Source organism: Periophthalmus magnuspinnatus, chromosome 14 (assembly GCF_009829125.3).
Source record: "Periophthalmus magnuspinnatus isolate fPerMag1 chromosome 14, fPerMag1.2.pri, whole genome shotgun sequence".
Classification (NCBI taxonomy): Eukaryota; Metazoa; Chordata; class Actinopteri; order Gobiiformes; family Gobiidae; genus Periophthalmus; species Periophthalmus magnuspinnatus.
The window spans coordinates 1,523,127-1,591,084 of record NC_047139.1 but is presented as its reverse complement, the minus strand read 5'-3'; the positions used below and the strand labels follow the sequence as shown (position 1 = coordinate 1,591,084).

Here is a 67,958-nt window from a genome sequence, read left to right as displayed (position 1 = left end):
CTGTTCTACTGTGGAACATCTGAAGTTCTTCTGATGTTGCTCTGATGTTCTCACATTCCTCTGATGTTCCTTTTTGTTCTCAGAGATACTCGGTTCTGAAGGAACAGTTCCTCTCAGACCCTGCTGTGATCCAGACCCAAGGCCAGACTGAACCAGGACCAAACCAGACCAGAACTGAACCAGGACTGGACCAGGACTCTGCCGCTCCTCAGGTGACTGTGCACCTGTCGGGTGAAGAGCCACAGACAATAGGCCCCGCCCATTCAGACGATATCACCGATATGAGTGAGGTCACCATGGAGACAGGAGGAGGCGCTGCGCTGGACGCAGAGGACAAGGACAAGTGAGACCTCTTCTGCTCCTCTGACCTCTGACCCTCTGCTCCTCTGAACCTCTGACCTCTGACCCTCTGCTCCTCTGCTCCCTCAGGTCGGATCCGTCTGAGGAACAGGATGTGACATCATCGCCGCAGCAGGAAAGCTGTCTCTGATTGGTCCGTTTGAATATTATGTTTTTGTGTTATCGTAGATTTGAGCTGTTTTGTATCAAACGCTTTGGATTTTACAAAATAAAAATTTCATCTGCACCGCAGTCTGTGTGAAGGATGGGAGGGCATCTGACACAGGGATACAGCAGTGTGGGAGGGCATCTGACACAGGGATACAGCAGTGTGGGAGGGCATCTGACACACAGGGATATTGCCTAAATGTGTTCTTACATTTGAGGAACTGGTCCCAGAGTCCCTCCTGCTTCTTGTGAAATCTCAGTCCTGTTTTGAGGAAGTTTTAGTTTCACTGAGTCTAAATCTGGACCAACGAAGACCAGAACGGCTCAAGACCTGGACTCAGCCTGGTCTGGTCTCTGGTCTGGTCTCTGGTCTGGTCTCTGGTCTGGTCTCTGGTCTGGTCTCTGGTCTGGTCTCTGGTCTCTGGTCTGGTCTAAACCTGGATTAAACCTGGTCTAATCGAGGACTCTGAAGATGCTGCGGTCCCTGGTCCTGATCCTGGTCCTCGGAGCTGGACTTTCTCAGGAGGTTTTGGGAGGTACGAGACACACGCTCAAAAAAAACACACATTTAAAAATCTGCAGAGATGAACTGAAAATAAAGAGTGGAACATATTTACCACCAGAGAAAAGTCAAGGATTGAAAAAGACGATGAAACGTGACCTAAAACGCGAGCTTGTGTTCTGGTTTTCAATTGACTTTTCTTTATTTTGGACATTTAAACTAATCCAGATACTGTGCAGATAAAACATTTAGTCTAAAAGAATCGTCTCTGAGTCTCGTTTAGATCTGTGATGACGACATTTTGGGGTTTTCCTCGTTCTTTCTGCATCATTTCTCTAAAACCCTTTCTCTGTGTCCGAACGCCTCCGCCTCGTCCGCTCCACAGCCTTGTTTCTTTTCTGAGATCTTTCTATTTCTGCTTCATTCAGTCGTGTTGTGTCCAGTTTAAAGTCCTGACTCTGTCCACTGTTGTTTGTCCAACTCTCCCAGTGCATTGTGGGACATACTGACGCATCTACGTTGTGCGAGATTTTGAGTGGACGTTCGGACACTTCTAAAAATTGCGTTTCGGTTGAAGTGACATGTAAAGTTTATTTTGGTTTTTCGATAAAGCCGAGTCAAAGTGCAAACTCTGAGAAAAAAAGGCAGAAGTGAAACAGGAAGTGGTCCGGTCTGTTTCCTGTTTGTTTCGCTCTGAGTCGCCTCCAGCAGCGGCGTAAACCCGTTTTTACGTCACAATGTGATCGCTCAGAACCGTCAGACTAAAGATGACAGTGGCCACAGCTGCCCTGGGACAGACTGACGCAAGTGAGGCTGCCAATCTGCCACTCACACGCACAAACTCGGCAATGTGGGGGAAGTGTCTTGCCAAAGGACACAACAAAACTTGGTCAGAGCGGACAACCCTTTGAGCTTATTCTGGGTTCAGGCCTGGTTCAGTCCTAGTTTAGTCCTGGTTTAGTCCTGGTTCAGTCCTGGTTTAGTTCTGGTTTAGTCCTGGTTTAGTCCTGGTTTAGCCCTGGTTCAGTCCTGGTTTAGTCCTGGTTTAGACCTGGTTTAGTCCTGGTTCGGTCCTGGTTTAGTTCTGGTTTAGAACATTCCAGTCTAAACCCGGTTCACTGGAGGTTCTCGTCCAGGTGTAGACTCCGGCCCGACCTCTGGACTCGAGGAGGTCCAGTGGAGGAGGGACGTTCTGGAGTCCATCCAACGTCTGGTCCAAGTCCAGACCCAAGTCCTTAAGCTGCTCAGCACCCTGGGAAATGAGGTGAGAAACCAGGACTGAACCAGGACTAAACCAGGACTGAACCAGGACTGAACCAGGACTGAACCAGGACTAAACCAGGACTGAACCAGGACTGAACCAGGTCTAAACCAGGTCTAAACCAGGTCTAAACCAGGACTGAACGAGGACTGAACCAGGACTAAACCAGGACTGAACCAGGACTGAACCAGGTCTAAACCAGGTCTAAACCAGGTCTAAACCAGAACTAAACTAGGACTAAACCAGGACTAAACCAGGACTAAACCAGGTCTATTGCAGGTCTCTCTTTTGGTGGAGAACCATCAGGCTCTTCTTCTGCAGACGTCACGCATCGCCACAAACCTACAGGAAGTGACACGCAAGAGCCCGCCCCCTCCGCCGGAAGTGTCTATCAAGAGCCGCGATGTCCAATGAGAACGCTCGGAAGTGTTTCAGATGCCCTCCCGTCTGAACGCACGCAGCCTGTGATTGGCTGAGTCTTTCCCAAACCAATGAGGCAATCCTGAGGAAGTCTGATTTTTCTGTGATTTTGTCAAATCTGTGATTTTAAATAAAGAGAAAAAAGTTTGTGCGTCTCAGACTGGTTTGTCTCTGACCCTCTGCTCCTCTGCTCCTCTGACCCTCTGCTCCTCTGACCCTCTGCTCCTCTGACCCACTGCTCCTCTGACCCTCTGCTCCTCTGTTTGTTACAGCAGCTCTTCAAATCAGTGTGAATGATTACATCATCCCTGACCAATCAGAGAGGACCCTCCTCTCTGGCTCCGCCCTCTCGGTGCGTTGCCTTGGAGATGGGCCTCTGTTGCTACAGAGCACGTCATTTAGACTGATGCACGATGCCCTCGGCAACCACGTCACCGTGACCCGGACAAACCCGCGATACACAGGGACATACACCTGCTCAGCTCCAGCCAATCACAGCTCAGTCCCATCCACAGCCCCGCCCACAGCCACAGTGCACCTGTATGTGTCAGGTAAGCCCCGCCCTCCACACTTCCTCCTCTTGTAGCTCAGGTTTAGTCCAGAGTCCTTGTTCTGACCCAGTTCTCGCTCAGACCCCTCAGATCCCAGTTCAGCGTTTGTCGTGCCCCGGTCCCGGGACAGCGTCGAGGAGGGGCGGGACTTCCTGCTGCGCTGCCTTCCCACAGGCGCTGACATCACTGAGCTCTCTGTGCAGTCAGACTCTGAGGGGAGGGGTCTGCCGCAAGGCATGACCTTCACCTTTGACCCCCGGCGTGGCGCTTTGGTGCATGCGGTTCAAAGGTCATTCGAGGGGTGGTACCGCTGCAGGGGGCGGAGAAACGGACAGGAAGTGACATCAGCGCCCATATACCTGTGGGTGGAGCACAGTGAGTCTTTGTGTCACTGCTTTTTAAACATATTTAAATTCACTGTCTCTGTGCTTGTCTCTGATTGGCTCTCTCTCTCTCTCTGTCCTTGTCTCTGATTGGTTGCAGAGTTGGAGGACCCGCCTTCTTTGTCTGTCTCTCTGAACACTGTGATCCGATTGGTTGGTGAGAGGTTTGAGGTCACATGTTTCAGCAGCAACAAGAACCACTTCTTCAATCTCACCTGGACACGCCCCCCAGGGCAGGTAACCCCGCCCTCCCACTGGAGTAGTGTTAGTAGTAGTAGTAGTAGTAGTGGTAGTAGTAGCGGTGGTAGTAGTAGTAGTAGTAGTAGTGGTAGTAGCGGTGGTAGTAGTAGTGGTAGTAGCAGTAGCAGTGGTAGTAGTAGTAGTAGTAGTAGTAGTAGTAGTAGTAGTAGTAGTAGTAGTAGTAGTAGTAGTAGTAGTAGTAGTAGTAGTAGTAGTAGTAGTAGTAGTAGTAGTAGTAGTGGTAGTAGTAGTGGTAGTAGCAGTAGTAGTAGTAGTAGTGGTAGTAGCAGTAGTAGTAGTAGTAGTAGTAGTAGTAGTAGTAGTAGCGGTAGTAGTGGTAGTAGTAGTAGTAGTAGTAGCAGTAGTAGTTGTGGTAGTTGTAGTAGTAGTAGTAGTAGTAGTAGCAGTAGTAGTTGTGGTAGTTGTAGTAGTAGTAGTAGCAGTAGTAGTAGCAGTAGTAGTGGTAGTAGCAGTAGTAGTAGTAGCAGTAGTAGTTGTGGTAGTTGTAGTAGTAGTAGTAGCAGTAGTAGTAGCAGTAGTAGTGGTAGTAGCAGTAGTAGTAGTAGTAGTAGTAGTAGTTGTGGTAGTAGTAGTAGTAGTAGTAGTAGTAGCAGTAGTAGTTGTGGTAGTAGTAGTAGTAGTAGTAGTAGCAGTAGTAGTAGCAGTAGTAGTGGTAGTAGCAGTAGTAGTAGTAGCAGTAGTAGTTGTGGTAGTTGTAGTAGTAGTAGTAGCAGTAGTAGTAGCAGTAGTAGTGGTAGTAGCAGTAGTAGTAGTAGCAGTAGTAGTTGTGGTAGTTGTAGTAGTAGTAGTAGCAGTAGTAGTAGTAGTAGTAGTGGTAGTTGTCAGCTTTTCTCGGGGCACACCGCAATTAAAAATCCAGTAGTATCAAGTAGATCCATAAACCAGGTTCTTTATTCTGGCAGAGGCATCATTCAAACTGATTCGACACAATCTCCTCATTTTACATGTCCAGAGTGGATCTATACACCAGGAGCACACGTCACATTCTCTTAATGATTATCTTGGAATATACAGACATGTACATGTTATCTGGGTTCACTGAAGACACAGTCAGCATGCTGATCTGGTCTTTCTTAAGAAACACACGTCTTGCACGTCTTGGTACAAAAATGCACATAGCACTTCCACGTCCATGTATGTTCCAAGTACATTATGACATCATCGTGCCACACTGGCACCCACAAAAACATACAGGTCAAAGTATAATATATCAAGTATAATAATATCATGTTACATGAAACATCAATCCCACATAGTACACATATTCCCTCTGGTCTGTTCCAGCTCTCCTCACACTCACAGTCCGTGGCTCAGTCTCACTCTCAGACCGGGGTCTTTATAAACCGGACCTTGGTCTTGGTCTCAGTCCAGACCCAGGACTCTGGAGTCTTTACCTGCACAGGTGTGAACAAGGCGGGAGTCTCCAGGGCAACCACACACCTGGAGGTCAGAGGTCAGAGCACACCACACACTGAACCAGGACTGAACCAGGACTAAACCAGGACTGAACCAGGACTGAACCAGGACTGAACCAGGACTAAACCAGGACTAAACCAGAACTAAACCAGAACTAAACCAGGACTGAACCAGGACTGAACCAGGACTGAACCAGGACTAAACCAGAACTAAACCAGAACTAAACCAGGACTAAACCAGGACTGAACCAGGACTGAACCAGGACTGAACCAGGACTTAACCAGGACTAAACCAGGACTTAACCAAGACTAAACCAGGACTAAACCAGGACTAAACCAGATCTTTATGTTTTCCAGAGCGACCCTTTGTCACAGTTTCCCTCCGCCTCCATAATGTCACATCCCTCATTGCCAACGTCACCCACGGCAACAGCAGCATCACCGCTGCCAGCACCGCGAGGGGAGTGGCTACAGAGGAGGTGGGCGGGGTCAGTCGCCTGGAGGTGTCCGAGGGGAAGGACCTGAGTCTGACCTTGCCGTTCGAGGCGTATCCTCCAATCAGAACGTTCCGCTGGGTAACTCCAGGTCACATGACCAACAGCAGCCTGAGCACAGAGGAGCACCGCCCCCAGGAGCACAGGTGGGAGGGCATCTGACGCACGGGGAGGGCATCTGACACACAGGGAGGGGTTAACGTTGTGATGTCACTGCCTCAGGGCGGAGCTGAAGCTGCTGATTGGTCGAGTTCATCGCAGAGACACTGGACGTTACTCTCTGCTTTTCTCCAACGACTTTTTCAGCGGAAACATCTCCCTCCTCCTCAGAGTGCACTGTGAGTCTGCTCCTCTCTGCTCCTCTATACTCCTGTCTGCTCCTCTCTGCTCCTGTCTGCTCCTCTCTGCTCCTCTATGCTCCTGTCTGCTCCTCTATACTCCTCTATACTCCTCTCTGCTCCTCTATGCTCCTCTATACTCCTCTCTGCTCCTGTCTGCTCCTCTATGCTCCTGTCTGCTCCTCTATACTCCTCTATACTCCTCTATGCTCCTCTATACTCCTCTCTGCTCCTGTCTGCTCCTCTATGCTCCTGTGTGCTCCTGCTACTATTACTACTAGTGTGGTTCTGCTCCTCTGGCTGTGATTGGTCGATTTAAACGTGTGCTGCTCTCTGATTGGTTCCCTGCAGACCCCCCAGTGGCTCAGGTTCTGAGACTGGAGTCTGGTCTCGTTTGTCGAGGATCTGGGTTCCCTCTGCCCTCCCTCATCTGGACCTCCTGCCCCGGGGTCACCGACAGGTACAGGACCAGGACTGAACCAGGACTGAACCAGGACTAACTCAGGACTGAACCAGGACTAAACCAGGACTGAACCAGGACTGAACCAGGACTAAACCAGGACTAAACCAGGACTAACTCAGGACTGAACCAGGACTAAACCAGGACTGAACCAGGACTGAACCAGGACTAAACCAGGACTAAACCAGGACTAACTCAGGACTGAACCAGGACTGAACCAGGACTGAACCAGGACTAAACCAGGACTAAACCAGGACTAAACCAGGACTAACTCAGGACTGAACCAGGACTGAACCAGGACTGAACCAGAACTAAACCAGGACTAAACCAGGTTTGTTCCAGGTGTGAAGATGGGGAGGAGCTGGACTCAGAGGAGCAGGCTGAAGGAGATCTGGATGATTCTGAGGACTTGATTGAGGACATGGGGGAGGAGTCAGTGGAGCGACCTCTGACCTTGCAGCCGTCCCCTGGTGATGACATCACTGTGGTGTGCTCAGCCTCCAATCACATGGGGCAGTCACGTGACATGCTGCAGCTCCGTGAGTCCCATTTGTCCCTTTTTTATTTGACATGTTTAAAGCGTGAGACAAAATGGAACCTGTGAGATGTGAGAGGTACAAGGAGCTGTTCACTTCAAAACTACCACTTCATGACATCACAAGGTGGAATAAATTAGATCCAGAGTGTTAAGTAACTGCGAGTAACGACTGAATGGCTTTGTATGTATAAAAATTCAAACATTATGAGACGTCCCAGAAAATATTCTCATTACATGAAGTTAAACCAGGATATCGACTGAACAGATATCGACTGAACAGATATCGACTGAACAGATATCGACTGAACAGATATCGACTGAACCGATACTTGATCGAGCAAAATGTCCTGGATCATCCTCAGTCTGTATAAAGAAGTGGACGAAGTGTCAGCTCTGTCCATTTATATATACAGTCTGTGCTAGCGCGTTAGCTCTGTCCATTCCCAAATTCTCCACTGAAATGAACAGGAATCATCTTAACCAGAAAAGCTGCCACAAAGATCGTGCATTATTGAACGTGTTTACAAAGAAGTGGGCGGGGCTGAATAAGGTGAATAGGACTTTTAGTATCTGGGCATGCTCAGTTTGAGAAACGTAACCGACTGGGCAATACCAGCTTCCACCTTAACCCAGTTTCAGTCACTTAGCAGATCTGCGTCAGTCATGCTAGCAGTTAGCTTGACATCATTTCCATTGTTTTATTCCAGACACAGTTGAAAATGTTCTGTCAGTTGAACCTTGTGTTTAAGGGGAATGTTGAGTCCAGTTCCTTGTTTCCAGGTGAACCGGAGTCCCTCTTCCACCCGCTCCTGATTGGCTCATTCTGTGTGGGAGGGGTGCTGCTGCTGCTCCTGATGGTGGCGGTGTGGAAGTGGAAACAGGTGACTCCGCCCCTTTTGAATCCCTCTTTATACGTTTCACTTGAACTCCGCCCTGTTCTTCAGACTGTTCAGATGTTTGTCCATGTTCTGGTCGTTTCTTCTCGTTGAGCCTCTGAAGTTTTATTTGGACTGATTCATGTTTGAGTTTAATCTTTAATCCACTATTTTCAAGACGCCATTTTGTTGATCTGCCCCCGTTTACAGCGGCGCTTTGTTTACGTTTACGGCGACGTCAGCTCCACTGGACACCACAGTTTTCTAACGCAGACGTCAATGAATTTGTTTCTTTTATTAAGTCGTTTTAGATGAATATTGTGATTTAAAATGTGTAAAATATAACAGAATGATCCACAGAGATGAGAACCATAAAGACACAAGCACAATAAAACCAGGACTAAACCAGGACTAAAGCAGGACTAAACCAGGACTAAACCAGAACTAAACCAGAACTAAACCAGAACTAAACCAGGACTAAACCAGGACTAAACCAAGACTAAACCAGGACTAAACCAGAACTAAACCAGAACTAAACCAGAACTAAACCAGGACTAAACCAGGACTAAACCAGGACTAAACCAGGACTAAACCAGGACTAAACCAGGACTAAACACATCTCCTCTCTGCTCCACAGAAGCCTCGGTATGAGATCAGGTGGAAGATCATCGACAGTTATGACGGAAACACTTACACGTTTGTGGATCCGTCTCAGCTGCCGTACGACCAGCAGTGGGAGTTCCCCCGAGACCGGCTCCGACTCGGTAAGAAACACGTCACTGTGAAGAAGAGGTGTAAGCGACGTCACCCCGATGTTCGGCGCCAAACGAAGCTCATCCAGGTCAGCGGTTATAGTTCCACATATGGAATTCCCACCGCGAGTATCATAGTAACCAAAGAACAAGTCCAGAATGAGGCTGTTGAGGCCACGCCCCTTCCCGCCCACACTGCTGCTTTGGCAAATCTGCCAATCAAGCACTTGTGGGAGTGACCTCGGGGAAAAAAGGCGCCTGATTGGTCTGTTATTAATGTTCATATCTTCGTTTACGGCCATGACGAGTCTGACGAGTCCCGGCTCAGACCTGGTCCCGGCTCAGGCCTGGTCCCGGCTCAGACCTGGTCCCGGCTCAGACCTGGTCCCGGCTCAGGCCTGGTCCCGGCTCAGACCTGGTCCCAGCTCAGACCTGGTCCCGGCTCAGACCTGGTCCCGGCTCAGACCTGCTCCTGGTCCCGGTCTTGGTCTTTATGGTGACTCTTTTCGTAGGAGCCGTCCTCGGATCTGGAGCTTTTGGGAAAGTTGTGGCTGCGACGGCTTTAGGTCTGAACCCCGAACAGAACGAGACGACTGTGGCTGTGAAGATGCTCAAACGTGAGTCTGTTTATCAGAGGAGGAGGAGGAGGAAGAGGGGAGGAGAGGAGAAGGAAGAGGAAGAGGAGAGGAGGAGAAAGGAGAAGAGAGGAGGAGAAACGAGGAGGAGAGGAAGAGGAGCGGAGGAGCAGTGGAGAGTAGGAGGAGGAGGAGAAAAGAGTAGGAGGAGAGCAGGAGGGGACGAGAAGACAAAGAGGAGGGGAGGAGGAAGAGGAGGAGGAGGAGTGGAGAGTAGGAGGAGGAGGAGAAAAGAGTAGGAGAGCAAGAGGGGACGAGAAGACAAAGAGGAGGGGAGGAGAGGAGGAAGAGGAGGAGGAAGAGGAGAGGAGGAGGAGGAAGAGGAGAGGAGGAGGAAGAGGAGAGGAGGAGGAGTGGAGAGTAGGAGGAGGAGGAGAAAAGAGTAGGACAAAGAGTAGGACAAAGAGGAGGAGGGGAAGAGAGGAAGAAGAGGAGGAGGAGAGAAGAATGTGTGTGTGATGCAGAGGATGTGCGTGTGATGCAGAGGATGTGTGTGTGATGCAGAGGATGTGTGTGTGATGCAGAGGATGTGTGTGTGATGCAGAGGATGTGTGTGTGATGCAGAGGATGTGTGTGTGATGCAGAGGATGTGTGTGTGATGCAGAGGATGTGTGTGTGATGCAGAGGATGTGTGTGTAGCAGGTGCTGTCTCTGAGGACCGTGAGGCTCTGATGTCGGAGCTGAAGATCCTCAGTTACATCGGCTTCCACCAGAACATCGTCAACCTGCTGGGAGCCTGCACCAGAGGAGGTGAGACCGGGTTTAGACCTGGTTTAGTCCTGGTTTAGACCTGGTTTAGTCCTGGTTTAGTTCTGGTTTAGTCCTGGTTCAGTCCTGGTTCAGTCCTGGTTTAGACTTGGTTCAGTCCTGGTTTAGTCCAGTTTTAGTCCTGGTTTAGTCCTGGTTTAGTCCTGGTTTAGTCCTGGTTTAGTTCTGGTTTAGTCCTGGTTCAGTCCTGGTTTAGTCCTGGTTTAGTTCTGGTTTAGTCCTGGTTCATTCCTGGTTTAGTCCTGGTTTTGTTCAGGTCCGATGCTGATGATCACGGAGTACTGTCGTCATGGCGACCTGCTGAACTTCCTGCGGACCCGGTCGCATCACTTCCTGTCTGATGAGAAAGTGCTCTATCGGAACATGGGGCCTCGTTCAACCAAAGAGCGTCCGCGCAGGTGAGTCCCAGCCAATCCGAGGTCAGAGTCAGCGTCACCCTGTGATGTCACAGCGTGTGCTCTCCTACAGTGACAGCGGCATCTCCTGCAGCTCCGAGTACCAGGAGATGAAGCCCCTGGGACCAAGACCCGGATCAAGACCAGGACCGAGACTTGGACCAGGTCTGGAGCCGGCCTCAGGTAGAAGGTCCAGCTCACGCCCGGGTCCAGAGCCCTCAGCACTGACCTGTGTTCTGACCCCTGTTCTGACCCCTGTTCTGACCTCTGTTCTGACCTCTTTGCTCTGAAGGGGGAGGGCCTTAGCACAGAGAGCAAAGGGAGCGGGGGGAGGTTTGTTGTGATACGAGACGTTGGTCCAGTCACTCGTAGAAAGTCCAGAGTGACCTAAAGGGAAATCTGCCCCATGTGGACGAATGACATCATCACGTTCTACAATCTGAAAACCAACACTTCCTCAACTGAGTTCTATATTTATAGTCTTGTTTCTGTTCGGTTTTTCTAATGTTCTAATGTTCTGCTGTGTTCCTCAGACGTTCCTTCCCTCTCACTGTTGGACCTGTTCTTCAGATGTTCTTGTGTGTGGATGTTCTAATGTTCTGCTGTGCTCCTCAGACGTTCCTTCCCTCTCGCTGGTGGACCTCATGAGGTTCTCTCTGGAGGTGGCTGAGGGGCTGGACTTCCTCTCCTCCAAAAACGTAAGAAACTCTCCCTCACTGAGCAAAAAGTTCAATCTCCACCGCTCCCATTGTCTCCTGTGCACTGCTCTTTGGCAAGACACTCCCCGTGAGGCTAGCAGTTATAGCGGAGAACGTGAAGCCAAGTTCCAATCAAACCTGTTGCTAACGCTAACAGGAGCGACCTCGGGGAAAGAAGGACCTGATTTGTCTGTTATTAATGTTCATATCTTGATTTAGATTTAGGGGCAAAAAGTGAAATTAAATAAATAAAAGCTACGTCCCGAGATGTGCACAGTCTACAGTTGCTAAGATACTGGACTCCAGATTAGCCACTAAAACGCTGCGGGTGACGTCACGCTGCCTTAGCCCGCTTCTGTTTTCACCTTATTCCAGAAGTTTCCGTGGGCGTCGCCATCGTCATTTCGATTGTATTATTTTGAATGAGGCTGATCTTTACAGTAAATGAATTCTACGTTGTTATGTCGTTTTTTTACGTAGTTTTTTTTTTTTACGTTGTTTCTATGTTATGTTTCTACCTCACGTTTTTTATGTTGTGTTTTTTTACATTGTGTTTTTACGTTGTTTTTTTATGTTGCAATTTTACGTTGTGCTTTTATGTTATTTCTACCTTGTGTTTTATACGTTGTGTTTGCGTTGTGTTTTAATTTTGTGTTTTTTAATCTTGTGTCTTTACATTGTGTTTTTTTATGTTTTGTTTTTACGTTGTGATTTATATTGTGTTTGATGTTGTTGTTGTTTCATTTTGTTTTTACGTGGTATTTTTATGTTGTGTTTTTTACATTGTATGTTTTACGTTGTGTTTTTTACGTTGTGTTTTGTACGTTGTATGTTTTACGTTGTATGTTTTATGTTGTGTTATTTACGTTGTATATTTTACGTTGTGTTTTTACAGTGCATTCACCGGGATGTGGCGGCGAGAAACGTGCTTCTGACCGAACACTGTGTCGCCAAAATCTGTGACTTTGGTTTGGCCCGAGACATCCGCAACGACGACAGCTACATCGTCAAGGGCAACGTACGACTTTATCCTCTTTAAACTCTGATAAACCCTGTGTTAATGTGAGGAAAGGTACCGCAGTGGGGCTTTAACCCTGTGCTTATGTGAGGAAATGATCCATGCTCCACAAGACATGTCTGCAGTATTAGTACTGTAGTAGTGCAGTACTTATGCAGTACTTGTACTTCAGGCCCGTCTCCCAGTGAAGTGGATGTAGTATTGTAGTACTTGTGCAGTACTTATGCAGTACTTGTACTTCAGGCCCGTCTCCCGGTGAAGTGGATGTCTCCAGAGAGTATCTTCCTCTGTGTTTACACCACTCAGAGCGACGTGTGGTCCTACGGAGTCCTGCTGTGGGAGATCTACTCTATGGGTCAGTACTACGACTACTACGACTAATACTACTACTGCTAACACTACTACTTCTACTACTACTAATACCACTACTGCTAATACTGCTGTGAGGAGATCGACTCTATGGGTCAGTAATACCCAAAACGACACGTGTCTGTTCCAGGTCGTAGTCCGTACCCAAACATGGCGGTGGACTCAAAGTTCTACAGGAGCATCAAAGATGGAGTCCACATGGAGCGGCCGGACTTCGCTCCAGCGGAAATGTGAGTTTGTGTCTTTACAGAAAACAGAGTTTTAGATGTTACATTTGTACAGTTATACATGTGTGTGTGTGTTTTATACACGTGTGTGTTTTATACATGTGTGTGTTTTATACATGTGTGTGTGTTTTATACATGTGTGTGTTTTATACATGTGTGTGTTTTTTATACATGTGTGTGTTTTATACGTGTGTGTTTTATACATGTGTGTGTTTTATACATGTGTGTGTTTTATACATGTGTGTGTTTTATACATGTGTGTGTTTTATACATGTGTGTGTTTTATACATGTGTGTGTTTTATACATGTGTGTGTTTTTTATACATGTGTGTGTTTTATACATGTGTGTGTTTTATACATGTGTGTGTTTTATACATGTGTGTGTGTTTTATACATGTGTGTGTTTTATACATGTGTGTGTTTTATACATGTGTGTGTTTTTTATACATGTGTGTGTTTTATACGTGTGTGTTTTATACATGTGTGTGTTTTATACGTGTGTTTTATACATGTGTGTGTGTTTTATACATGTGTGTGTTTTATACGTGTGTTTTATACATGTGTGTGTGTTTTATACATGTGTGTTTTATACGTGTGTGTTTTATACAAATGTGTGTGTTTTATACATGTGTGTGTTTTATACAAATGTGTGTGTTTTATACATGTGTGTGTTTTATATGTGTGTGTTTTATACATGTGTGTGTTTTATACATGTGTGTGTTTTATACGTGTGTGTTTTATACGTGTGTGTTTTATACACGTGTGTGTTTTATACACGTGTGTGTTTTATACACGTGTGTGTTTTATACGTGTGTGTTTTATACATGTGTGTGTGTTTTATACATGTGTGTGTTTTATATGTGTGTGTGTTTTATACATGTGTGTGTTTTATACATGTGTGTGTCTTATTCTTAGACCTGATTATTTGAGGAGTGTGTGTTTTATTCATCCTGCTCAGAGACGTGTGGCTCTGAGGAGAATTCCTCACATTTATCTGAATCACTTCGCTCTGAAACTGAAAAGACAGAACATCAGGACCAAAAACATGAATCTGTCAAATACATTTTACATTTGTGGCTGTTGTCGTTTTCAGGTATGACCTGATGACTCGCTGCTGGGACCTGGAGCCTACTCGACGGCCCACCTTTAACACCATTGGTCAGATCATCTCTGGGCTCCTCCCCTCCACCAATCACACGCCGCCACCTCAAAGCCCTCAGGTAACGCACCAATCACAGCAGAGCACTTTGAACCCTCATCAAACACCTGAATTCAAACGCTGAATTTTCCAAAGGTGATTTACTCAAACATCAACGAGACGAGAGACACGAGAGACGAGGACAAGCCCAACCACGCCGGTGAGTCCTGGTTCAGTCCTGGTTCAGTCCTGGTTCAGTCCTGGCTCATATATGGTTTAGTTGTAGTTTATATTCCAGGTTTAATCCTGGTTTAGTCCTGGTTTAGTCCTTGTTTAGTCCTGTTTTGTTTTTTTTCCAGATGGAGGTTCTGAGGTGAACCAAGCAGAACCACAGAGGAACATCTACCAGCTCTCCTGAGCCTCAGAGGATCAGTCCTGTCCATTTGTACAAATGTATCAAAATCCACAAAATGAAGCCTCCTGAGATGTTCTGAAACGCATGGAACTGTGGGACCGTGTCATCTTTCTCTGCACATCATGTCTAAATGTGTCATGTGACGTGTGGAGTTTGAAGCATAGATCTGATCTTGTGTAATTTACATGTGTGTAAAGTTTGTACTTTATTTGTTCATTTGAGCATTTCTGTAGCAAAAGTTTGAGGTCACATGTGACCTGAAAATAAATGTTTGTCCTGGTTCAGTCCTGGTTCAGTCCTGGTTTAGTCCTGGTTTAGTCCTGGTTCAGTCCTGGTTCAGTCCTGGTTCAGTCCTGGTTCAGTCCTGGTTCAGTCCTGGTTTAGTTCTGGTTTAGTCCTAGTTTAGTCCCGGTTTAGTCCTGGTTCAGTCCTGGTTTGGTTTAGTCCTTGTTTAGTCCTGGTTCAGTCCTGGTTTAGTCCTTGTTTAGTCCTGGTTCAGTCCTGGTTTAGTCCTGGTTTAGTCCTGGTTCAGTCCTGGTTCAGTCCTGGTTCAGTCCTGGTTTAGTCCTGGTTTAGTCCTGGTTCAGTCCTGGTTTAGACCTGGTTTAGTCCTGGTTTAGACCTGGTTTAGTCCTGGTTCAGTCCTGGTTTAGTCCTTGTTTAGTCCTGGTTCAGTCCTGGTTTAGTCCTTGTTTAGTCCTGGTTCAGTCCTGGTTTAGTCCTTGTTTAGTCCTGGTTTAGACCTGGTTTAGACCTGGTTTAGTCCTGGTTTAGTCCTGGTTTAGTCCTGGTTTAGTCCTGGTTCAGTCCTGGTTTAGTCCTGGTTTAGTCCTAGTTCAGTCCTGGTTTAGTCCTGGTTCAGTCCTGGTTTAGTCCTGGTTTAGTCCTGGTTTAGTCCTGGTTCAGTCCTGGTTTAGTCCTGGTTTAGTCCTGGTTCAGTCCTGGTTTAGTCCTGGTTCAGTCCTGGTTTAGTCCTGGTTTAGTCCTGGTTTAGTCCTGGTTTTACAGAGCTGTGTGTTTTAGAGTGCAGGGGGCGGGGCTTGTGTGTGATGTCATTGGAGAGAGAGGGAGGTGCAGTGGAGCGACACAAACACCCTCCTCCTCTTTTTCATCCTCCTCTTCGTCCATCTCTCCGTCTGCATCCGGCGGATTATCCAGGATTTAACTGCACAGAGGAGACGAGGACAGAGGAGACGAGGACAGAGGAGACGAAGGACAGAGGAGACGAAGGACAGAGGAGACGAGGACAGAGGAGACGAGGACAAAGAACAGAGGAGACAAGGACAGAGAACAGAGGAGACGAGGACTGAGGAGACGAGGACTGAGGAGACGAGGACCCAAGAGAGAGGAGACGAGAACAGAGGACACGAGAACAAAGAAGATGAGGACAGAGGAGACTAGGACATAGGAGGCAAGAACAGAGGACAGAGGAGAGAGGAGACAACCACAGAGGAGAGAGGAAACAAGGACAGAGGAGACGTGAAAGAACAGAGGACAGTGGAGACGAGGACAGAAGAGACAGGAGACAAGCAAAGAGGAAACGAGCAGGGAAGAGACAAAAACGAGGACACAGGAGACAAGGAGGGAGGAGACGAGCAGGGAGGAGACAAAACGAGGAGAGACTAGAAGAGGAGACGAGGAGAGAGGAGGCGGCCGAGGACACATCTGAGAAAACAACAAGGAGGGAGGAGACATAAAGACACGAGGAAACAAAGACAAACAAACAAGGAGTTAGGAGACAGAAACTCAGCCTCTGATTGGTCCAGACGAGACTTCAAATCCTGAATCCCGCGTTTTCATTGGTCGAGAGGAATGAGCTGAAGCGTCTGATTGGTCGGCGGATAGTTTGGACGCTTCTGATTGGTTGGAGGACAGTTTGTGATTTGTGATTGGCCGGTGGAGCGTTTGGGAGCAGCTGATTGGTCGGTGGCCATGATGGGGAAGGACTACACTTTGGCCATTCTCATCGTGAATTATGACGGTAAAACTTTACATTATAAATAAAACTGTTTACTTTTTTTTTTTTTTTTTTTTTTTTTTTTTTTTAAATCATGTGGCAGACAGGCGGCAGAGTGGTTAACCCTCTGACCTCACAGCGGCAGGGTCCTGGGTTCGATTCCCATCTGGCACACAGGGAGAACATCTGACACACAGGGATACAGGAGCATGGGAGGGCATCTGACACGGCAGAGGAGCGCGGGAGGGCATCTGGCTCACCGCAGAGGGGTGTGGGAGGGCATCTGGCTCACTGCAGAGACACTGGACTCTTGTGAATTATTAATGTCGCGTGAGAATCGCTGAGTGAGTGAAACAGGAGCCGAACGCTGCTGCAGTGGAACTGGATCTAAAAAAACATGTCACCTCTGAGTCTTTTGTTTTTCGATACGAAGTCGAGCTGTGGCCGGGGGTGTTCTGCGTGCGTGCCTGTGGTGGAATGTTCGGCGGTTACCATGGCGACGCAAACACTGACAAAAAGTTTTAAGATCGGCCGAAAACTCACGGCGCGTTTTGTTCGGAGGAGTTTGATTTTGCACAAAACGGTGAGAGCGACTAACTGAAAAACTGTTGGCTGATGCTAATGCTAACGCTAATGCTAATGCTAGCTCGTGACTGTAATGTTATTTGAAAGGGACTTGTTCAACGGCGCAGATAAGCCAGCTCTCGATGGTCAGACTGTTAAAACAAAGCTCGGATTAAAGTCGAACAGAGTCTCAGACAGAGCAGTGCCTCCGGTTAGCGTCACAGCCCCAGGGAATGTTGATGACATCATCCAGCTGCACAGTATCAGTATGAGCCGTGACACGCCCCCTGTTTTTTGGGGACTTAGAGAATTGTCCCCTGATCAGACAAAACACAAGACACGGGACTTTCGGCTCCTTTATGGGATCCGAAACTTTTGGATCGGTTCATTTCAAAGAGCCGTTTGGAAGAGCCGGTTCATCTCTAGAACGCAGAATGTGATCTGAATTGGACGTTGTTGTTTTGTTGTTTTTTTTGTACATTTTCAGAGTAGATTTTTTCTGATTTAAAAGCCCCATATGACCCTAAACCCTGAAAACGCTCTGTTCCACCTTGTGATGTCATCAAGTGGCGATACAGGAAATGCTCCGTTGTGTTTTTAAACTCCACACACCTTCATTAGAATCATCTGGATCATTCATTTCGGCTCTGGAATTGCCGATCTACTACTGAATTAAGGGGGGGAAAGGAGCCGTTAATTTACCACTCGATGACATCACTTGTAAAACTACCACTTGATGACATCACCGGGTGGAGCGGAGCGTTTCCGAGCCGTGGAGGCGGGGCAGGACGTGGCTTAAAGTTCACGGGGGTCGGTCTGTGTCACGCGGGGCCCGACGTCTCTGTTTCCATCGATCGAAGCTCAGATGTTGCTCGGAGATATTTAAAGAGAAATCAGATCTGAGAGCGGGAAACGTGAGAGCAGAGGTCACCGGAGGTCAGAGGTCACCAAAGGTCAACCCAGCACTGCTCAGAAATGTCCCGCAGTGGGGCTTTAAATCTGTCCTAATGTGAGGAAATGCAATACAATAGAGTAGCTGTGCCAGTAGTTGTAGTAGTAGTTGCTGTAGTTGTAGTTATAGTAGTAGTAGTAGTAGTAGTAGTTGTTGTAGTAGTTGTAGTAGTAGTTGCTGTAGTTGTAGTAGTAGTAGTAGTTGTAGTAGTAGTAGTAGTAGTAGTAGTTGTTGTTGTAGTAGTTGTTGTAGTAGTAGTAGTAGTTGTTGTAGTAGTTGTAGTAGTAGTTGCTGTAGTTGTAGTTATAGTAGTAGTTGTTGTAGTAGTTGTAGTTGTTGTAGTAGTTGTAGTAGTTGTAGTAGTTGTTGTAGTAGTTGTAGTAGTAGTTGCTGTAGTTGTAGTTGTAGTAGTAGTAGTAGTAGTAGTAGTAGTAGTAGTAGTAGTAGTTGTAGTAGTAGTAATAGTATTGTGTATATTTTCAGATAACTTGTGGACAGACCAGAACCTCCAGTCGGACCCTGAGCTCCCGTCAGGCTGGAGGACCATCACCGACTCGACAGGGACCTACTACTGGCACCTGCCGACAGGTGCGACGCAGTGGGAACATCCAAGAGAGAGCGCCACCCGGGGGAGGGGCCAGGTACTGCAGGTGAGGCACATACTCAGTGTACTCCGGTGTTTCTCAAACTGCGGTGCACGTGCTCTCTAGTGACCTCACCCTGGGCCTGTTCAAACCCTCCTTACAGTTGGCAGTACGAGGCTGTACAAGGCTCCGCCCACAAGTCTACATCACCCACGCTCCATACGACAATCCTCCATAAATATACAAAAACATGACACAAAACTGTGCACTACGACTTCACAAACCTGGTGTGATGTGCAGTAGTTTCATTAGATGCAGCTGATTGTGTTGTGATAGTGCTCTGAAGGGGGAGGGGCTTAGCACAGAGAGCAAATATAGCATTTTGAAAACAATAAAAGGAAGCGTGGTGATCTAAATATGTCATGTGGTACAGTTAATACCCCGTAGAAGTAAAATACCCCGTCTTTAAAGTCCAGTCACCTCACACTGGGCCACACTCGGCCGCTCTGCCCCGGGGCAAACACGACTCTTGACTCTTGACTTTTGTTTCAGGAGGAAACGAGTCCGAGCGACAAACCAGAGGAGCTGCACCGGTGAGGAGCAAACGACTCTCCACACCTCACAGCCACAAATGTTTTTACCGTGATCATTTGTATTAAGGGGGGGGGTTATTAGGGGTTAGGGGTCAGAGGTCAGAGGTCAGGGTGTCAGGGTCAGACAGTGGACAGGGAGCTGTGGGTGGATGTGACTGACACGTTAAACACAAATAAAATCAATACTTCACCAGGGACACTTCTGTGTTTAGAAAAAGACATGTTTGTGTCTCAATGCTAACGCTAATGCTAATTTTGAGGCAGAGTAAACAAACTCCACAAACTTCAGTATCTACAAAAATATTACATTCATTAATTTGAGTTTTAGGCTGTTTATTTTATGCTTTTAATAAAAGTGAAGCTTTGAGACGTGAGCTCGTTAGCGACTGTGCACAGAGTCTGTGGAGCTCTGGAGATGATCAACCACAACATCATCACAGCATCTGGGAGGGCATCTGACACAGCTGCAGACGTTTCATTCATAAAACTGTTTTTATTCCAGATCCTCATGGCAGGAAGATCCTCACCACGACCCCGACTCTAAGGTGAGACGTCAGCACCATTTAGTCCTGGTTTAGTTCAGATTTAGTCCTGGTTTAGTTCAGATTTAGTCCTGGTTTAGTTCAGATTTAGTCCTGGTTTAGTTCAGATTTAGTCCTGGTTTAGTCCTAGTTTGGGAATTAACTGAAACACATAATATATTTAGATCACCGTGTTTCCTTTTATTGAAAATGCCCGTAGTTGCTAGCCGGTAGTTGCTAGTCCATAGCTGCTAGCCCGTAGTTGTTGGCTGGTAGCCCGTAGCTGCTAGCCCGTAGTTGCTAGCTGGTAGTTGCTAGCCCGTCGTTGCTAGCCGGTAGCTGCTAGCCCATAGTTGCTAGCCTGTAGCTGCTAGCCCGTAGTTGCTAGCCGGTAGTTGCTAGCCCGTAGTTGCTAGCCGGTAGTTGCTAGCCCGTAGCTGCTAGCCCGTAGTTGTTGGCTGCTAGCCCGTAGTTGCTAGCCCGTAGTTGTTGGCTGCTAGCCCGTAGTTGCTAGCCGGTAGTTGCTAGCCCGTAGTTGCTAGCCGGTAGCTGCTAGCCCGTAGTTGCTAGCCTGTAGTTGCTAGCCTGTAGCTGCTAGAACATAGTTGCTATCCGGTAGCTGCTAGCCCATAGCTGCTAGCCCATAGTTGCTAGCCAGTAGCTGCTAGCCCGTAGTTGTTGGCTGCTAGCCTGTAGTTGCTAGCCGGTAGCTGCTATCCTGTAGCTGCTAGCCCGTAGTTGTTGGCTGCTAGCCCATAGTTGCTAGCCTGTAGTTGCTAGCTCATAGTTGTTGGCTGCTAGCCCGCAGTTGCTAGCCCGTAGCTGCTAGCCCGTAGCTGCTAGCCCGTAGTTGTTGGCTGCTAGCCCGCAGTTGCTAGCCCGTAGCTGCTAGCCCGTAGCTGCTAGCCCGTAGTTGTTGGCTGCTAGCCCGTAGTTGCTAGCCCGTAGCTGCTAGCCCGTAGCTGCTAGCCCGTAGTTGTTGGCTGCTAGCCTTGAGCCTCCTCTTTATGCTTCTGTGGACTCTGGTGTTTTCAGGTGTTCTCCGTTCGCTCTTTGGGCTGGATGCAGGTTCTGGAGGAGGACCTGGGACCGGGCCGGAGCAGTATTGTTGTTAGTCATGTGATCCAACAACTGTCCCACCAAAACACGACCAGAGACCGGACTAAGGACCAGACCAGAGACCAGACCAGGGACCAGACCAGGGACCAGACCAGGGACCGGACCAGAGCCAGGATCCAGGCCAAGACTCCCAAGTCTGCAGGGAGTCCACAGCAGAACCCGAGTCAGAACCAGGACCAAGACTCAGCAGAACCTCTGGAGGCCTGTGGAGAGGTAACTCAGATGCCCTCCCATTCTCATGTCTGATGAACTAAACTAAAATTTTGTCTCCTTGCCTCCTCCCGCCTTGTCTCTTCTTTCATCTTCTCTCCTTGTTTTCTCCTTCCTTATCTCCTCTCTCCTCGTGTCCTCTCTCCTTGTCTCCTCTCTCCTTGTCTCCTCTCTCCTCGTGTCCTCTCTCCTCGTGTCCTCTCTCCTTGTCTCCTCTCTCCTTGTCTCCTCTCCTCGTTTCCTTTCCTTAGGGGCGGGACATGAAGTTGGTTTTGAAGAAGGACTCTCTGATCCTATTGGACCCCTTAGACGACACCCCTCTGCACTGTCAGCCAATCAGCAACATCCGAGTGTGGGGCGTGGGCTGCAACAACGGCAGGTCAGCCAATCAGAGCAGAGGAACAGAGAGGTTTAACCAATCAGAACGCAGAAACAGAGAGGTTTAACCAATCAGAGTCCAACACAACATGTTCGTTTAGGGCCGGACCAAATACCAGGTCTAAACCAGGACTACAACAGGACTACAGTGGGTCTAAAGTAGAACTAAACCAGGTCTACAACAGGACTATGAAAGAGGCCTTCTTTCCCCGAGGTTGCTCTCGCTAGCGTTAGCAACAGGTTTGATTGATATTGTTGCGGGGGTTATCTCGCTCCTGATTGGCTCTTTGGTTGCTATGATACTCATGTTTGGGTCAGATATTTGGGTCTCACTGTGTCTCTGTGTCTCTTCTCGCTGCCTCACGGCTCCAGGGACAGGTAACTCCACACACCTGTGATACACCTGTGTATGTAACCACAGCAACACACACACATAACCACACACACAACCACACGCACACACACACACGGCTCACTCACCTGTGATACACCTGTGCACATGGCTCCTGCTGCATGATCACGTGACCAGACATCATTTAAGGCACTCTGGTCTCAGGGGGTCCTGGGTTCAGCTCTTAGTGTGGAGTTTGCGTGTTCTCTCTGCGTCCGTGTGGAGTTTGCGTGTTCTCTCTGTGTCCGTGTGGAGTTTGCGTGTTCTCTCTGTGTGTCTATAGGAGGTGCCCATAGACTGTTTATATAAATGGACAAAGCTAACTTGCTAGCTGCTACATTCCAAACAGGAAGTGATCATGTGCACTTCCTGCTCCATCGACTCTGGCTCCAATTCACTTTCTATTGATAAACCGTCCTCTCTCTGTCTCTGCTGCTTCAGACTCATTCTGGTCTTAAATGTTCGTATTAACCCTCTACATGATCCTGGGGTTTTTATTTTATTTTATTTCACTTTTGTGTCTGTAAATATGAACATTAAAAACAGACACGTGTTAAACGACAGTCGTACATTTGTATTTTCAGGGACTTTGCGTTCGTGGCCGGGGACAAAGACTCGTGTGTTCTGAAGTGTCACGTTTTCAGATGTGACGTCCCAGCGAAAAGTATCGCTACTGCACTACACCAGCTCTGCTCCAAGGTACTGCAAGTACTACTACAAATACTACTACTGTTACTATGGTTACTACTACACCCCCCTCCTCCTCCTTTCAGATGATGTCAGAGGAAAGTTGTCGTCCTTCTCGTTCTCTCACTCTGGAGTCCATCTCTCCACAAGACTTCCCCCGACAAGGTCAGTACTGCACAAATACTGCACAAATACTGCACAAATACTGCACAAATACGACAAAGACTGCAAATACCACTAATACTGAATACATACTGCAAGATACTACTGAAATACTTCATACTTGTAATACTAAGATAATATTTATATGTCTTAGTTTATGGTTGTTATAAAGATAAGAATGTGCAGGTGTGGAGGCGCCGCAGGGTTCCATTGGGTAAATATTTATCATATTTCTGTGGCGCCCCCTAGAGGCGCCACAGGGTGATACTGTTTCGGTCGTGGTTCTAAACTCATATGAATCACATTTATATGTTTTCTGTGTTATATACATTCACTTCTATGTTCTACTTGTCCATGTTGCAGTGGAGCGGGTGGAGGCGGTGCAGCAGCAGGTGCAGAAGTTTCCGGTCAGATACGTCGGGAGCCTCCCTGTGTCCACTGCCATGGGTCAGATTATTCAGATTATTCATTATAATAGGACGAAAGTACTTCCTCCGCAGGGTCACAGGGGCAAAAAACTCTGTGTGTGGGTGTGTATTTGTCACTGTGTGGGGACAGGGGAGACAGGGGAGACAGGTGGGACAGGGGAGACAGGTGGGACAGGGGAGAGAGGGAAGACAGGTGAGACAGGTGGGACAGGGGAGACAGGTGAGACAGGTGGGACAGGGGAAACAGGTGGGACAGGGAAGACAGGGGAGACAGGGAAGACAGGTGGGACAGGCGAGACAGGTGGGACAGGTGGGACAGGCATTACGGGGACAAAAACAAGGCCCGTGATGTCAGCACTTTATTATTAAATCAACGACATGGTTTAAAGTTCAGATCTGGGTTCAAAGGTTAAAGTTTGGAATGTCCACCAGTTCAGTCAGATGCCCTCCCTCTGTGTCAGATGTGTGTTTCCAAACGTGTGTGTTTAAATGTGTGTGTTTATAACATGTGTGTGCGCGTGTGTTTCAGGGATGGAGGTCGTGAACCGAGCGATCGAGAGCCTTATGACCTCTGACCCCGACGACTGGGACTCCGCCTACATCCACGTCAACCACAGCGCCCTCTCTCTGTGGAGGGGAGAGGTACGGCTCCTAAACGGGAGTGTGAGGGGAGGGCATCTGACACACGGGGAGGGCATCTGACACACGGGGAGGGCATCTGACACACGGGGAGGGCATCTGACACACGGGGAGGGCATCTGACACACGGGGAGGGCATCTGACACACACGGGGAGGGCATCTGACACACACAGGGAGGGCATCTGACACACGGGGAGGGCATCTGACTCTTTGTGTGTTCCAGGAGCTGCTGTGGGAGTTGCCGGTGCGGTTCCTCACCTTCCTCGGGGTGGGGCAGGACTCTCACACTTTTGCCGTGATCGTGGACAGATTCAATGGAAGGGCATCTGACTCTTTCTGTGTGGACAGAGACACTGGGAGGGCATCTGACTCTTTCTGCGGCACAAGGAGGTTCCAGTGTCACGTGTTTTACTGCGACCCACACGCCGGAGACGTGTCCGAGGCCGTACAGGCTGCATGTATGGTACGAGGACAAATACTACTACTGCTACTACTACACCTGCTACTACTACTACTACTACTACTACTACTGGCCCCGCCTCCTCTGGGCTGGTACATAGAGTATTCTTATAGTGTTTAGGTGCAGTATTTGTGTATTTATACTTGTATATATCTGTTATATTAATGCTTTTATCTCTGCTCTGTTGCGCCCCCTTCAGGCACAGTACCAGCGCTGTCTCGTGGCACAGACGCCCCGCCTCCGGCCTAAAGTCAAACGCGCCGCTTCGGTCGACGCCACGGCGACAGCTCTGTATCATCTCCATGGCAACGGCTCAGGCTCCGCCCTCAGCAGCAGCCTCAGCAACATGAGCGGCGCCGGCGTTAGCGTCAGCGGCGTCAGGAGGGTCATGGCCTTTTTCGACACGCTCCGAAACAAACCCACCGCCACCTCCTCCTGAGAACTACAAGGAGTCGCCTCTAAAAGCTACAAATAACTACAGGAAGTACAATTTTCAAACAGGAAACAAACCCCCAGCCCTCTCCGCCTGAATAAACTCCAGGAAATAACCTTTAAAAACTACAACGACCTACAGAAAGTACAGGAAATACAAGAAAAAAACAGGAAACAAACCAACCGCCATCTCCTCATGAGAACTACAGGAAGTCACCTCTAAAAACTACAATGACCTACAGAAACTAGAGGAAGTACAAGAACATACAGGAAATAAACCCACCACCTTCTCCTGAGGACTACAGGAAGTAACTGCTAAAAACTACAAAGAACTACAGAAACTACAGGAAGAAAGCTCTAAAAACTACAAAAAAAAAAAAATTACAGGTACAAACCCACCGCCCCTCCTCCTGAAGACTACAGGAAGTAAGTTAAAGTCCAAAAAAAAAAAAAAAAAAAAAAAAAACTACAGGAAGTATGAAAACGAAACAGGAGGACCACAAAAAAACTACAAATGCTGCGTTCTTGTACTCCTCAGGAACTCGGCTTTCCGGCTTGTTTGCGTTCTTGTGCTTTTATCTCGGAAAGTCGGGATCATTGAGTTAGCTCGTTAGCTCCATTAGACGATGTTAACGAGCTAACATGAACGCAGCATCATCACACTACAGGAAGTGCATGAGAAAAGGCTCTGCTCAAACTACAAATACAGAAGAAGAACCTACTCCTAAAGAATGTCTCTGGTCCTTTGTTCCTGACCTCTGACCTCTAACCTCTGACCTCCCCCGCGCTGCAGGTGTATGATGTAATGTAAATATGGTACGTTTAAAGACTCCTTTATAATCTTTGTCTGTTTTGATTCTGTTTTTGGAGCTGTCCACATGACGTCGAACCTTTACACATGAAACACACACACGTGACCAGCAAGAGGCGCATTCTGTTCCACCCGGTGACATCATCAGGTGGTGTTCCAGAAGTGCTCCCGTCCGCTCACCTTCACACTGCAGACGGACGGGAGGATCGACGACTTTTCATTTGAAATAGATGGAAAAACAGAGAGAGTTTGTCCTGCAGTGTGTGGAGTCTGTGCGCCCTCTGCTGGCCTCCTGCACACACACACACACACACACACTTCATAAACATGTTTTTATTCACAAGAATCTCATGAAAAATTAAAAATCAAAGGTCAAACTAACCTGAACCAAACTAAACAAAATGTCCTGAGCGGCTCCTGAGCAGCTCCTGAGCGGCTCCTGAGCTATTTTTGTGTTGTTATTATAATTATGAACAAACTGTGGATTTATATTTATTTACAGGTTTGAAATGTTTTATTCTGGGTTTTTATTGAAAAAAAAACTTTTAACAAACACAAGTCCTAAACCAGGTCTAAACCAGAACTGAACCAGGTCTAAACCAGGTCTAAACCAGAACTGAACCAGGTCTAAACCAGGTCTAAACCAGAACTGAACCAGGTCTAAACCAGGTCTAAACCAGGACTTAACCAGAACTAAACCAGGACTAAACCAGAACTGAACCAGGTCTAAACCAGGACTAAACCAGGACTTAACCAGGACTAAACCAGGACTAAACCAGAACTGAACCAGGTCTAAACCAGGACTAAACCAAGACTAAACCAGGTCTAAACCAGAACTGAACCAGGTCTAAACCAGGTCTAAACCAGAACTGAACCAGGTCTAAACCAGGACTAAACCAGGACTTAACCAGAAATAAACCAGGACTAAACCAGGACTAAACCAGGACTAAACCAGGACTAAACCACGTCTAAACCAGAACTGAACCAGGTCTAAACCAGGTCTAAACCAGAACTGAACCAGGTCTAAACCAGGACTAAACCAGGACTTAACCAGAAATAAACCAGGACTAAACCAGGACTAAACCAGGACTAAACCATGTCTAAACCAGAACTGAACCAGGTCTAAACCAGAACTGAACCAGGTCTAAACCAGGACTTAACCAGGACTGAACCAGGACTAAACCAGGACTAAACCAGGTCTAAACCAGAACTGAACCAGGTCTAAACCAGGTCTAAACCAGGACTAAACCAGGTCTGAACCAGGACTTAACCAGGACTAAACCAGGACTAAGGGGTTGTTATGTTGAATGTATAAAAGTGATATTTTGCCGCTGCTAAAGTTTGACACAGAATTGTCCAAATCTAAAATAATTTAAGTGAATGTAAAGACGCACAAACCTGAAGTATATCAAGTATTTAAAAGTACTGTCGTAAAAGTACGCAGGTAAAAGTACTGCAGTAGCACAGGCTTTGTGAATGTATCTGACAAGACCTCAGAAAAAAAACTGCATCTCCCAGAATGCTTTGGGGCAGGCTGCGTTTATGATGTCATGATCTGAAATAACCAAAATAAAAATAAAAAATTGTATGAGAAAAAAACAAATGTGTGATGTTTATTTACATGAAGGAAAAGGGAGGGGCTATGAGGGGAAAGGGGAGGGGTCATAATGGCAAAGGGGAGGGATTATGAGGGGGAAAGGGGAGGGGCTAAAAGGGGAAAGGGGAGGAGCAATGTGGGGGAAAGGGGAGGGGCTATGAAAGAGGCTATGGGGAAAAGAGGAGGAGCTATGAGGACAAAGGGGAGGGGCTGTCAGGGGAAAGGGGAGGGGCTGTGCGGGAAAGGGGAGGGGTTAGGTGTAAACAAGAGGATTTAGAATAGAAATGTTTGTGCTTTTATTTTATTTATCAGCTGAAACAAAACAAAATGGCCACAGCTGCAGCTGTCGCATCTCAGAATGTGGCGTGAATGCAAATGTTTGTTAATGTAAGAGAAAAAAGAAGGAGGGAGCGAGTGGGAGAGGGAAAAAGAGGGGTGAGGGACAGAGAGCGAAGAGGGGGAGAGAGGGAGAGGGGACAGAGAGAGGGGGGAGAGAGAGGAGACAATGGACAGGCTTGACCTCAGAGACTCGTGATTCAGATTCACACTGTCCCGTGTCCCTCTCTCCTCCTCTTCTCTCTCCTCTCTTCCTCTCACTTTTCTCTCGTCCTCGCCCGTCTCTCACTTCGTTCTCTTCTTCCTCAGACACAGACAGAGGTGAGGTGAACTTTTCTTTCGCTGGGTCAGGTCTTGTTCAGAGTTTTCTGGGTTGAGTTTGATGGAATGAGTTTAAACGTTTGTGTTTCGCTGAGACTAAAATAATGTGAATTTTAGAGTCAGACTTTCACATTGGCCTCGTCTGGGTGTGCGTGTGTGTCTCTGTGTGTGTGTGTGTGTGTGTGTGTGTCTCTCTGTGTGTGTGAGTGTGTGTGTGTGTATCTCTGAAGCAGACAGAACGGGAGGGCATCTGACACACAGGGATACAGGAGGATGGGAGGGCATCTGACGTGCAACTTGTTATTCCGTTTGACCCGATGACTGATGATGTCACCACATTCCTGCCTCTGATTGGATAATTAAAGTGTGACTTTGCAAAGTTAGACCACAATAAATCCTTTGTTTTACCTCAGAGCAGAGTCCTTAGACCTGGTTCAGACCTGGTTCAGTCCTGGTTCAGTCCTGGTCTAGTCCTGGTTCAGTCCTGGTTCAGTCCTGGTTTAGTCCTGGTTTAGTCCTGGTTTAGTCCTGGTTTAGTCCTGGTTAAGTCCTAGATTAGTCCTGGTTTAGTCCTGGTTTAGTCCTGGTTCAGTCCTGGTTTAGTCCTGGTTTAGTCCTGGTTAAGTCCTGGTTAAGTCCTAGATTAGTCCTGGTTTAGTCCTGGTTCAGTCCTGGTTTAGTCCTGGTTTAGTCCTGGTTTAGTCCTGGTTAAGTCCTAGATTAGTCCTGGTTTAGTCCTGGTTTAGTCCTGGTTCAGTCCTGGTTTAGTCCTGGTTTAGACCTGGTTTAGTCCTGGTTTAGTCCTGGTTTAGTCCTGGTTCAGTCCTGGTTCAGTCCTGGTTCAGTCCTGGTTTAGTCCTGGTTCAGTCCTGGTTCAGTCCTGGTTTAGTCCTGGTTCAGTCCTGGTTTAGTCCTGGTTTAGACCTGGTTTAGTCCTGGTTTAGTCCTGGTTCAGTCCTGGTTCAGTCCTGGTTCAGTCCTGGTTTAGTCCTGGTTTAGTCCTGGTTCAGTCCTGGTTCAGTCCTGGTTCAGTCCTGGTTTAGTCCTGGTTTAGTCCTGGTTCAGTCCTGGTTCAGTCCTGGTTCAGTCCTGGTCTAACCCTCTTCTCTCTCAGATGGATCAGCCTCCTCCGTACGCTCCGGCTCCAGGCTTTGCCCCCGGTTTTCCAGGATACCAGGTATTCACTTCAGTGGGAGGGCATCTGGAGCAAAAACCTTTTAAACTTTAAATGAAATCTAAAATGACCTGAAGTGTTTAGTAAAATGAGATGTCAAACCACAGACTGTATAAAGACGTGGAGTGAGTGACGTGGACACAGCTCTGTCCTTTTTTATTAACTGTCTCTGGCTCCAGTCACAAAATCTTTAAAACTAAACTGAACCAAACCAGAACCTGATTTACTGCATTTTTATGTGACACTTTCCTGAAAAATGATCAGGACACAGGACTGTCATGTACTTACAATATGTAACATCCTCTCATCCTCTGTCCCTCATCCTCTGTCCCTCATCCTCTGTCCCTCATCCTCTGTCCCTCATCCTCTGTCCCTCATCCTCTCATCCTCATATCCTCTCATCCTCTGTCCCTCATCCTCTCATCCTCTTATCCTCTCATCCTCTGTCCCTCATCCTCTGTCCCTCATCCTCTCATCCTCTGTCCCTCATCCTCTCTCACTCATCCTCTCTCCCTCATCCTCTCATCCTCTGTCCCTCATCCTCTCATCCTCTGTCCCTCATCCTCTGTCCCTCATCCTCTGTCCCTCATCCTCTCTCCCTCATCCTCTCAACCTCTGTCCCTCATCCTCTCAACCTCTGTCCCTCATCCTCTGTCCCTCATCCTCTCATCCTCTGTCCCTCATCCTCTCATCCTCTGTCCCTCATCCTCTCATCCTCATCCTCTCATCCTCTGTCCCTCATCCTCTCATCCTCTGTCCCTCATCCTCTCAACCTCTGTCCCTCATCCTCTCTCCCTCATCCTCTGTCCCTCATCCTCTCATCCTCTGTCCCTCAATCTCTCATCCTCTGTCCCTCATCCTCTGTCCCTCATCCTCTCATCTTCTGTCTCATTCTCTCCTGTCATCTCCCCTTTCCTCTCTCTCCCTACTCCCATCACTCTGTATGCCCCCCCTTCTCTCTCTTCTCTTCTCTTTCCCATGTCTCCTTTTTCTTTCTCATCCTCTCCCTCTCTCTGTACACCCCTCCCTCCATCTCTCTCTTTCTCTCTCTCTCAGTCTTATCCTCCTCAGCCCTTTTATTACCAGGCCTCCTCTCCTCCTCCTCCAGCTCCTCCTGCTGCGTCCTGGGACACGCCCAAAAGCACAGGTAAAACTCACCTGAGGCAGTCCTGGTTTAGACCTGGTTTAGTCCTGGTTTAGTCCTGGTTTAGTCCTGGTTTAGTCCTGTAAATTTTTCTCAAAACCTCCATTAATTAACTTGTCTCCTTCTCTCCTTGTCTCCTCTCTCCTTGTCTCCTCTCTCCTTGTCTCCTCTCTCCTCCCTCCTTGTCTCCTCTCTCCTTGTCTCCTCTCTCCTCTGTCCTTGTCCCCTTGTCTCCTCTCTCCTTGTCTCCTCTCTCCTTGTCTCCTCTCTCCTCTCTCCTTGTCTCCTCTCTCCTCTCTCCTCTCTCATTGTCTCCTCTCTCCTTGTCTCCTCTCTCCTCCCTCCTTGTCTCCTCTCTCCTCTCTCCTCCCTCCTTGTCTCCTTGTCTCCTCAGTGTACCTGATGAAGCCTGATGACCGTTCTTCTGTCCCTGGGTTCATTCCTGGTCTTGGTTCTGGTCTTGGTTCTGGTTTTGGGGGCGGGCTGAAGTCGTTTTTGGGGGCGTGTTCTGCGGCGTTGTGCTGCTGCTGCCTCTGGGACCTGCTCCACTGATGAAACTAAAGCGTCAAAAACATTTTATTTCACTTTTTAATTAAAAAAGTGAAATAAAATGTTTTTAATTAAAACTAAATAAAACTGTAAACAAATAATAAAATAAAAAATAAATGTAATAAACTCATTTACTGAGTGAAGTCAATATTAGGAGTTTAGTCCTGGTCTAGTCCTGGTTCAGTCCTGGTTCAGTCCTGGTTTAGTCCTGGTTCAGTCCTGGTTTAGTCCTGGTTCAGTCCTGGTTTAGACCTGGTTCAGTCCTGGTTCAGTCCTGGTTTAGTCCTGGTTCTGTGTAGTGTTGCTTTACTTCACTTTGATGTATTTTTCTTTATAAAACTGTAAAACAAACACATAAAACATGATCAGTCTCTAAAGACAAAGAATCACATAAAGACGTGACAAACAGATGCTAGCACGTTAGCCTCAGAGCGGGTAATGACCGGGAAAACAATGTGACGTCTGTTAGCATAGCTAGTAGCAATTAGCATTGGTAAAAACACAAACACAGTCTTAGCAAATCAACAGAGTCAAACAGAAATCACATCTGGACACAACAAGTAAAAAAACAAACAAACTTACAGACGTAAACTCCGTAAACTCATATTTCAGCACTTTATATGTCACAGCTCTGTGCTCCCACTAGAGGGCGATGTGCACCACCTGGTCTAGTCCTGGTTTAGTCCTGGTTTAGTCCTGGTTTAATCCTGGTTTAGACCTGGTTTAGTCCTGGTTTAGTCCTGGTTTAGTCCTGGTCTAGTCCTGGTCTAGTCCTGGTTTAGTCCTGGTCTAGTCCTGGTCTAGTCCTGGTCTAGTCCTGGTCTAGTCCTGGTCTAGTCCTGGTTTAGTCCTGGTCTAGTCCTGGTCTAGTCCTGGTCTAGTCCTGGTCTAGTCCTGGTCTAGTCCTGGTCTAGTCCTGGTTTAGTCCTGGTCTAGTCCTGGTCTAGTCCTGGTCTAGTCCTGGTCTAGTCCTGGTCTAGTCCTGGTCTAGTCCTGGTTTATGCTTCAAAATTTTAAAACAAAAACTGTAAAGTTAAGAGTTCACCACAAGATGTCAGCAGAGCTCAGAGGTTGCGGGTCAGACTCCTGGTCTCTGAGTGCGTTGCTCGGAGGTTGTGGGTCAGACTCCTGGTCTCTGAGTGCGTTGCTCGGAGGTTGTGGGTCAGACTCCTGGTCTCTGAGTGTGTTGCTCGGAGGTTGTGGGTCAGATTCCTGATAAGGCTGTGGATCATTGACCTGTGAGGAGGAAGTGATGCGTACATGTGTCCTCGCTCTCACCTGAGTTTACGGCACTTCCTGATCTCGCCGCAGGTTTTATCAGCTCAGTGTTTTTATATCTGCACCGTCAGAGGTCAAAGGTCAAATATTACGCACAAGGGATTATGTGAACTTTACGCTGCGTTATAAACCCTCAAAAACAGACCTGGAGTTGTGTTTTGTTTCATTCACATGTTTGAGTCACTTTATTATTAGTCTGTTACATCTACAAAGATCAAAACGCTCTGCTCCACCTTGTGATGTCATCAAGTGGTAGTTTTCAAGTGAACAGCTCCTTTTAGTTTAGTTCAGTAAAGTTTGGCAGCTCCAGAGCTGAAATCAACCAAATGATTCTAGTGAAGGTGTGTGGAGTTTAAAAACACAGTGGAGCACTTCCTGTATCACCACATGATGACATCACAAGGTGGAACAGAATGTTTCCAGTTTGAGAGAAGAACCCAGCCTAAATGTGCAGAGTTTATGTGTTAAAGATGTTTGAATGAAAGAAAACACAACGACTCCAGGTCTGTTTGTGACGAGGAAACACTAGAGCAGAGGTCAAAGGTCAGAGAGCAGAGGTCAGAGAGCAGAGGTCAGAGGGCCCTTTAAGTTTTAATACTAATCATTTTATTTTATTTAAAGTTCAAATTAAATCATATCCTCAGCTTCAGATGTGGCAGTACTCAGTTACATTTAGTTGAGTAACTTTATAAAGTAATTGTACTTTCTAGCTGTGTACTTTTACTCCTAATTGAGTAATATTTTTACTGAAGTAACAGTACTCGAGTACTATGTTCTGCAGTGTAACAGTACTCTTACTCGAGTACTTATCTGATGTTATGACTAATCCAGGTTTAACAGTGTTTTCCTCTGGGTTAAACCTGAACTTGCCTCATGTTCAGTCCTCCCTCTTACGGGGGGGTTGCTAGTTCTATTCTTCTATACTCCTGACTGAAGTACTGCTCCACTGAACAGCTCAAACAAAAGTCAAAGTATTTGTAAGAGAAACTGTGGACGTATGATCAGATTTATCATGTGACGTTAACGTAGACTCAGGTCTGACGTCTGTGTGTCCCTGTCACGGGGCGGTTGCTGGTTCGATTCCCCCGTCTCCTCTGGTTTGAGCTGTTTCGATGGAGGTGGAATCCTCATGGAGCTGGGTTTTTGTGTTTGTGATTAGGATGTTTGCACAGAGTTATTAAAGCCACCCTGACGGGCTTTTTATGACGGGACAAAGGTCAGAGGTCAAAGAGCGCCAACTCGTCTCTGTCTTTGTCTCTCTCTCCTTCTCCCTCTTCCCCCTTTTTCTCTCTCTCCTCTCTGTTATTTAATACATTACTGAATAACAAATACATTTAACTTTATTTCTTATTTAATAAATTAAATATCAATGTATTAATTTAATTTGCAATAAAAACATTTGGTTCTAAAATCTCTGAGCCATAAGAAAAATGTAAGATTTTCAAATAAACAGCGTAAAGTCAAAGTCTGTTAAAGGAGAGTTTCATGTTGTCTGCTCCTTTAAACTGTAAAGAGCCTTAACGAGAGTCATAAAAACATCATTACTCTTTAATTAAGTGTAAAATAATAAATGAGCCGGACTCTAAACAAACAAAAAACAAATCAACCACAATCAGAAGTGAACAGTTCAAATAAAATATAAATAAATATAAACGTGTGGGGGTTTAACAAAATAAAAAACAAAACAGAACTTTTAGATTTTATTTGAGAAAAGAACATTTATAAACTGTATTTATATATTTTTATTTATATGAGTAAAATATTTGTTCATTTTTTTGTTTTTGTTTATTTAACCTAAAATTCTGTTTTTTGGTTTTTTTTATTTACACAATTAGAGACGACATTAATTACACTTGTGATTTATATATTTATTATATTTAAATTTGAGTCTTTGTTCATGGCACTGTGGATATTCTTCTCTTATCTTTGTATATATATATATATATATATATATATATATATATATATATATATATATATATATATATATATATATATATATATATATATTTTTTTTTTTTTTTTTTTTTCTTTGTTTGGTTGTTTTTTTAATGTTTGCTTTTACAGTTCAGAGTTTAGTTTATCTGTATGGGTTGTTTTGTTTTATTTTGTTTTTGTTTTTTGTTTTTTTACATTTTTTAAAACATTTTTTGTTTATTTAATATTCAAACTTTTTTTTTTTATTTGTATAACTCACAACATCACACTTAAAAGACACACACACACATGCACGCACATATACACACACACACTCACCCCCACACACACATATAAACACACACAAACACATAAACACACACACACACACACACACCCCCACATATATAAACACACACACACACACACCCCAACACACCCCAACACACACACATAATCACACACACACACACCCCAACACACACCAACACACACATGTAAACACACCCCAACACACACACCCCATCACACACACACACACACACATATAAACACACACTCACATTTGAAATGTGAAATCTGTTTTTATGAGAATCACGTCGCTGTAAAACGAGTTTTTATGAGACGAGCCGTAAAAAACGCTCCATAAACGAGAGCGAAAGTGGAGCACGCTCAGTCTGACCTGATTCAACCTCAGACCAGGACTAAGACCAGGACCAGGACTAAGACCAGGACTAAGACCAGGACCAGGACCGAGACCAGGGCCGAGACCAGGACCGAGACCAGGACCAGGACCGAGACCAAGACCAAGAAGAGGACCAGGACCGAGACCAGGACCAAGACCAGGACCGAGACCAGGAACCAGAGACCACAGAGACAAGGCCATTTTGTGTTGAGGATCCTGCAGCACTCACCTGTCCTCACCTGTCCACACCTGTCCTCACCTGTCCTCACCTGTCCTCACCTGTCTACACCTGTCCTCACCTGTCGACACCTGTCGACACCTGTCTACACCTGTCCTCACCAGTCCTCACCTGTCAAAGTACATGCTGGTAGATCCTGGGAGTCATACATGTGCTAAAACATTTCTAAAATATCTTGTTGTGGTTCAAATTTTGCAAAAAATTAAAAAAAGTAAATCAACTCAAACAGAAATATCACGTTTATTTTCCAGACGAATAAAACAAACAGCCTTTTGAGAAGAAAGTTTTTACGTAACTTACTGTAAAACTCTGATTGATATTTAGTGCAGGTTCTATCCACCAAACCATGTGAGAGTAGGCTCTGTGCACAGCAGTATGCTAGTTAGCTCACTGTATCTCAAAGCTAACAGTCACTTTTATTAAAGTTAGAAAAGATGAAATAAACAACCTTTTAAAATTCTAATTAAGGAAAATAAAAACTACCCAATTATTGTTATATGAAGAACACTTAAGTTTGCGGTGTTGTTTTAATATTTACCATGCCTCAAAATTAGCATTAGCATTAGCATTGAGACACAAACATGTCTCTTTCTAAACACAGAAGTGCCCTCCCTGTCCACCCCCTAACCTCTGACCCCTGACCCCCAATCCACCTGCAGCTCCATGTCCACCGCCTGATCTTTAAATATTTATTCATTTTATCGTGACTCAGAAAAAACTCATAGGAATTAAACTGGACAGAGACTGTCTCTGTGCACAGAGACTATAGAAAAACATGAAGACCTGTCATTTGAACTTTAACTCATTTTTTAGGACACTTTTTATAGACAGGTGTGTGAACCCCGTTACAAATAGGCTCGGTAATATCAGCATTTCATGACAGAAAAGGGTCAATAAATACTAATAAATAAGTTAATTAAAATGTGATTAAAATAACTTAAAACAAAATTATTATAAATATATAAATATAATTAGCAAAACTAATATTTGGCTTTTATTATTTATTTATTTATTTTTATTTAATTTTTTATTTTTTTTAAGAATATTGTTTGTTTTTTTAAATAAAGTTTTTCAAACGCCCCTCCCCCACCCACGAGGCCGCGCAGCAGCGCCAGGCCTGTTACAGCAGCGCGAACGAGCACGCCCCGCGGTGTGAACGAGCACGCACAGGAGCAGAAAACTAGAGAAATATTAAAAAGACCTGTTCTACTGGACCGAAGGAGGAATGTGAGCCACATAAGAGTTTAAGACGTTACGAGAAGATTTTAGGTGAGTTTTATGTTTTATTTTGTCTGCTTTTGTAATGTACATTATTCTGTGGTTAAACGAGGTAATTAAAACAGTTTAAACTGGACGAAGACGGCAGAAAACGGCTTATTTATGTTAATTATAGTTTTATTTGATATTGTTTATGCCTGAACATATTTTATTTTATGTATTTTGGGTATATTTAATGTGAAAAACATGCTAAAACGTTGTAGCACTGAGCAGCCGCCATTTTGAGTTTTCACAAAGTCACGTAGCCCCGTCCGACGCTCCGCTTCATTTAGAGCAGTTTTATTCTTACTAAATTAATTAAAGTTATGTTCTTCGTGGTCTGTTCTGCAGGACAGGGTTTGTTCCACCGGGAGAAGCTGGAAGAAGGTTCTGGACTGTAAACTTCCCACTGAGACGCAGACAGAGCCAGGAGCGCGGCGCGTGCTCCTCCTACAAACAGCGGACTGAGGTAGGACTGAGGTAGGACTGAGGTAGGACTGAGGTAGGACTGAGGTAGGACTGAGGTAGGACTGAGACACTTTACACCTGACATGGGCAAACTACGGCCCGGGGGCCACACACGGCCCTTTAGGCTTATTAATCCGGCCCACTGAACATGACCAAATTATATTAAAATAGAAAAGGGTAAACCTTGTTCACTTTACCTTTTCAACAAGCTGTTGTTCTTTTTGCACTTGATAAAACTGAATGTGAGTTTTTCTGCTGTTTATTTAACTGAAATTTACTAGATAGTTTACTAAACTAATGAACATTTAGATTTATTTGGATTTATGACAATTTTGTAAACTTTAAAGGGGCACATGGTGTAAACGTAAAGTTACAACTGATTTGAGAAATACATTGAACTTAAAGTAGAGCTTGAAACATAAAGAAAAAACAAATTAAAACCAAACCTTTTATTTGAACTTAAACTGAAAAGTTAAGACTGAAACAATATAAAAAGGTGTTTTAAAGGTGCCTTATGTAACAGATTTCTGGCTCTTTATGTCTGTTAACTGTTTTCTTAAAACTTTGCCGGGTTTTCCATTTAAATTGAACTTGACTGTGGCTCTTTTTACATGTCACTCCTCTGAACCTGTAACTGCTCCATTCACTTGTTTTCCTCTGCCTAATGGAAAAGGTGCTAGGTGCACCAACCTTCATGAGTCAAATGTTATTGCTTTGTTGAGAATGTTCCACAGTATGGCATTAAACAGATGATAAGCAGGTGATGCCATTAAGCCCAGTTCCACGTCAGATCTGTGGAGTGTTTTCACTGGATTTTTTACAATAAAAAATTCTGTAATGAAATAAATGATGGATAGAGAAGTTTTTAATGCCGTACTGTGGAACATTCCAGTCAAAGCAATAACATCTCCATGGAGACAAGCAGTTGACCTTATTTTACAGCGACATTGTTCTTACCTGAAGTCTCCCTCTGCCCCCTCCCCCGCCTGCGCCTCACCTGTCACTCAGAGGCGCTGCTCCGTCTCTCAGCCAATCAGAGCACAGGAAACATCGTCTACAGCCCCGAGCCAATCATGGACCTCCTCCTCTGCCTACATCAGCCAATCGGAGCGCAGAAGACATCAGCCAATCAGAGGGCAGGGGTTTATCTGCCGCTGTGACCTTTGAACTCTGCTGAAATGAGAGGAAATGTCGTCTGCGTTTTCAGTTTGAAGCAGAGTCACATTTTCAGAAACACGAGCGCATCATAAAAATATACTTTTATTTAAAATGCAAGGCCATAAAACAACATGGGTCAGAATCAGATCAGGGGAATGTTGTTGTTATTGTTATAATTCAGGCTCAGTGTTGAGAAATAACTGAATATATTTACTCTGGGTAGTTCTGGGTGCTACTTTAGAGTACCTTATTCTGGGACAGTCACTCTTTCATTAGGAGATATTCTGAACGCAGTACTCTGATTAGCCCATGTACCAGAGTACTTTACAAAATGCACTTTACCTTGTGTATTATTTTACTTTCTGTGATTCTTCAGTCTCTGTTCAAACTGGTGAAATCTGTTTTTACTTTGTGTAAGATGCACTAATGAGTTTTACAGTTTTATAGCAGTTTATTTTTTTTTTAATTTGTTTTGGTGCCGCTGTTATCACGAGATTTTATGAGAACGTGAGAGAATACGAAGCCACAGGGTCTACATGCATGTTCAGCCGTTACCATGGTGACACGATGCACACATTAGCATAAACACTGTCAAAGCTGTTTTAAAATAGTCTGAAAATTAGGAGAAAAAAAAAGCCAAAATGGATTTAGACAAGACCGTTCAGGAGCCTGTGGTCAGTCCGAGCATTCATGGTCCTGTTTAGGAGTTTGATTTTCAACAAAAAGGTGAGAGTGACTAACTGAAACACTTTTGGCTAATGCTAATGCTAGCTATCTTGCGACTGTCATGTTATTGAAGACGTTCTTGTTTAACATCACAAATCAGTCAGTTCTTTATGATCGAACTGAGTTAAAACAAAGCACAGATTAAAGTCTAAGAAAGATTTAGACAGAGCGGTGCCTCCTGTTAGCTTCAACCTCCAGAGAATGTTGGTGACGTTAGCTGCAAAGTATCAGTAGGTTTGTCGTTTGAGTTTGAAAATCCCATGGTGTGATGGGTCATAATCTCATAAGACTTTTGTTCCGTTTGTGGGAAAATAAATAAAAGTTATTCTGGAGATAAAGAGAAAAAAGGGAAGTTTGAGAGAAGAGCAAACAGCGCCATGGAAACGTTTATGAGGCTTCAGTCACCGGGAGGGAGGGGCTTAGAGCCGAGGGCCCGGTTACAGGTCAAATCTGCGGAGAGGCGACGCTCTTCACAGTAAGAACGCCTGTTTTTGAGAAATAAAAACATCATTTATTACCATATTCTGAAACATTCCAGGTCAATGACATCTCCATGGAGAGGAACACTAGAAAGATTACACAGTGCAGCTTTAAAACATGACTCAAGCTCAGTACGATTGCATTGGCCGGTCAAAAACAGACCCACTCCTCCTCCTACTGGTCAGTCACACTCCAAGTGAGTGACAGGTGGGTTCAACCAGTGACAGGGAAGTGGGCGGGTTTAAGAGAAGAGTTAGTCACCACTTCATGTAAAACAAGGGGGTATTAAAGAGGACGTATTTACTGCTATGGGGTATTAAAGAGGACGTATTTACTTCTGTGGGGTATTAAAGAGGACGTATTTACTTCTGTGGGGTATTAAAGAGGAGGTATTTACTGCTATGGGGTATTAAAGAGGACGTATTTACTTCTGTGGGGTATTAAAGAGGACGTATTTACTTCTGTGGGGTATTAAAGAGGAGGTATTTACTGCTATGGGGTATTAAAGAGGACGTATTTACTTCTGTGGGGTATTAAAGAGGACGTATTTACTTCTGTGGGGTATTAAAGAGGAGGTATTTACTGCTATGGGGTATTAAAGAGGAGGTATTTACTTCTATGGGGTATTAAAGAGGAGGTATTTACTTCTGTGGGGTATTAAAGAGGAGGTATTTACTGCTATGGGGTATTAAAGAGGAGGTATTTACTTCTATGGGGTATTAAAGAGGAGGTATTTACTTCTGTGAGGTATTAACTGTAACTTATCACATATTTAGATCACCGTGTTTCCTTTTATTGTTTTGAAAATGCTATATTCACCTCAGAAAAATGTATTTGTTTTATAAGTTTCACTTTCGACTTTGGCTTTGAGTCTCCCCTCTCTTTGCTCTCTGTGCTAAGCCCCTCCCCCTTCAGATCACTATCACAACACAATCAGGTGCATCCCACTAATGAAACTACTGCACATCACATCAGGTTTGTGAAGTTGCTGTGTAGTTTTCTGTCATGTTTTTTGCATATTTATGGAGAACTGTCGTGTGTTGGGTGACGTAGGCTTCTGGGCGGAGCCTCGTACAGACTTAACCATAAGGTGAGTTTGAATAGGGATCTTCAGGCGTGTTTCTGATGAGGGAACAGTGTTATAACATGGGAGGAAGGCAGAATGGCAGAACACCCCTTTAATGAACGTCTCATTTGTGGATGTAGAATAATAAAATCCAAACGCAGAATGAGAAATTAAAACTTAGATCGATTCAGTTTAAATAAATCTTTAGTTTAAGCAAATTACAGTAAATTTACACATTTATAAAAATCACATTTTACATTCATTTGGTCACATGACGCTGAGGCGCGCTCTGATTGGTCAAAACATTCACTCTTTTACAAAAACAGTAAAAACTTGTCATTTAAGGCACAAGCCACAGTGTCGGCCATTTTGTGAAGGGTGATTCAGAAAAGTATGCACTTGTCTTTTGGGCTTTAGCTTCACATTTATAACTTCTATTTTTTATATTTCTGAAAGTGAAAACCTGAGCAGTCCTGATTTTTTGGTAAGAGAAAGCTACAGTGTTTTCCAGCAGAGGGCGCAAGGACTCGGCCGGAGCACTCAGGAAGTTAGAATAAGGCTAGACGCTAAAGCTGCTAACAAACAAACATGCAGAAAGGTGAGAGGAATCACACAGAGGGAGAGTCTAGACCTGCTCAAAATCAGGTCCAAGCCACGTCTAAACCAGGACTAAACCAGGACTAAACCAGGTCTAAACCAGGTCTAAAACATTCGGGTCTAACCTAGGACTAAACCAGGATAAAAACCAGGTTGGAATCCCACTGCAGACTTATAGTTTTACTCCCAATTGTAGGAGAAATCAGTTCAAGTTTGATGCCATTTTGGCTCCAGTCCACAACACGAGAGCTGCTCCAGAGTCCAGGTTCAGATCTGCAGTCTCTCTGAGCGGCCACTAGGGGTCAGAATGTCACTGGAACGGGGGACAAAGGGCTGACCCGTCTGTGCCACTCCTACAGAAGGTCCGTGGTTCGATTCTTGGATTGCATGTGGTCTTTGGGTGGAGTTTGCATGTTCTCCCTGTGTCTGGGCCATAGACTGTATATATAAATGGACATAGCCAACCTGCTAGCCGCTGCGTTCCAAACAGGAAGTGAGCGTAGGCCTGCTTCAGGTTCCAGTTCCTTTTCTATTGAAAAACGGTGTCCCCTCTCACTATAGCCGCTGCTGTCAGACTCGTTTTGGTCTTAAATGTTCGTATTAACCCTCTACATGATCCTGGGGTTTTTATTTCACTATTGTGTCTGTAAATCAAGATATGAACATTAATAACAGACAAATCAGGTCCTTCTTTCCCTGAGGTGACTCCAGCTAGCAGTTAGTTTGATTAAAATCGTTACTAAGCGCCCGCTTCTTGTCAAACCAGCGGTGCGAGCGGGAAGGGGCGTCACCATCAACAGCCTCACTCCAGATTGGCTCTTTGGTTGCTATGATACTTGCAGTCGAAATTCCAAATATGGAACTGGGCTCCAGATTAGCCGCTAGCCTCGATGAGCGTCATTTGGAGCTAAACACTGCGGGTGACGTCACTTTGATTATACAGTCTATGGTCCACAGAGGTTTCACCCAGAGACGCTGAAGGATGGGTCAAATGCAGAGGACGTGTTTCATAAAGGGACAGTTCCGTGTATTGTCTCACGTTGGAGTCTTTGGAGTAGTTTTATGCTACTCGAGTACAGTTTGGATGTGGTTGTGGCTGTTCTTTGCTCCGCCCTCCCTCAGGACCCTGCGCAGGTTAAACTCAGTGGAGAGCCGTCGGTCAGCGGGAGCCGCGGCGTCGAATCAGAACTCCTCCTTGATGCTGATGCTGCTGGTCACCATGGCGCTGCTGTTGCCAGGGGTGAGGGATGCGTTGCCTGGGGGCGTGGCCGTGGTGGTGGAGGACGCCGGCTGCTGCTGTTTCTTCTTGTTGATCTTTCGTTCTTTGGCGCGACGATTCTGGAACCAAATCTTCACCTGGAACAAAGAGAGACACTGGTAAAAATACAGCTACTCCTGCTACTCCGACTACTACTACTATTACTACTACTACTATTGTGCTGTGATTGGCTGCTGCCTCTCACCTGTCTCTCTGATAGGCTGAGCGCAGATGCGAGCTCTGCCTTCCTCCTGATGGTGATGTATTTGCTGTAGTGGAACTCTTTTTCTAGCTCTAATCTCTGGTGGTCGGTGTAGACCACGCGGTACTTGTCCTTGGTCCTGGTTTTACCGTCTGAAAATCACAAAAGACAAAAACCGAAACAAAAGTCACATTTAAGAGACCTGTTACACAAAATGCGTCTTCTGAAAACGTGTTCTCGGTACATGTATGTAGTTACTTCCCAGCGCCACAAACTGAGTGAGTGCGACGTCACCCACAGCGTTCGGCTCCAAATGAAGCTAATCGAGGCTAACGGTTACAGCGACGACTTCGGGGCTGAGTTCCATAGTTGGAATTCCGACTGTGAGTATCGTGCCAACCAAAGAGCCAATTTGTCGGCGAGGCTGTAGAAGGTAACGCCCCTTCCCGCACCGCTGGTTTACCAGAGAGCGGGCGCATAGCAACGGTGTCAATCAAACCTGTTGCTAACGCTAGTGGGAATGACTTCGGTGAATGAAGGCGCCCGATTTGTCTGTTATTAATTTTTACATCTTGATTTATGGACGCAGTAGTGAATAAACTCAAGAAAAACAAAAAACATTAAAATAAATTCAAAATAACAAAAAAATAATAATACTAAAATAAAAATAAAACTGGATCATCATTAACTCAAAATAACTAAAAAAAAAACTCTAAATTACAAAAAAGTAAAAAAATAAACTTAAAAAAAAAACAGAACTCAAAATAACAAAAAAAATATATATATAAATAATAAAATAACTATTAAAAAAGGAAAAAAAAAACAGGATCATCATTAACTCAAAATAACTTTTTAAAAAAAGGAAAAACCTCTAAATTACAAAAAAGTAAAAAATAAACTTAAAAAAAAAAACAGAACTCAAAATAACAAAAAAATTAAAAAATAAATCAACTCAAAATAAAAACCCCAGGATCATGTAGAGGGTTAATACGAACATTTAAGATAATGTTTAAAATGCAGAGTTCTGTTGTAACGGTGAGTTTCTGGGTCTAATCATCGTTTTCATCACATTCCACAGGACATTTCACTATATTTTTTGTTGAAATAACACGACTGTTTTTTATTTGTTTTACTTGATTTTATTTTATTTCTTTTTATGACCACTCCAACAGAACTACCCCAAACATGATTTTTATTGTTGAGTTTAAACAGTTGTATCAGTGAAATAAAAAGCCCATAAAGTGTGTCACGACCGTTTATGTTAAAAGCAACATTTGAAATGACAGTAAATGTAAATGAAATAAATCTGCTCCTTCAAAGTAAGAGTCTGATGTTGACGATATGAAATGATTTGAACACGTGTGGCTCCTTCAGAAATGGTTTAGTTTGGCTCATTTTTATGTTTATTTCATGATTTGTCCTTTCAGATGTGAGAGAACACAGCTGCTCTGAGGCTTTTACTGTGAAAAGTGAAGTGAGACAAATGTTTTTATTTTGAAGGTCCAGGTTTAACGCTGTGATTCTGTATTAACTGAACTCAAACACAGACTCGGGCTCTAATGATCCGCAAACATTTAAACACTCAAACATACCAGAGACTCCAACAGGACTAAACCAGGTCTAAACCAGGTCTAAACCAGGTCTAAACCAGGTCTAAACCAAGTCTAAACCAGGACTAAACCAGGACTAAACCAGGACTAAACCAGGACTAAACCAGGACTAAACCAGGACTAAACCAGGACTAAACCAGGTCTAAACCAGGACTAAGCCAGGTCTAAACCAGGTCTAAACCAGGGACTAAACCAGGACCTAAACCAGGTCTAAACCAGGTCTAAACCAGGACTAAGCCAGGTCTAAACCAGGACTAGACCAAGTCTAAATCAGGACCTAAACCAGGACCTAAACCAGGTCTAAACCAGGTTTAAATAAGGGTCTAAACCAGGAGTAAACCAGGGACTAAACCGGGACTAAACCAGGACTAAATCTAGGACTAAACCAGGACTAAACCAGGACTCAACCAGGATTCAACCAGGGACTAAACCAGGTCTAAATCAGGGACTAAACCAGGACTTAACCAGGACTGAACCAGGTCTAGTAGTAGTCATATACTTGTAGTATTAGCAGTATTCTTGGCACTATTCGTACTAGTATTGTTAGCGTTAGCATGTTATATTGGTCTGATTTACATGAGAGAGGTTCAGAGGAGTTCACACGTCTCCTCCTCTTCCCCCAGACTCCCAAAAACTTAAATGTCTACCAAATACTTCCTCCTCTTCTCCTCCCTCTTTCCTCCCACCTCTTCCCCCCCTTCCTCTCCTCCTCCCCCTCCATCCTCTTTTTCCTCTCTTCTTTCCCCATCCTCAGAAAAACTTACAAATGTCTACCAAATACTTCCTTCCTCTCCTCCCCCTCTCCTACTCCTCTCTGCTCCTCCTTCTCTCCTCCTCTCTTTAAAGTCTGTACCTGTTTTTTTTCTCTTAAAAACATGAGAAACAGAACACTTTACATTCTGAACACCCTAATTATTCACGATGATGAGTTAACGAGCACAACTTTCAGAGACCAGAGCGGAGTTTGCAGTCACGGTAATGCTAACAACTACTAGCATGTTAACGCACACTTCCTAATTCTCGGACAAATTAAGCCTTTACAATTAGATGCAGACTGTACACAGCAGACTTATTTTGGCCTCGAGAGCTGCTTAAACAACATCTGCTCTGTATTTGAGTCTCCTCCATAGTCTATTAAATAAATAGGCTAACCTGCTAGCCGCGCGCTTGATCTACTCTGGCTCCATTTCACTTTCTATTGAAAAACTATCGCCCCTCTCTCCGTCTCTGCTGCTTCAGACTCATTTTGGTCTTAAATGTTCATATTAACCCTCTACATGATCCTGGGTTTTTTTTATTTTGAGTTTATTTATTTATTGTTATTTTGAGTTGTTTTTTTGTTTTTTTTGTAACTTTTTTTTTTTTTGTTATAATTTTTTGTAATATAGAGGATTTTCCTTTTTTTAAGTTATTTTGAGTTGATGATGATCCGTTTTTGTTTTTTTTTTCATTTTTTGATATTTATTTTGAGGTTTTTTTTGTTATTTTCAGTTTATTTTAATGTTTTTTGGTTTTTTTTGTTTTCTTGTTTGAGTTTATTTTTTACTTTTTTGTTATTTTGAGGTTTTTCCCTTTTTTTTGTTATTTTTGATGATGATCCTGTCTTTTTTCCTGTTTTTTTTAGGTATTTTAAATTGATTTTTTTAATTTATTTTGTTTTTTTGAGTTTATTTTTAGTTTTATGTCCCCTCTCTCTGTCTCTGCTGCTTCAGACTCATTTTGGTCTTAAATGTTCGTATTAACCCTCTACATGATCCTGGGGTTTTTATTTCACTATTGTGTCTGTAAATCAAGATCTGAACATTAATAACAGACAAATCAGGTCCTTCTTTCCCCGACGTCGCTCTTGCTAGCATTAGCCCCCTGCCAAACCAGCGGTGCAACAGCTTCAGATTCCAGATTGGCTCTTTGGTTGCTATGATACGTGCTGTCACATATAGGGTCACAAATTGGCCGCTACACCTGCTCCAGCCTCGATGAGCTTCATTTGACTGGAGCCGAGCGTCTGTGGTCTCTTCATATCGTCTCTTTAAATATGAAAATGACTCGTCTGTGAACAGTGGCACATTCACACGTCTCTGTCCTGAGAGAGGGAGGTGTCTTGCTCTTATAAAGGTACAGTTGTTCCAAAAAGTTTGAATGTGTAAATGTTGAATTGTTCACTGGTATAAAGTACAAATCTGAAAATGATGCTTTCACAAGTTTTGAGCATAGACTGTATAAATGGACATAGCTAACCTGCTAGCCATCGCGTTTGAACAGGGAAGTGAGCGTGAGCTGCCTCCTTTCCTCCAGGTTCGTCCCGCTAGCGTTAGCAACAGGTTTGATTGACAGCGTTGCTAAGTGCCTGCTCCCTCCCCATTGGCTCTTTGGTTGCTATGATACTCGCAGTTGGAATTACAATTATGGAACTTGACTGCAGATTAGCCGCTATAACTGCTAGCCTGGGTGACGTCACACTCACTCAGTCCACTTCTTCAAACACGCTATGATATCAGCCTGTTTAGCCCCGCCCCCTCTAGCCCCGCCCCCTGCTGTTTTACAAATAATTTTGAGACAAACTTGGCACAACAAATTTGTGAAAGTGCAATTTTCAGATTTGTGCTTAAATTACTAATTAAAACCTGTAAAACTAAATTTGTAAAAAAATAAATATTTGTATTTACCAGAGAACAAATCAACATTTACACATGAACTTAAACATCACAGTGGACACGAGGGACGAGGGAGGTGTCTTGCTCAAGGACACAACATTATAAACACAGACCTTTAGGACATTGTGTAAACGATGGGGTGAGCAGCAGTAACACTCAGGGCCGTTCATCACATTCATTTGACTCTTTTGATTAATTTTTGTTCTTAAAAATCAAGGTTTTTGAAAAGCTGCAAAATTGTGAAATGGAGGATTATTATTTTAACTTTAGGTCACAATATAAATAAACCTACTAATAATAAGAATAATACTAATAATACTACAAATAATAATGCTATTAATTTACAATAATAATAATAATTTACTATTATTATTATTATTATTATTATTATTATATTCTTTTAATCATAATAATAATGGATCCTCAGCCTAAAATCCGTCTTAACTGACTGAAGGGTTGGATTTTTAGATTAGATTAGATTTTTAGGCCAACACAATGTTAACTATAATAACATAATTACACTGTTATTAATTAAACATATTAATTATACTGTTAATAAACTTTTAATTACACTGTTAATAAACTGTTTTTAATGATGCTGTTATTAATTAAACTTAAATACACTTATTAATTTATGTTGCTAATTAAACTGTTTTAATGACTCTTTCAGTCCCCGTGTTTCATGTGTTTGTAAAAGGTGAACACTGCGGCTGTAACGGCCTCAGACTCACAGTGGAACATCATGAAGTATAAGTACTATAGTACTTAAGTATAAATCTGAGGTACGTTAAGAAATTTAAAGTGTACTTTTTACTTTTACTTCAGTACATATGAGAGCAGTATCTGTACTTTCTTCTTCACTACATTTTTGAACAGGACTGAAAAGTAAAAGTATTTTTTATTACTGTGTGAGATCTGCTGAACAGGCTGAGGTTTATTTTTAACACGTAACAAAAATATAAAATAGTTTCTGTTGAACAAAATGCAGCTCAAATCTTTATCAAAATCTCTACATTTGAATCTTTATTAGATCTGAAAATCCGCATGAAATATTCAAACTTTTCACTCTGTAATTACATTTTTAAATACTTTTGCTTTAGTAGATTTATGTATTTGATACTTTTACTTTTCCTTGAGTATTTTTTGCTCGGTCTGTACTTTTACTACTTCCAGCGCTGCTCACTGTTTCCAGACTTTAAGGTTTAAAATATATAAATAAAACTGTATTTATTTGTACTAATTATTCGTTAAGTGCTTTAAGTTTTAAATGTTACGTTTGTATTTGTGAAAATCTAACGGCGCCATTTTAAACCTCGAGTCTCAGATGTTTAAAAGGTTCATTTCTCCATCAATGACAGATTTAAAATAAAACAAACTAAATCTCGTGTGTGTTTGTGTCAAACTCACTGGGGTTGCTGGGCGGGGCGCTGCGGCGGATCCACTCGTACGGGGTCCGTCTCTGCGGGGAGCCCGGGGACAGCGGCCCGGAGGACGAGCTCAGGCCGCCCGAGGAGCTCAGAGAGGGGGGCAGCAGCGGCGGAGGAGGCCCGGGGTAATCTGCGGGGCTGAAGCCGAGGCCCGGAGCCACCGAGGCGGAGACAGGAGGAGGCTGCGGCCCGGCGGCTGTGAGGGACCGGGGAGGGGGACAGAGAGGGACAGAGGGACCGGGGAGAGGGACAGAGGGACCGGGGGGAGAGACAGAGAGGGACAGAGAGACCGGGGAGAGGGACAGAGGGACCGGGGGGAGAGACAGAGAGGGACAGAGGGACCGGGGAGAGACAGAAGGTTAAGATGGACACACGTGGAGTGAAAAACGCAGTGATCTTTAGAGTAAATGTCCTGATGAGGATTTAGTTTTTAGAGGCTCGTGCAACAATAACCGTCTGTCACATTAAATCAAATATCATCTTATAACAGTTTCAGAGCATTTGGTCTTAAAAACTGCACTTAGATCACAAAAAATAGATGACTAAAATAAAAATCTGTGTTTCCAAACTAAATAAAATAAACTCCAAACATAAAACAGGAGACTACGGAGGCCCCATATGGTCCAAAAATTACCGGGACTATATTTAGCATCACAAAAACGCACTTATTTTCACATTTTATTATCAAACACATAAAAGTAACTACACTGGGCAAAAGAGACGAATTAAATATTACATGTAAATTATTTATATTATTATTATTACTACTACTACTACTACTATTATTATTATTATTATTATTATATTTTTATTCTTTATTCTCCCCGCAGTCTACGGGACACAGAGCGGTACCTGCGGGCGGAGCGGCGTGTCCGTGGCCGTAGTGAGAGGACCAGTCGTCCCGGGGCGGAGGAGCAGCGTAGGCCGTGCTCCAGGGGCCGGGCGCGGGCTGTGGAGCCGGAGGAGCCTCGCTGAGCCCGGGGTGAGCGTGGTGATACGCGGCGAAGTCCTGGTACTGAGGAGGAGCCACGAAGCGACTCTGAGCCGGGTACAGCGGCTCTTTGTCCAGCTGCAGGTAGTACATGGTCCCGGGGCCTGAGGGGTCCAGCCTGGAGCGAGGGCCAGCGGGGGCAGGACTCAGGGGTGTCCGGGGCGAGGAGGAGGCCCGGGAGAAGAGGGAGGATGCCCGGGGTGGAGTGACCGGGGAGAGGAAGGAGGACACCCGGGGCGGAGGAGAGGAGAGTCGGGAGGGTTGACCAGACCTGAGCCTGGGACTGTGGTCCAAGTCCAGAGGAGGCCCGGGGTCAGCAGCGGGTCACACAAAAAACAGTAAAACCCAAAGTAAAACCAAGTTAAGTCCAAGCGGAGTCTGGTTCAGGTCCTGGTTCAGGTCCGAGCTTGGTCTGTCCGACAGCAGGACTGTGGTCTCACCTGTGCGCACTGACACCTGTCCTCGCGCCGCAGCGTCATCACTTAAAGCTGCGGTCATGTGACTTTTATGACCCTGCTCCTCGCGCGCACAAACCGAGGGCGTGGACCAGGACCAGATCTGGACTTAGACCCGGACTCAGGCTCCAGATGCTCCGGAACTTAGACCTGCTCCTGGGTCTATGGGGATAGTTTAGTCCTGGTTCAGTCCTGGTTTAGTCCTGGTTCAGTCCTGGTTTAGTCCTGGTTTAGTCCTAGTTTAGTCCTGGTTTAGTCCTGGTTCAGTCCTGGTTTAGTCATGGTTTAGTCCTGGTTCAGTCCTGGTTCAGTCCTTGCTAAGTCCTGGTTCAGTCCTGATTCAGTCCTGGTTTAGTCCTGGTTCAGTCCTGGTTCAGTCCTGGTTCAGTTCTGTCTTAGTCCTGGTTCAGTCCTGGTTTAGTCCTTGTTCAGTCTTGGTTTAGTCCTGGTTCAGTCCTGGTTTAGTCCTGGTTCAGTCCTGGTTCAGTCCTGGTTCAGTTCTGGTTTAGTCCTGGTTCAGTCCTGGTTTAGTTCTGGTTTAGTCCTGGTTCAGTTCTGGTTTAGTCCTGGTTCAGTCCTGGTTCAGTCCTGGTTTAGTCCTGGTTTAGTCCTTGTTCAGTCCTGGTTTAGTCCTGGTTTAGTCCTGGTTTAGGCCCGGTTCAGTTTTAGTAGGTATGGGAGGGCATCTGACACACTGGTGTTTATACTTGGGAGTCACGTGCCGCCGTCATGACGCTGTCACGCTTGTCGGGCGTCAGTGAGATGCGCGCGTGCGGCTCAGCCTCATTTGCGTAACAGTCGCGCGCCGCACTTCAAAGGCCGCATCAAAGGCAGCGCCAACGAGCCGACAAACGAGCGCGAGACAAAAGAGCCGCGAGTTCAAACAGCTCACACCGTCACGTGACCGAGGCGCGAGCGTGGGAACGGAACTGAGCGAGGAAACACCGCGAGAACACACGGGAAAAGACGAGACTTCGGCCTAATGAGAGAAAAGGAATGTGGGGCTGTGTTTTTAGACCAATCAGACCTGACCGTACATATAAACCGCCCTAACTAACCTGTTAGCCGCCGCGTTCCAAACAGGAAGTGATCATTGGCGCACTTCCTGCTCTATCGATTCTGGCTCCAATTCACTTTCTATGTATTTCGTTCTTAAATGTTCGTATTAACCCTCTACATGATCCTGGGGTTTTTATTTCACTTTTGTGTAAATCAAGATCTGAACATTAATAACAGACAAATCAGGTCCTTCTTTCCCCGAGGTCGCTCAAACCTCTTGCGTTAGTAAACCAGCGGCGCGGGCGGGAAGGGGCGTTACCTTCAACATCCTCGCTCCTGATTGGCTCTTTGGTTTCTATGATTCACTTTCACTTTCCAAATACCCCTGATCCAGAGATGGACCTGAGCTGCAGATGAGCCGCTGTACCTGCTCCATCCTGTAGGTGACGTCACGCTCAGGTCACTTCAGTCTGTTCCAGTGACGCCGCCGCCGCAGGGATTGAACCCGCAGCTTTCAGATCACTGAGCTTAACTCATTTAGGGCCGTAGTTGTTTCTGTTTATGATTTGACAGCTCTTCAGATAATAATACTCTCATTACCGTGGTTACGACGCTGTAATGATATTATGGCGTGTCGATGGTTATATGATCCGTGTTTATGTCCCGTGTTTATGGTCCGTGTTTATGTCCCCGTGATGCCTTCATTGACCCCACGTGGCACAGTTTACATTGCGAGGCGTTTAGGGCCTCGTATACGGCGGGAAACACGGTTATTACGGCGCGTTTATGCCCCTGTCTGAGGCTGAGCAGTCATCAGTGTTAAATCATAAATACATAAAAGTTGTGCAGGAATCTAACCCGAGACCCAGGACGCTACTGCGGCTGTAAAGATACGAGAGTGTGAGACGAGAACCAGAGAGACGCTTTAAAGAAGAGGGTTCGAATAGGACGGGAAGAGATCGCTAGATTACTCAAACGCGCGTGGATGAGTCTAATACCTTTTTGTGTTTTTGATGAGGAACGGCGTTAGAACGTGGAACAAGACGGAGCCCAGAGGAGCCACCTGATGACATCACCAGGTGTAACAGAGTGTGAGCTGTGCAGAGGGAAATGTGTGAGTGAAACAGAACACAACCACAGTGAGGTTCCTGAGGAGGACACTACGAACGAGGTTAAAGCCCCACTGCGGGACATTTCCAGGGTTATAGAGAGTTTGTGACAAATTTAACAAAAACTCCACTCGGTTTGTTTAGATTTTTCGTGGTTTTAACACAGAGTTAATGGTGAGTGATGATGAACGCACTCAAACAGCTCGGCTAACGCTAGGCTAATGCTAGGGCTAGCGTCGGCCGTGATGTAACCACACTCAGACAGACAGGAAGTGGAGGGGTCAGAGCAGGGTCACTGTGGGTCAGGGAGGGGTCGTAGGTCAGCCGTCTGCTCACAGACACCTGTAAACAAAAGAGTGGGAGGAGGGAGAGGAGGAGGAAGAGGAGGAGGAAGAGGAGGAGGAGGATTTATATAGTTAAAGTTTGAGCTTTAAAGAAAACCTAATACAATATTATAAATAAATAAAACAAAACAACCAAAAACATTCAGTTCTAACGTTTTAAGCATCGTATATTATCTTTGAAACTTTATAAACCACAATATTATCAAAACTTTAAGACACACACATTAAACACACAGTTAAAGAAGTGACTGAGTGAGTGTGACGTCGACACATCAGCTCCAAATGAAGCTCATCCAGGCCAGAGCAGGTGTAGAAGGGAATCTGGAGCCCAGTTCCATATTTGGAATTCCGACTGCGAGTATCATAGCAACCAAAGAGCCAATCAGGAGAGAGGCTGATGAAGGTAACGCCCCTTCCCGCCTGCACCACTGGTTTATCAGGGAGCGGGCGCTTAGCAACGCTGTCAATCAAACCTGTTGCTAACGCTAACAGGAGCGACCTCGGGGAAAGAAGGACCTGATTTGTCTGTTATTAATGTTCATATCTTGATTTACAGACACAATAGTGAAATAAAAACCCCAGGATCATGTAGAGGGTTAATACGAACATTTAAGACCAGAATGAGTCTGAAGCAGCAGAGACAGAGAGAGGACAGTTGAACGTGCCCAGGATCACTTCCCATTTGGACCTGCTAGCGGGTTATGTCCATTTATATAAACATTGGTCCCTCGATATAATGTTTCACCTTTTGCTGTGTCACTGTTTCGCCGTTTTTTTGTGCAGTTTTGAATGCTTTTTTTTTTTTTACATCGTCTGAACGTGCATTGTGTCGTGCGTCCTGATTGGCTGTTGGACTGTAGACCATTGTGTCGTGCGTCCTGATTGGCTGTTGGACTGTAGACCATTGTCCATCAGTCTCCTCCGTGCCGTGTCTCCTGTCCAGTACAGAATGTGTTCAGACAAATTTACATAAACGTTGGATCTCAGTGTGACTCTGAAGTGCTGTACGTTTGCAATTTGTTTTCTCCCCGACAAAACCCACAATGTCGATGAAACGTTCTGCACCGACAAAGACGCCTACGAAGGTTTGAACTTTGAGAGAGTTTAAACAAGAGAGAAATGTGAGAAAATGTTAACGCCTGTGTGAGAAAAGTGTATAAAGTGTGTGGTGAGGGGTTTTACAGACAAAAACAGAGAGAATAAGTGTAAATAATAATGTTGATACTTCACGGGTTTTGCCTATTGCGGGTTATTTTTAGAACCACACAGCTGGTTAGAATTCATCGTGTCAATAGAAAAGTGAACGAGGACCTTCAGGAAACCGCAGTGGACTGGAAAGTAGGCCAAATATTTATGAAACTCGTTTTCTAGAGACATTTTACCTTTTGAATGAAGTTCGGGCCACAAACCTGAGCTGTGGAAATATGGCGGTTCCTGCGGCGCTCTCGCTGGGCGTTGGCGGCGTTAGTGGTGCGTTTAATGACCTCCTCGTGTGATAGTGAAGGTGCCGATGCGTTTAGGGCCCCATGTTCTGCTGTAAACTCTCTGCTCCTGTTTGACTCTCTAAACAGTGATGAGAGTAAAACCATAAAAACAATAAAAACATAAAGTGTCAGTAGGTCAGTGCGGCTCTGCTCCTCAGACGCACAAATGTCGCTGTAAACGGGACCAAGTTTGGAGTTTTTAACCGCGTTTCTTCTCCTTGAGCCTCTGATGTTTTATTTGGACTGATTCATGTTTGAGTTTAATCTTTAATCCACTATTTTCAAGACGCCATTTTGTCAGTTTACCCGCGTTTAACCTCCACCGGTGCACGCCCACTGTGACACGCCCACTGTGACACGCCCACTGTGACGTCCGCTCTTTCTTCTCCAGTTTTATTTTCTTAATCGTTGATACTCGTAGATTCTGCAGCGTCGCGTCGTCATTTTGGTACAAATGTAAAAAAAAGTGCTGCTCTAATGTGACGTGCATCTGTCCACAGGGGGCGCTACAGCGGCGCTTTGTTGTGACGACGTTTACGGCGACGTCAGCTCCACTGGACACCACAGTTTTCTAACGCGGAAGTCAGTGGATTTTTTTTTTTTTATTAAGCGGTTTTAGATGAATACTGTGATTTAAAATGTGTAAAATATAACAGAATGATCCACAGAGATGAGAACCATAAAGACACAAGCACAACAGGGCAGATTTAATAAAAGTGAGGAAGGCGGCCATTTTGTGTTATAACCTCTTTCACTGCTGATGGTGAGTTTTATTTTAGTGAAGTTTTCATTCGGTCGTGAGTTGAACTCTCCCCTGAGCCCTGCTGTTGTGTCGTTGGGCAGGACACTCCCTCTGCGTAAGGTTTTTCCGCTAAAGATAAAGCCGAGTACTGTAAATGACCTTTGAACCATGCACAAAGTGAGCAGGAGGAGGGCGGACATTTTGTGACTGATAAAAGCTGAAGCATCGAGGACAGGTGCAAAATGGAGGATCAGAGAAGAGTCCACAACGAAACAGACGAGAAACAACAGGATGTCATCATCTTTAAACAACTTTTACTTTACAGAGCTCTTTAACTGCATACTTTTACTTTACTGCATAATATTACTCCTACTAGAGTAACATACATATGTAACAGTGCTCTTACTCCAGTAAAAGTTGTGCTTCTTCTTCCCACTGTGAGTCTAAAGTGACTTGAACTTTATGTAACAACATGAAATGAAATGGTTTGAACATCTGTGTAAAATTATAATAAATAATAATAACAGAAATATTATTTTGAATGTTACTCTTACAGTATTAACACCTCTGTTTGTTTGGGATTGGCTCCCAAACTTTATATATATATATATATATATATATATATATATATATATATATATATATATATATATATATAGATAGATATAGATATAGATATATTTGGCCTGTAACTTGTTGAGCCTGAATATTTAAGGCTCATTGTACAAATTGTTTTCCAAATACATTAACTAAATTACTAATTTATTTATTAAATTTCAGTTAAATAAACACAGCAGATAAACTTTGATTGAGGTTTACCCTTATCTATTTATCTATTTATCTATTTATCTATTTTAATATAATTTGTTCATGTTCCATGGGCCGAATTAATAAGCCCAAAGGGCCACGTATGGCCCCCGGGCCATAGTTTGCCCATGTCTGATTTACACAGACTAAACCGAACCAGGCCTAGACCAGGTCTATATATATATATATATATATATATATATATATATATACATACACACACGTATACACACACACAATGATATATATATATGTGTGTGTGTGTATACATGTGTGTGTGTGTGTGTGTATACGTGTGTGTGTGTGTATGTGTGTGGGGGGGGGGGTGTATACCTGTGTGTGTGTTTAATGACTTTACTGTGCTCAGTTCTTGTGTGAAATGCCGTTTATTGTGGGGGTTTATGCTTCTGTCTGGAGCTCAGACTAAACACTGATCAGTCAAACCATAAATACATAAAGTTTATCATAAATACATAAATCTATAAAAAATATCATATTCTGACAGGAGCCGCCAGGTCAGGACTCCACAGAATCATCTGGAACATCTCAGACCTGGAGCTGCCAAACCACCGAACTAAAGGTAAAAGGAGCTGTTCACTTGGAAACTACCACTTGATGACATCACAAGGTGGAACAGAGCGTTTTGAGCTTTGGAGATGTGACAGACTAATAATAAAGTGACTCAAAGTGTGAGCTGAGTCCATGTTGTGTCTTTAAAAACATCAGTGACATTTTAGTCTCTGAGTTTTTTCTAGTTTATTTAAACAAACATAAAAAAGTGATCATCATAAACATTTTCTGATCATGAAAAGTGATTTTAAACTCATCTGGACTTAAGCCTTAAAACGTGTCAGAAGTGTCTTTTTTTCTTTTTTTCAAGCAGTTGTTTTTTTTTTAATCTTTGGCTGAATTTGCAGTCTCTGACCTGGTGTCTCTGTCCTGCAGCGGAAAAGAACAGGACAAAGTCTTAAACTTCAATCACTTTAAACTTCTGTCGTTCACTCACATAAATGTGATGTTTTCATATAAAAATACGTCATTTTAACTGGAAAAACTCACTAAATGTAACATTTTTTGAGACATTCAAACAGAAACATGAGTCAGATTTAAATGTCTTCATTTTGTCACATTGGACTAAAAACACAGAGGGATTTTATTTTGTACTTGAGTAAAAATTCTAATTTCGCCTCATTTTTTGAGTAAAAAACATTTTTATAAAATATACATGGAATTAGCCCATATATATATATATATATATATATATATATATATATATATATATATATATATATATATATATATATATATATATATATATATATGGCCAGTTTTAAATCACGATGTTTTAAATTAACTTTTTTTCCCTGTAAAATTTTGAAGATTTGGGCTGGAGAAAAGAACGAGATTTCCGCAACAGAAAGAACGAAAAGAGGGAAGACGAAAGAGAAGTGTGTGAAAGAGGATAAAAGGAGGACAAGAGTGAGGAAGGACAGAGAGAGGGAGGAGAGGGAGCACAGGTAAGGAAAGGAGAGGAGGAGAGAGGGAGAGAAAAGAGGGAGCACAGGTAAGGAAAGGAGAGGAAGAGAGAGGGAGGGAGGGAAGAGAAAAGAGGGAAATAGAGGGGGAGGAAGAGAGAAGAGGGAGGAAGGCAGAGAGAGAGAGAGAGAAGGAGGGGCACAGGTGAGGAGAGGGGGAGAAACGGGACAGGTGGAGGAGAGGACCATGAGATGGAGGGATGAGGTAAATATTAACTCGGTCGGTCGTAAAAGATTTTTATTGAGCCTGTTTTAAAATGAGTTTATGAGCTCAGCCTTGACACAAATCACTCACAACAGGACTATGGACCTAGGACACGAGGAGAGAGGAGACGAGGAGAGAGGAGGAGAGAGGAGACGAGGAGAGAGGAGACGAGGAGAGAGGAGACGAGGAGAGAGGAGACGAGGAGACGAGGAGAGAGGAGACAAGGAGAGAGGAGAGAGGAGACGAGGAGAGAGGAGACGAGGAGAGAGGAGACGAGGAGACGAGGAGACGAGGAGACGAGGAGAGAGGAGACGAGGAGAGAGGAGAGAGGAGACAAGGAGAGAGGAGAGAGGAGACGAGGAGAGAGGAGACGAGGAGACGAGGAGACGAGGAGAGAGGAGACGAGGAGAGAGGAGACGAGGAGAGAGGAGACAAGGAGAGAGGAGACGAGGAGAGAGGAGACGAGGAGACGAGAGAGGAGAGAAGAGACGAGGAGAGAGGAGACGAGGAGAGAGGAGACATGGATCACTCACAACAGGACTATGGACCTAGGACATGAGGAGAGAGGAGACGAGGAGACGAGGAGAGGAGGAGAGAGGAGACGAGGAGACGAGGAGACGAGGAGAGGAGGAGAGAGGAGACGAGGAGACGAGGAGAGGAGGAGAGAGGAGACGAGGAGAGAGGAGACGAGGAGAGAGGAGACGAGGAGAGAGGAGACGAGGAGAGAGGAGACGAGGAGAGAGGAGACAAGGAGAGAGGAGACGAGGAGACGAGGAGAGAGGAGACGAGGAGACGAGAGAGGAGAGAAGAGACGAGGAGAGAGGAGACGAGGAGAGAGGAGACATGGATCACTCACAACAGGACTATGGACCTAGGACACGAGGAGAGAGGAGACGAGGAGACGAGGAGAGGAGGAGAGAGGAGACGAGGAGACGAGGAGACGAGGAGAGGAGGAGAGAGGAGACGAGGAGAGAGGAGACGAGGAGAGAGGAGACGAGGAGACGAGGAGACGAGGAGAGAGGAGACGAGGAGAGAGGAGACGAGGAGAGAGGAGACAAGGAGAGAGGAGACGAGGAGACGAGGAGAGAGGAGACGAGGAGACGAGGAGACGAGAGAGGAGAGAAGAGACGAGGAGAGAGGAGACGAGGAGAGAGGAGACATGGATCACTCACAACAGGACTATGGACCTAGGACACGAGGAGAGAGGAGAGAGGAGATGAGGAGAGAGGAGAGAGGAGACGAGGAGAGAGGAGAGAGGAGACGAGGAGACGAGGAGAGAGGAGACGAGGAGACGAGGAGAGAGGAGACGAGGAGACGAGAGAGGAGAGAAGAGACGAGGAGAGAGGAGACGAGGAGAGAGGAGACATGGATCACTCACAACAGGACTATGGACCTAGGAGACGAGGAGAGAGGAGACACATAGGTCACTCACAATGAGACTATAGAGCTAGGACATAAGAAGAAGAGACAAGGAGGGAAGGAGAGAGGAAAGTAGACAAATAGGAGATGACGAGAGAGGAGGAGGAGACAAATGAGGAGACAAGGAAAGGAAGCGAAGAGAGAGGAGATAAGGAGAGGATGATGGATTAGACAAATGACTCCTAAAGAACGCAGGAGAATCGGTAAGGAGGGAGGAGACGAGGTAAGGAGGGAGGACAGGAGGAGAGAGGAGACGAGGTAAGGAGGGAGGAGAGAGGAGAGAGGAGACGAGGTAAGGAGGGAGGAGAGAGGAGACGAGATAGTATAATTAAATAGTTTTGAATTATATCCAAATAATCCCTTCACTTCTTCACTTTCTCTTCTACAGTTTGAAGCCTGGGCGAAGTCACGTGTCCTTTGGCGCCCCCTGCTGGTCACTGAGCGCACTGCAGGCTCAGAGCAGGACACATCTGTGACCCACTGACCCCACCATGGACCTAGGAGACGAGGAAACGAGGAGGTAAGGAAACAAGGAGAGGAGACACTTTGGACCTACGAGACCACCAGCTCCTGACCTGTCCACTGACCTGTCCACTGTCCAGTCCTCTGACCTGTCCACTGACCTGTCCACTGACCAGTCCACTGACCTGTCCTCTGACCAGTCCACTGACCAGTCCACTGACCTGCACAAAAGAACATGTGTAAAATTTAAAAGAAACACCTCAAATTATTCCTAAAACTTCAGCCTCGTTCAGTCCTGGTGTGCGTGTTTGGAGCGCCCCCTGCTGTGCGCCTGTGTTCACTACAGTCAAATAAAGTAATGTAAAAATGATCCAAACATTTAAATCACTTCTTAATATTTAGTCTAAAAAGATAAAATTGGGTTTAAAACGCGACTAAATTAAAACTCAAACTTAATAACCTCAGTCAGTTAGTGTACTCTTATAATTTGTCTTTTAATGTTTGTTTTTTTTAGATTAAACATCCTACATTTTAGTTATTATAGTTAAATGACTTCTATCAAAAGTCGGTGATTAATAAGATGCTAAAATTAGTAGAAAAGATGTAAAAATAAATAAATAAATAATGCAGAAAATGAGGTTAGCGCATGCGCAGTACCGCTTCTCTCCGCAGTAAGATGGCGGCGCCCGTGGATCTGGAGCTGAAGAAGGTGAAGTTTTGTTCGTTTTTTGTGCTTTTAAACCTGTTTTCTGTGAGTCAAACTAACGCGGAGATAGTGTGGACTTTAACTGGAACGAAAGAGAAAACACAACTGTAAATATGTGCTTGAAAAAGAGACAAAAGGAACACAAATGTGACAGATACAAAAACGCACGCGGACAGCCCTGCCCACAGCCCCAGGACTGAACCGGGACTGAACTGGGACTAGACCTGGACTGGACCAGGACTGGACCAGGACTGGACCAAAACTGAACTGGGACTGGACTAGGACTGGACCAGGACTAGACCAGGACTGAACTGGGACTAGACTAGGACTGGACCAGGACTAGACCAGGACTGAACTGGGACTAAACCAGGACTGGACCAAGACTGGACCAGGACTGAACTGGGACTGGACCAGGACTGAACTGGGACTGGACCAGGACTGAACTGGGACTGGACCAGGACTGGACCAGGACTGAACTGGGACTGGACCAGGACTGGACCAAGACTGGACCAGGACTGGACCAGGACTGAACTGGGACTAGACTGGGACTAGACTGGGACTAGACCTGGACTAAACAAGGAAGGACTGGACCAGGACTGGACCAAGACTGGACCAGGACTGGACCAGGACTGAACTGGGACTAGACTGGGACTAGACTGGGACTAGACTGGGACTAGACCTGGACTAAACAAGGACTGGACCAGGACTGGACCTGGACTAAACAAGGACTGGACCAGGACTAAACAAGGACTGGACCAGGACTAGACAAGAACTGGACCAGGACTAAACGAGGACTGGACCAGGACTAAACGAGGACTAAGCTAGGATAAAACCGGGACTGGACTGAAACAAGGACCAAAACCAGGTCTACGCCTGGTCTAAAGCTCTGATCCAGGTCCGGCCCCAGTCTTTGCGTGTGTGTGTTTGCGCACACGTCCGTTCCGTCCGTGCGTTCCGTCCGTGCGTCCGTTCCGTGCGTTTGTTCATGTGGACCTTGTGTTTCTCAGGCGTTCTCCGAGCTGCAGGTGAAGGTCCTGGACACGCAGCAGAAAGCCAAAATGGCCGACCTCCAGATCGAGCAGCTGAGTAAAGTCCACAAACACGCTCGTCTGACACACGGCGAGATCAGCGCTCTGCCTGACAACACGAGGCTGTACGAGGGCGTGGGGCGAATGTGAGTCTGGTCACCCCTGTCCAGGATGTGTGTGTGTGTGTTAGCTGTAACTATGGCGACCTGCGTACTAACAGTTGCCATGGTGACGTTTCCAGGTTCATCCTTCAGCCCAAAGAGGAGATCAACAACCAGCTGATGGACAAGCAGAGGACCGCCGACGAGAAGATCAAGGAACTGGAGGTACAACAGGAAGGGCATCTGACGCACGGGGAGGGAGGGCATCTGGCTTTGAGGACAGGAGACTTTGGGGTTTCGCCATGGGTTTCATAACGATGCAAAATTAGGACTGTTGCCTTAGTGATTAATCATTTAAAACAAAATATCATAACTTTTGAATGGGGAAAAGTCCTTAAAACGTTGCATAGAGCAGGAAGTGGATGGACCATGATGAATTCTCAACGAAGTCAAGAAGTTATGCTAACTGGAGGCACTGCTCTGTCTGAAGCTCTGTCACTCAAGTTAGTTCTTTATGGTCAGATTGTGTTAAAACGAAGCTCAAATTAAAGTCTGACTGAACAACAGGTGAACTGAATTGTGCTGTTAAAAAAAGTCCGTCTTAAATATCACAGTCACAAGCTAGCATTAGCATTAGCATTAGCCAACAGGTTTACAGTTGCTCACTCTCACCTTTTTGTGTAAAATCAAACTCATAAACGGGACCATGCTTTAAATCCAGTTTGTGTTTTTTTTTTTTTTCCCTTGAGCTTATTTGTCAGTGTTTGGTAACGTGTGCATCGCGTCACCATGGAAACGCCTGAACATTCTGCCATAGATATACACGTAGAGCCCCTCCCCAACGAACGAATTGAAGAAATCTGTTTCAGAGCCTTAAACGAAATCACGACTGAAACCTCAGAGTTCAGGGTTTAGTGTCCTTTTTTTCCTTTTTTTTTTTAATGAGTGAACTGAAATTTGAACAATGTCGGGCTCATGTGTTAATTTCCACAACTGGCCATAAATTAATGTTTTTTTTTCCGTTTCATTTTCAGCAAAAGAAGCAGTACCTGGAGCGCAGCGTGAAGGAGGCCGAGGACAACATCAGAGAAATGCTCATGTCCCGAAGAGCTCAATAAAACAAAGACTTTTACATAAAATAAAATAAAAACATTCACTTCCTGTAGAGTCGGCCAATCAGAAACGCCCGTGCAACCGTCAGCCAATCACACAACCTTTTATTTAAACTAGGCCTGTCACGATAAACGCAACGTCGTCTTATCGTTCAGTATATTTTTTGGGGGGCTTTTTCTTTGGTCTTCTGGGAAATTTCAGACTCAAAGTAACGACTAAAGTCTTTCGTTTTGCAGTTTTATTTATTTCAGCTCATGATTTTTAACAATTTTGTAAGTTCAGAATAGTTTTTGCCGTTTAAATCTCTTGCGTTTTTGTGTCAGTGGCATAAATTCATTTCCATATTCTTGTTTATCATCTGTATTTACTCCCAACTTCAATTGTTGTTATGGCGACAGGTCTATTGTTGACAAATGTTTGAATAAAAATGTTCCCTCTCACTGTTGTTTTGGGATGTAGTAACAGTAACATTAAAGTCTTATCTAGAACCACAGCTACATGGACCATGATCCTTTGCCCTGACTGAGCACTGATCATCTCCAGAACGTGACGGTGACAGGCCACTAGAGGCGCTACAGGGCATTTTGAAGGAAAAAAAGTCTTAAAACATCATTTATTTAAAGGTTTTTCTCGCGTCTGGTATTATTTGACCTAAACTCCGCCAACACAATCCTCAAACGCAGACACAATTTGACACAAGACGGCTTTTAAGTCCAAGTCCCGGTCCAGGCCCTGGTCCAGTCCTGGTCCAATCTCTGCTCATCTGTTGTTGTTGTTGGGGTTCTGTACAAAGTTGATGTTGTAGGCCCCCGTGCTCTGGTCTTGGTTCAGCTGGAAGTTACTTGTGGAGAGACCGAAAGGACGAAGAATCATGTTTCCGAGATCCTTTAGTTTACCTGAGGAGGAAATAAATAAAATAAATACAGGACAGAACATGTATAAACTTGTGAAGTCGTAGTGCACAGTTTTGTATCATGTTTTTGTATATTTATGGAGGATTGTCGTGTGGGAGCATGGGTGATGTCGGGTTGTGGGCGGAGCCTCGTACAGACTTCCTCGTAGGGCCCGTGAGAGATCTCTAGATTACTCAAACATGGATGGACGACATGTAAACCCTCTTGAGGCATGTTTCTGATGAGGGAACAGCGTCAGAGCAGTTGATTTTCCTCTTTTGGGATTTATAGACTTTAAAACAGAAGTGGTTCGTACTCATCATTTCCTCTTTGAGTTTCTCGTTTCTCTCGTGGATCAGAGGCGGAAGTCTCTGCAACAAAACACAAGATAAAACAGAGGGTTAGTGGAAATATAGTGTGTCAGATGCCCTCCCATCCTCCTGTATCCCCGTGTGTCAGATTCCTAAACCAGGACTACATCAGGTCTAAACCAGGTCTAAAAGTAGGACTGAACCAGGTCTAAACCAGGTCTAAACCAGGATTAAACCAGGTCTAAACCAGGACTAAACCAGGTGTAAGGACTCACTATAGCGCCCCCTCTGGCAGTGCTGTTGTGTGGGTCTCTCTCTAGGACGCTCTTGTAGTCCTCCAAAGCTTCGTCCAGTTTGTCAGTTTGTTCGTAGAGTTCAGCGCGGCGGAGCAGAGCTTTGAGGTAATCAGGCTTCAGCTCCAGAGCTGGACACACAAAACACCTGTCACTGTGGACATTCAGTATTTAGAGGGACAGGGAGGGACAAGGAGGGACAGAGAGAGACAGGGAGGGACAGAGAGGGACAGGGAGAGACAAGGAGGGGCAGAGAGGGACAGGGAGGGACAGAGAGAGACAAGGAGGGGCAGGTCGTCTGTGTGTTTGTGTGTCGTCTGCAGGTCGTCTGCGTGTCTGCAGGTCGTCTGCGTGTCTGCAGGTCGTCTGCGTGTTGTCTGTGTGTCATACCTTTGGTGCAGTCGGCGATGGCTTTGTCCTTCTCCCCCTGAGGAGATGAACAGGTTTAGAGAAGTTTGAAACATGTTTTTGAATTTATTTTAAAAAATGAAATAAATTGAGAGACGTCCAAGTCGCTCAGGACGAGTCCGAGTCATGATTCACAGAGTTCAGTCCATTAAAGAGTTCTTTTTATTTTAAAACTATTTTCAACTTAAAATCATTTAAAAACATGTTTTTACTAAGAGACTGCTCTCAGAAAAGTTCACGCCTCAGTCTGTCATGTTCTAGTCACGTAGTAGCAGTAGTCGTCATATCTGTAGTAGCTGAAGTACTGCAGTATTACCAGGTGCACTCTGGCGGCCCCTCTGTTGGAGTAGAGTACTGCTCTGTCACAGCTGAAGCTCAGAGGACACAGACTCAGAGCCTCAGAGTACACACTCTCTGCTGCACACCAGTCTGAAAATACACACATATACACAACACATTTAATGAAAATACACAACACATTTAATGAACATCACTGAGTTTAAAGTCCAGATGTTTCATGTTTTTATAATGAGACTGTGTTTGGGGAATAGAACCTGAGATAAACATTTACTTCACTTAGAGCTGACTCAGTCTGCACCTGTAACTGACAAAACTGTCCCAGAAAGTCTCCAGTCTGAGTTCATCTACATGCTGCCTCCATGTGTGACCCACTAAATTTCTAAAGTCTGTGCTCAGTTTGCTGTCACCGCTCACTCACATAGTTAATATGTCACTTCAATCTGGAACATTCCCAAGAGCTTTGAAAACTGCAGTTTTCAAGCCTCTCCCTGCCAACCGCTTCATGTGGAGCCAAATGCGTCTTTATACACTCTATGGCGCTAATACAATAACGCAAATTAAAAAATAGAAATGTGCATACAGCTGAGACAAATCCAATGAGCCGTTTAATGTTTCTGAACGTGTCTGCTGTTTGAGTCTTTTCATTAGTGTTAGTGGTAGAGCTGTATGTTTTTAGAAGAGGATTTATGTGAGAAACAGTGAAAGGAGCAGTGAATGAGGAGCTGAAGATCTGAAATATTTGTTTTTTATCTGTAAAACGATTAAACTCATGATTCACCAGTTTAGTCTGTTTTATATAAATACACTGTTTCCTAGTATTTTTTCTGTATCTATAGTCAGGGTTCCCACATCTCCTGGAAATCCTGGAAAGTAATTGTTGGCCTGTTTCCCAGACATGGAAAATTAGGAAAAAAGGCCAAAGGTCCTGGAAAATACATACGTTGTCCTTGAAAATGTCTCCACACTGGATGTATGAACAGAGACTTTTACTGCAGCTTCTGTCTAAAAACAAAATGCAGGAAATTGCACCTGTTTTGCACAAACTTTAAGTCGACACAATCAAGTTCATTGTGTTCATATTTGGTGATCTACAAAACATGTTTAAATAAAATAAATAAAATTGTTATTATTGCATTAATTGAGTGCAGCGCGTAGACAATATGATAAAACTAAAAGGAATAACCTTTTTGTAAACTCCAGGATTACGAGGCCAAAAATGTCCTGGAAAATGATTTCAACCAAACTGTGGGAACCCCGATGGCTTTGGATGAACTCCCCCTGCAGGTGTGGGGTTGTGGGTGCAGTCTGGGTGTCAAGTCGACGGTTGCACACTTCACTGGCTGCATTTGAAGGCCAGTCCCATTCCTTGCACCCCACGAATGCTGCATCACTTCTTCTACGGGACAAAACGGAGTCCGCGGCCGCTACAACACACTTTTAAATGCAAGCGCTGGTTTACCTCAGCCACAACGGTGCTACATGAGACTGTTAAAATATGAATGAAAAGCAGCTGTCACGGTTGCTAGGCGACATAACGTAACTGACACATCGTAAGCGCACAGACAGCGGTTGACGTACACTCCGTGGCGTAGGCTTGTCCCGTCGTCACCTCGCCACGCCCCCTTTTTAATGGACCAACTGAACGGCAGCAGACCAAACATTATATTCTCACAGAGTTTTATGTTCAGATGTTGTGTTTTTCAGACTGACCGTGTTTTTTGAACAGCTGGTTTCCTTCGTCTTTGAGGCTGAGGCTTTGCTGCCGACGAACCTGCAACAGAAATAACCCTTCAGAATAAAGCCACACAAAACTGCCAGGCCTTCAGAATAAAACTACGACACATCTGAGAGACTGAACTTCAGACTAATCCAATAATCCAAGGCATTTCAGAACACGTTTGTAGAGGTTTAAACTACGGGATTAGCAGCTTTTACACAGAATAAGAGACGATGAGACACAGGGAGGGCATCTGACACACAGGGAGGGCATCTGACACACACAGGGAGGGCATCTGACATACACAGGGAGGGCATCTGACACACAGGGAGGGCATCTGACACACACAGGGAGGGCATCTGACATACACAGGGAGGGCATCTGACACACAGGGAGGGCATCTGACACACACAGGGAGGGCATCTGACATACACAGGGAGGGCATCTGACACACAGGGAGGGCATCTGACACACACAGGGAGGGCATCTGACTCACCTCCTTCTCTTCGTCGGTCAGATTCTTCTCCAGCTCCATCAGGTACTCTTCGTCAGTCTGCACCTGCTCCGAGGGAAACTCCGCCCCCTCCTCTTCACCTGCCGACCCCGCCTCTTCCTCTACAGAGCCCGCCTCCTCCTCTGTGCATCCTCGTGTCCTTTCCTCGTCTCCTCCCGTAGCTCCTAAAGCGTCTCCTTCGTCTGCAGCGCTCGGTTTTAGTCTCTCGTTAAACTGTTCATCGTTTTGGTTTTTCACATTTGTGTCGACTCCCGGTTCCTCTCTCAGTCTCTCGCTCCTCTCCTCCGTTGTCTCCTTGTTTTCCTCCTCTTTTGTCTCCTCCTTCTCGCTGACGTTCAATCTCTGTAACACTTCTATCGTCTCCAGAGTCTCTTCACAGTCATAAAAATTCTCCTCTTCGTCCTGTTTTTCTGTTTTCTTTCCCTCCATCGTTGCTGCAAAAATTTAATCAGAAGTAAACATTTAAATCCAGCCTGTGTTCTGTCTCATTCTTTCTATCAGGTACAAGCTCCATTCTCCCGCTGTATTTATCCAACCACAACATCTGGGAGGGCATCTGACACACCACAACATCTGCAGATTAACAAGAGACATTTGACCTGCCCCATCTCAGTCTGACACTACAGGGATATAGGAGAATGGGAGGATATCTGACACACAGGGACCTGGCTTTAGTCCTGTTAGTCCTGTTTTAGCCCCTGATTTAACCTGATTTAGCCCCTGATTTAGTCCGTTTTAGTCCTGTTTTAACCCTGTTTTAACCCTGTTTAGTCTGTTTTAGTCCTGTTTTTTATCTACTGATTTAGTTCTATTTTAGTCTTGTTTTAGTCTGTTTTAGTCCTATTTTAGACCCTGTTTTAGTCCTGTTTTAGACCCTGTTTAGTCCCTGTCTTAGTCCTGTCTTAGTCTCTGTTTTAACCCTGTTTAAGTCCTGTTTTTTATCCCGATTTAGTCCTGTTTTAGCCCCTGTTTTAACCCTGTTTTAGTCCCTGTTTAGTCCCTGTTTAGTCCCTGTTTAGTCCCTGTTTAGTCCCTGTCTTAGTCTCTGTTTTAACCCTGTTTAGTCTGTTTTAGTCCTGTTTTTATCCCCTGTTTTAGCCCTGTTTAGTCCCTGTTTTAGTCCCTGTTTTAGTCCCTGTTTTAGTCCCTGTTTTAGTCCCTGTTTAAGTCCCTGTTTAGTCCCTGTTTTAGTCCCTGTTTTAACCCTGTTTTAACCCTGTTTAGTCCCTGTTTTAGTCCTGTTTTAGCCCCTGTTTTAACCCTGTTTAGTCCCTGTTTTAGTCCTGTTTTAACCCTGTTTAGTCCCTGTTTTAGTCCTGTTTTAACCCTGTTTAGTCCCTGTTTTAGTCCTGTTTTAGCCCCTGTTTTAACCCTGTTTAGTCCCTGTATTAGTCCTGTTTTAACCCTGTTTTAGCCCCTGTTTTAGCCCCTGTTTTGCTCACAGTCTTGGCAGTGACACATGAGACTAGCCCGATGCTAACAGCTAAACCCGCTCTTTAAACTCAGAGTTTTGGGTCAAATCTTTTGTCAGCTCCTGGTTCCGGGTCTAAACCAGGTCCAGAGAAAGTCCCAACGGTTTATAAACATCAAAACTCCGTGAAAAGACAAAAACAAGAGAAAAGTCCTACCTGCCGCTACTGTTAGCCGCTACCGTTAGCCACAAACAAACGCCACTTCACTGCTACTTCCGGTCACATGCTCTGACGTCACACCCTGACGTCACAAAAACGAAAGCGTTTTTATGATTTTCAAAACAGACTGGGACCGAAAGTCGAGCTAAACAATGAATATTTATAAAGAAAGGTTTGAAATTGAGACAATTTAACTTTAATTTAACTTTAGTTTAACTTTAGTTTAACTTTAGTTTTGTTTCTCTGCCGAAAAAAATGAATTTTGTTAATATAATTTTTTTTATTATTTAGTTTTCTCATTATTGTGTTGCTTCAGGTTTTCTTGTTTTTATTTTTATTTCTCTCTCTGTTGGTTTTCTGTTGTTTATATAATGTTAGTCTAGATTTAAGCCCTGTCTACTCCCCTGGTTTGTTCTTTAATTTTCATAAAACTTGTGTTTTCATTATTTAAATCTGCAAAACTCCTTTGAGTTTGAAGGTTGAAATTATGAGTTTTCAGAAAATTAATTTAGAGAAAAGCAAGACATATTTTTAATGCATAAATGAATCATGGGCGACATTTTGAGGACTTGCTTTCTGGTCTTAGTCCTCGTCTTAGTCCTGGTCTTGGTCCTGGTCTCTGGTCTTGGTCCTGGTCTCTGGTCTTGGTCCTGGTCTTGGTCCTGGTCTCTGGTCTTGGTCCTGGTCTTGGTCCTGGTCTCTGGTCTTAGTCCTGGTCTTGGTCTTGGTCTTGGTCTTGGTCTTGATCTCAGACCAGTATCTGAACAGGAAGAGTCTGATATGAAGCAGGACTAAAACTGAGAGTTTGTGGTCAATTTGTTTTTCAATTCTGTGTCACAGTTTCACAAAGTCATCAGTCGGCTCAATATCAGGTCTGAACCAGGTCTAGACCAGGACTAAACCAGGACTAAACCAGGTCTAAATCAGATCTAGACCAGGT

General features: G+C 44.9%; 7 protein-coding genes across 13 annotated transcripts in view; 5 read left to right on the top strand and 2 right to left on the bottom strand.

The window, feature by feature from the left end:
- The window catches only part of LOC117381561 (platelet-derived growth factor receptor beta-like), a 19,222-nt gene extending 18,635 nt beyond the window's left edge, over positions 1-587 (top strand). For 4 of the 5 annotated variants that reach the window (XM_055226621.1, XM_055226619.1, XM_055226618.1 and 1 more), the window contains exons 26-27: positions 84-343; positions 430-581. In XM_055226621.1, coding sequence (XP_055082596.1) covers positions 84-343; positions 430-490 — 321 coding nt within the window. In that variant the 3' untranslated portion in view covers positions 491-581. Of the gene's footprint in view, positions 1-83; positions 344-429 lie in introns of all 5 variants that reach the window. The other variant, XM_055226622.1, reaches the window with a different exon arrangement.
- A 191-nt stretch (positions 588-778) lies between these two features.
- On the top strand, positions 779-14,703 carry LOC117381521 (macrophage colony-stimulating factor 1 receptor 2-like). Of its 3 annotated transcripts, none has more exons than XM_055226624.1 (22): positions 779-1,043; positions 2,963-3,241; positions 3,323-3,616; positions 3,725-3,861; positions 5,170-5,338; positions 5,658-5,940; positions 6,017-6,132; positions 6,484-6,592; positions 6,935-7,131; positions 7,911-8,011; positions 8,643-8,769; positions 9,270-9,374; positions 10,032-10,142; positions 10,417-10,558; positions 10,629-10,738; positions 11,171-11,253; positions 12,149-12,271; positions 12,515-12,626; positions 12,771-12,870; positions 13,961-14,087; positions 14,162-14,225; positions 14,365-14,703. In XM_055226624.1, exons 1-22 carry the CDS (start codon positions 980-982, stop codon positions 14,421-14,423), a joined length of 3,012 nt encoding a protein of 1,003 aa, XP_055082599.1. In that variant the 5' UTR covers positions 779-979; the 3' UTR covers positions 14,424-14,703. The 3 variants fall into 3 exon arrangements, with proteins under 3 accessions (XP_055082599.1, XP_033834394.1, XP_055082600.1); XM_033978503.2 differs by having other exon boundaries at positions 790-1,043; positions 2,966-3,241; positions 14,365-14,694; XM_055226625.1 differs by having other exon boundaries at positions 790-1,043; positions 10,035-10,142; positions 14,365-14,694.
- Positions 14,704-15,705: 1,002 nt separating this feature from the next.
- apbb3 (amyloid beta (A4) precursor protein-binding, family B, member 3) lies at positions 15,706-24,882 on the top strand. Its single transcript, XM_055226640.1, has 12 exons — positions 15,706-16,401; positions 18,377-18,543; positions 19,030-19,070; positions 19,573-19,615; positions 20,627-20,923; positions 21,172-21,299; positions 22,274-22,388; positions 22,463-22,541; positions 22,902-22,985; positions 23,496-23,608; positions 23,830-24,069; positions 24,266-24,882. Exons 1-12 carry the CDS (start codon positions 16,353-16,355, stop codon positions 24,503-24,505), a joined length of 1,596 nt encoding a protein of 531 aa, XP_055082615.1. The 5' UTR covers positions 15,706-16,352; the 3' UTR covers positions 24,506-24,882.
- A 2,607-nt stretch (positions 24,883-27,489) lies between these two features.
- LOC129456790 (cysteine-rich and transmembrane domain-containing protein 1-like) lies at positions 27,490-30,441 on the top strand. The gene is made up of 4 exons (XM_055226660.1): positions 27,490-27,563; positions 28,678-28,740; positions 29,794-29,884; positions 30,276-30,441. The coding sequence occupies exons 2-4, from the start codon at positions 28,678-28,680 to the stop codon at positions 30,431-30,433; spliced, it is 312 nt and encodes a 103-aa protein (XP_055082635.1). The 5' UTR covers positions 27,490-27,563; the 3' UTR covers positions 30,434-30,441.
- A 9,448-nt stretch (positions 30,442-39,889) lies between these two features.
- LOC117381726 (homeobox protein CHOX-CAD-like) lies at positions 39,890-48,759 on the bottom strand. Its single transcript, XM_033978729.2, has 4 exons — positions 48,304-48,759; positions 47,432-47,647; positions 41,764-41,912; positions 39,890-41,656 (listed from the first exon to the last, which is right to left on the bottom strand). Exons 1-4 carry the CDS (start codon positions 48,533-48,535, stop codon positions 41,483-41,485), a joined length of 771 nt encoding a protein of 256 aa, XP_033834620.1. The 5' UTR covers positions 48,536-48,759; the 3' UTR covers positions 39,890-41,482.
- Positions 48,760-58,660: 9,901 nt separating this feature from the next.
- On the top strand, positions 58,661-61,006 carry pfdn1 (prefoldin subunit 1). Its single transcript, XM_033978990.2, has 4 exons — positions 58,661-58,712; positions 59,717-59,883; positions 59,979-60,063; positions 60,873-61,006. The coding sequence occupies exons 1-4, from the start codon at positions 58,680-58,682 to the stop codon at positions 60,954-60,956; spliced, it is 369 nt and encodes a 122-aa protein (XP_033834881.2). The 5' UTR covers positions 58,661-58,679; the 3' UTR covers positions 60,957-61,006.
- Positions 61,007-61,698: 692 nt separating this feature from the next.
- ttc1 (tetratricopeptide repeat domain 1) lies at positions 61,699-67,098 on the bottom strand. The gene is made up of 8 exons (XM_033978989.2): positions 67,016-67,098; positions 65,370-65,821; positions 64,867-64,927; positions 63,173-63,285; positions 62,839-62,875; positions 62,431-62,579; positions 62,161-62,215; positions 61,699-61,847 (listed from the first exon to the last, which is right to left on the bottom strand). Exons 2-8 carry the CDS (start codon positions 65,814-65,816, stop codon positions 61,711-61,713), a joined length of 999 nt encoding a protein of 332 aa, XP_033834880.1. The 5' UTR covers positions 65,817-65,821; positions 67,016-67,098; the 3' UTR covers positions 61,699-61,710.
- Between the last annotated feature and the right edge of the window lie 860 nt (positions 67,099-67,958).

Excerpts from the sequence above, each read along its gene's own strand:
- LOC117381521 (XM_055226624.1), top strand. The coding sequence starts at position 980 with ATGCTGCGGTCCCTGGTCCTGATCCTGGTCCTCGGAGCTGGACTTTCT. Across the intron at positions 11,254-12,148 it reads ACTTCCTCTCCTCCAAAAAC|TGCATTCACCGGGATGTGGC; the intron begins GTAAGAAACTCT and ends GTGTTTTTACAG. Across the intron at positions 12,627-12,770 it reads GTGGGAGATCTACTCTATGG|GTCGTAGTCCGTACCCAAAC; the intron begins GTCAGTACTACG and ends TGTCTGTTCCAG.
- apbb3 (XM_055226640.1), top strand. The coding sequence starts at position 16,353 with ATGATGGGGAAGGACTACACTTTGGCCATTCTCATCGTGAATTATGAC. Across the intron at positions 19,616-20,626 it reads ACCACGACCCCGACTCTAAG|GTGTTCTCCGTTCGCTCTTT; the intron begins GTGAGACGTCAG and ends TGGTGTTTTCAG. Across the intron at positions 23,609-23,829 it reads TCTCTCTGTGGAGGGGAGAG|GAGCTGCTGTGGGAGTTGCC; the intron begins GTACGGCTCCTA and ends TGTGTGTTCCAG.
- LOC129456790 (XM_055226660.1), top strand. The coding sequence starts at position 28,678 with ATGGATCAGCCTCCTCCGTACGCTCCGGCTCCAGGCTTTGCCCCCGGT. Across the intron at positions 28,741-29,793 it reads CCGGTTTTCCAGGATACCAG|TCTTATCCTCCTCAGCCCTT; the intron begins GTATTCACTTCA and ends TCTCTCTCTCAG. Across the intron at positions 29,885-30,275 it reads GGACACGCCCAAAAGCACAG|TGTACCTGATGAAGCCTGAT; the intron begins GTAAAACTCACC and ends TTGTCTCCTCAG.
- LOC117381726 (XM_033978729.2), bottom strand. The coding sequence starts at position 48,535 with ATGTACTACCTGCAGCTGGACAAAGAGCCGCTGTACCCGGCTCAGAGT. Across the intron at positions 41,913-47,431 it reads CGCCCCGCCCAGCAACCCCA|ACGGTAAAACCAGGACCAAG; the intron begins GTGAGTTTGACA and ends TGTGATTTTCAG. Across the intron at positions 41,657-41,763 it reads TCAGCCTATCAGAGAGACAG|GTGAAGATTTGGTTCCAGAA; the intron begins GTGAGAGGCAGC and ends TCTTTGTTCCAG.
- pfdn1 (XM_033978990.2), top strand. The coding sequence starts at position 58,680 with ATGGCGGCGCCCGTGGATCTGGAGCTGAAGAAG. Across the intron at positions 58,713-59,716 it reads TGGATCTGGAGCTGAAGAAG|GCGTTCTCCGAGCTGCAGGT; the intron begins GTGAAGTTTTGT and ends TGTGTTTCTCAG. Across the intron at positions 60,064-60,872 it reads AGAAGATCAAGGAACTGGAG|CAAAAGAAGCAGTACCTGGA; the intron begins GTACAACAGGAA and ends TTTCATTTTCAG.
- ttc1 (XM_033978989.2), bottom strand. The coding sequence starts at position 65,816 with ATGGAGGGAAAGAAAACAGAAAAACAGGACGAAGAGGAGAATTTTTAT. Across the intron at positions 62,876-63,172 it reads GGGCCGCCAGAGTGCACCTG|GGGGAGAAGGACAAAGCCAT; the intron begins GTAATACTGCAG and ends TCATCTCCTCAG. Across the intron at positions 62,580-62,838 it reads CATCGCCGACTGCACCAAAG|CTCTGGAGCTGAAGCCTGAT; the intron begins GTATGACACACA and ends TTGTGTGTCCAG.